The following is a 72,089-nucleotide window of genomic DNA, read 5'->3' as shown; positions in this document are numbered from 1 at the left end:
AGAATTAACTCCTACTTTTAATGATTCTTTCTTATCTTTCCAATTAATATTTGGATGCTCATTACATGGATGTTATTTTCATCTCTCTTTATTTATATATATATATATATATATATATATATATACACTATATTATAATTGTATTTATTACAATGCAAATTTTGATATATCTACAAATAATATTTTATATCGTATTTTAATTTTTAAAAGAATCATGTTCACAATATGTAATTGAGATAAATATCAAATTTATACGTGAATATTGGATCAATGTGTAATTTTATACATGAACTTGACTTGGTTCAATTACATACATGAAACTTGAATTGGGGTTTATATGTACCTATGAAACTTTGATTTTGATTCAATTGTACACATTTTAAAAATTGAATATATACATTTATTTTCATATTAGATTAATAAGATTTTTCATGTATACAATATATCAACATAAAATAGTGCTAATTCGATAATGTTATTAGTGATGTATGAAAATTGAATCAAATCAAAATTTCATATATAAAATCGCACAAAATTAAAGTTTATGTATGACATTACACATTAAATCAAAGTTTTATGTATAGCTTTGATATTTTGCTATGTAATTATATCCTACAATAAATAAATTGAAGATGGTAATAGTGGGAAATCTGAGCACCAGGATTTGGGTTTGTTGGAGAAATTATACCAATTAGTAGGGGTGAGCATTCGATCGAATCGAATCGAATCGAAAATTTTCGAGTTAATCGAGTTTTCGAATCTCATTTTATCATCCTAACTTTATTTGAAGTTTTCTCGAATCGAGTCGAGTGAGATGGAATTCGAATCGAATCGAATCGAATATATTTGTTCGAGTTAAATTTTAAAATTAATTTTGGGTCCTTGTAACCATTGTCACCCATCGTAATAAAATTTGTCCACCTTAATCAAATTTTTATTAACTTTCATCATCTCATAATTTATTTATTAATTTTTTATATCTTGGTTAGCTTATTTGTTTGCTTAGTTGTTTCAATTATCTTGGATTCTTGTCACTATGTATTTTGGAATTAAAATATATTAAATATAAAAATATGATTTTTTAATAAAATTTATTTTAAAATAAAATTTGAAATTGATACCAATATAAAATTTTAACACGAATATTTTATGACATAATTAAGAATTCAATTTTAATATAAATATTCAATATGACTAAACAATTCAATAATATAAATAATATAAAATGTGAAATTTAATTTAATAATATAAATAGTATATATAAATAAAATTATTACTATTTATGTTTAGTGATTTTTTGGATAATTTTAATTTTTATTTGAGAGTAAAGGGTGAGAAGTAAAAGTTTAGGGGAAAATAAAAGTTTTGGGGAATAAAAGTTTGAGGGAAAGTAAATAGGGGAGTAAAATTTTGGAGGAAAATATTAAAAAAATTGGAGGGGAGGGTTTGGGGTAGATGGGAGGTGGGATGGGAAGAGAATAAAAGTTTTAGGGAAAAAGTGGGAGGAGTAAAATTTTGGGGAAAATAAAAGGTTTTGATGGTTTTGAGAGTAAAATTTTGAAAAAAATGAATTGAAGAGTAAAATTTTGGTGGGAAATGGATTTTGGGTAGATTGGGGTTGGGAGGAGGAGTAAAAGTTTTGGGGAAAAGTGGGAAGGAGTAAAAGTTTTGAGGAAAAGTAAAAAAGTTTAGGATTTAGGGTAAAACTGTAAAATATTATAGTTTGATATTGAATTATTCAATTATTCGAGTTATTCAATTGAAAACTCAACTCGATTCGAACTCGAAATTGAAAAAAATTGAGTTGATTGAATAACTCGATTAACTCGAATAACTCGATTCGTTTAACTCGAAATTCGAATTTTTTTTCGATTTTTTCGAGTCGAATCGAATTTTGCTCACCCCTACCAATTAGTCTCTACAAATAAACAAATGACAGCCTATATAAACACCAAAGCTGATAGCTAAAGAAGGAATTGAAGGAATTCATTTACCTATAAAACAAAACATTTCTACCCAATTGATAATTAAAAATCTACATATGGTTGTGTGGAAAAGGGACCAGAGCGAGAATAAAAAGGGGTCAAATTTGATAAACCTACTCCTTTCTTTTCATTGCACACCAAACTTGACTTTCTTGGTTCCATATTTGAAATTTTAACAAAACATTACTAGGAAGATTATATGCAAAACAAACAACTTATTTTTTAATTAATGATGTTAGGGATCGACCCGATTAAGCAACAAGTAACAAAAATAGTGGAATAAATTGAGAAATTGAACACACAAATTTAACGTGGAAAACTCCTCCAAAGAGGATAAAAAACCACGGGCAAAGATAATTTTACTATAATGGCAAAAGAATGAAGAGTACAAAAGATGGAGATAGAAACTAAACCCCGAAAAACCCGAAAACAAAGAACCCTCAAAACATAAACACAAAATTCTCTAAATGTGTTATGAGTTCTAATCTCTAATGGGTGTTTTTACTAAGGTTGTAAAAGAGCCTATTTATAGGCTAAATTCATATGTCAAACAATAATAAAATAGTCTAAACTAATCAGTGTTTGACTGAAATGAATAAACAGAGTTTAACTAAAAGATTATTTCTTAAATTTGACTGAAAATAGGAGTCATACTTAACAAATCTCCACCTTGACTCATATTTCCACAACGCCATCTTTGCCAAAGCTCGCCACGAGCCTATCTTGAACTATGCAGGGAATTAACTGAGTCGAATCAGGCTTAGAAACTGAAGACTTCTAGCCTTCGACTTGTACATCGCCAAATCAAAACTAACCCGGGTCTGATTTTCACGAACACAGTGCCCTAACTTTTCAAAACCTGCATCCAAAAGAGAACCTCTCTTCAATGAAACGGTCATACATTTTTCCCTCCTATGACCAAGTTGCCTTCGCTCCAAACGAGTTGACTTTGACTCTGTAACGGACGAGGGACATCCAATTTCACCGGTCACTGTAGAACCTTCCAGAATATAAAGACTGCCTGTTCTTTTACCTTTTAACAAAACGAGAGCTCCACGAGATACTTTAATGCCGCTTGACTCGATGTTGATTCTGCATCCTTTCAAGTCTAAAATACTCAAGGAGATGAGATTCTTTCGTAAATCAGGTACATACCTGACATCTGAGAGTGTCCTAATCGTCCCATCGTGTATCCTAATTTTAACAGTACCAATACCAATTACCTTACTAGATGAATCGTTTCCCATGCGCACAACTCCACCTTCAACCAAACTATATGTGGAGAACCATTCTCTATTGGGACACATATGGAAAGAACATCCCGAATCTAGGATTCAATCGGACGTGAGCTTGGAGTTATCGCTCGTTGACACTAACAAGAAATCATCACCGCTTTCATCGGCCAAATTAGCACCAGCTACATCTTCCTCGTTACTCTCAGCAGCTCTTTTATTTCGCAGTTTATAACAATCTGCTTTGACGTGACCTAACTTTTTACAATAGCGACACCTTTTGTCTCGTTTCTTTGATGCTACCAAAACGGAAGCTTGCCTATCTGCCTTGCTATCCAAATGAAGCTCATTGTCGAGTTTGTCTCTACTTAACAAATGACCCTTCACATCTTCGAACGAGATTTTATCTCTGCCATAAATCAGGGTCTCCCTGAAAGACTTGTATGAAGGGGGTAAATAGCACAATAATAGCATAGCTTGATCTTCATCATCAATATAAACCTCAACGTTCTTTAAATCATTTAAAAGAGTAATGAATTGACTGATGTGATCTCTAAGAAGCTCACCTTCGTTCATGCGAAACGTAAATAGACGTTGTTTCAACACTAAACGGTTAGCCAGAGACTTAGTCGCATAAAGAGTTTCTAACATTTTCCACAATGCAGATGAGGTCTTCTCCATCAATACCTCCTGTAATACCGTATTCGCGAGGCACAACTGGATTGCAGACAAGGCCTTTTCATCAAGCTCTTCCCATTCTGTTTTATTTAGATTCTCAGGCTTTTTCCCGATAACAACCTTTTTCAAACCGGATTGAACTAGAATTGCCATCATCCGAACTTGCCACAGATTAAAATTTGTCTCACCATCGAACTTCTCAATTTCAAACCTTGTTGTTGCCATATCTGAATAGGCTGATCTTTGAACTAGCTCTGATACCACTTGTTAGGGATCGACCCGATTAAGAAACAAGTAACAAAAATAGCGGAATAAATTGAGAAATTGAACACACAAATTTAACGTGGAAAAACTCCTCCAAAGAGGATAAAAAACCACGGGCAAAGATAATTTTACTATAATGGCAAAAGAATGATGAGTATAAAAGATGGAGATAGAAACTAAACCCCGAAAAACCCGAAAACAAAGAACCCTCAAAACGTAAACACAAAATTCTCTAAATGTGTTATGAGTTCTAATCTCTAATGGGTGTTTTTACTAAGGTTGTAAAAGAGCCTATTTATAGGCTAAATTCATATGTCAAATAATAATAAAATAATCTAAACTAATCAGTGTTTGACTGAAATAAATAAACAGAGTTTAACTAAAAGATTATTTCTTAAATTTGACTGAAAATAGGAGTCATACTTAACAAATGATCATATGATTATCTTCGATGGGTCCCAAATGATTAAAACTTCAATATCTTCATTTTGGCCTTACTTCAAAGTTATAAAATCAACTCTTTCTTTTATTTTACTTCATGATGCTATGACTGTTTATATGATAAAAGTGTACGTGTATGGGATAAACCTGTTGGTTAAGGTTTTAGTTTGTGTCCTCTCTTTTATTGGAGTTAATTTCTCTAATAAAAACCTTAATTTACTCTTACAACCATTTTAAAATTATAATATTGAATAAATTTAAATTTTGAATCTCATTTTTAATAAGGTTTAGGTTGGATTTTGAGATCTTTGAATTTTTAAATTCAATTCTCGTCTTGTTAATGACAAAGTTAGGGAGGCTGGCAGGGGTTGACCCTTTTAAAATGAAAAACTTTTCATTTACTCTTTTATAATTTATAAAATTTTAAATTAGTAATAGTAAAATTACAGTTTGATCTTCAAAAACGATAAAAAAATAATTTAATCCGTTAAATTTTATAAAGATATAAACTATTAAAATGATGAAATTGTATTTTATTATCATAAAAAAATATACAATTTAATCCCAAAATTCTTTTTTTGACTTTGTCCTTGCATCTTGTATTAATGTACGTGCCTTCCTCTATATTTACTCTAGCTAGCCAAATAGTTAGAGTTGAGTAAGTTGTTAAGTTAATAGTAACTTTAAAAAAAAATCCCAATGGTACTTATATGCTAAATCACACTCTCTTTTATAAAAAGAAGTAAAGAAAGAGGGCTTTGGCCCCTCTTGGTTAAGTGTAGAGGTGCTCATGGGTTGGGCGGCCTGGCCCGGCCCGAAGGCCCGCCCGAAATTTGGGAGGGCTTGGATAAAAAAATAGGCCCGAAATATGGGCTCGGGTAAAAAAATAGGCCTGTTTTAAAAACTGGCAGACCACTGTAAAATTTTTGACCGGGCCCTTGCCTTCCCTACCGGATCTAAATAAATTTTTTTTCATTTTTAAATTTTATTATTAGAATTAACTTTCCCAATTCCCCTCCCCATTTCCCCGACACCCTTCCCTTCCCTTCCTTTTTTTTTCTTCAGAGACAATTCCCTAAATTCCCTTTCCTTTTTTTCCCCCAAATCGGAAACTCACCTCGCCCGACCCACCATTCCACCTCCAGTGACAGGTCCTCCACGACTCCACCTCCGCTCTAACGGTGCTTCCAGCGAATCTAGCCTTTAACGTCTTCAAAGGTGAGTTATCTGTTAATGGTTTCCTAATTTTTTAACGTTTTCTCCCGTTTTTGCTTTTTGATGTTGGTTGTGATTTTGATTTTTGCTGTTAATGGTGTTCTGATTTTGATTTTGCTGTTAATGCTGTTAATGGTGTTCTGATTTTGATTTTGCTGTTAATGCTGTTAATGGTTGTGTTTTTTATTTTTGCTGTTAATGGTGTTCTGTTAATGTTGCCATATTTATGGCTTGAAGGTGTCCTGGCACATAAATGGTATCAACACAAAATGAGGTTGAGAAAATGAGTTTAAGGCCATCTAAATTGTCAGTGTTTAAGCTATGACGAACTAGTAACAATGAATGGAAAATCTCAAACGAATTGGAATATGATGTTTGCTTATTTAACTGTAAGTTTATTTATTTATGAACTGTGATCCTCTTTATGATAAAAAAAGGCACCTACTCAAGGGTATTTCATTGAAATTATTATTAGATTATTCTAGCCATTCCGAAATGAGTTGTCTAAAACCCAATACAAACATATTCTTGTAATGATGGTTCAAAGCACATATATGTAGCAGTAGAGTAGATAAAACTTGGTCCGTGTAAAGATCCGGCATATCGATTATAGTTTGCTTTAATATTATATTCGGCAGGTTGGTGCCAAGACACATCATTCATGCATTAATACATGATGCCTTAAGTCTTGATTAAGCTCTTTGTGTGGAAAGAGCTATGGATTCCTAATTTCGCTTATTTTCTTGTTAACCTAGTCATTCAGTTGCCTTATAATTTGCTAAGGATGAATCATATTATAAATCAATTGTCAGAGTCTCATGGACCTTCCTTTTATGTCTTTGTTGTCACATTCTTTTTCTTTTTTATTATTTCAGTTTTGAAAAGCTAATGAATTTTTATTGGTAATAATGCATTCTTACTATCACTGACTTGCAAGAGCTTTGTTTGCTAATATTTGGTAGCCTGAACTTTATGTCAGTGTAGACACAATCATAAGTAGTTGAAACCTGAAGCTCATTGCATCCCTCGCAAAAAAAAAATGTTTATTTAAGCGGGGGCTGAAATTAGTTCATTTATTTTCAATTAACTAGTTCCAGCATCAACTGAATGATTAATTAAGAGAAAGCTAGGGAGTAATAAATTGCAGGTTATTACCAACTTACCGTTACATTTATGGTCTAAACATTTGTTTGAGATTTGTTTTCATTCATATTCCAATTCGTTATGATCGTTTAGGAAAATCTCAAACGAACCGTTACATTTGTTTTCATTAGTTTGATATAGTATTTTTGGCTACTTTTGTCTTACTTATTAAATTGAGTATGGAATTATGGATCAAAGATCAATGAGAGTAATAGTATGGATCAATTTTGATATTGTTATCCTTTAAAAGCATAAAATGTAATGATATGATAAACTTTAAAATATTTAAGTTAAAAGTTAAAAGTAATTAAATTCTTAGTTAATTGTTTGTAATTACTTGTATAATCATTTTTTATTTTTAAGATTTGATTGTTTGTAATTAAATTCAAATTAATTGTTTGTAATTAAATTCAAATAAGTAATCTTATTTTATTTTTTTGTTCATTATATACAAAAAAATTACAATTTGATATTTGATATAAATTCAATAACAATTAATTTTAATAATAATTAGTTTTAACTTTTAAGTAAAAAAATGGGCCAGGCCGGGCCGGGCCTGGGCTTCATATATTTTTCACGGGCCAGGCCTGGGCAAAATATTAGGCCCATATTTCGGGCCAGGCCGAGGCCTAGGAAATAGGCTAAAATTTTTTTATGGGTCTGGCCCATGAGCACCTCTAGTTAAGTGGTAGAATTATAATTTCAATTCCTTTCAAATACTAATAATGAAATAATGATAAATTTAACCTCTAATGTTTACTTCTTTTGTCATTTATTCTTTATTATTATTATTATTATTATTATTATTATTATTATTATTATTTTGGTTTTGAAACTTCAAATTTTATGCAAATTGTTGCTTTAGATGAAAAGTTGACTAGACCATTAAAATTTTAATGGCATTAACATGATAACTTACTTGACAATCCATGTGTGATTCATAAAATTTCAAAAAATAGTACTACAAATTCATCAAATTTTAAAATGTTCATAATTTAAAAATATATATTCATATCAACAATGAATTACATTTAGTATATGCAGGTTGCCAATATAGCTAAAACTTTATTGATCTAGTCAATCTTTCTGTTTAAAAATAATCTAGGTAAATTTTAAAGGTTGCGAACTAAAAGAAGTATGACAAAATAATAAAATAAATAAATAATAGAGGTTAAATTTATTATTACGCTTACTAATAATCCAATTGTTGTTACGTTTTGGCCTTCTCGAAGATTATAATTCCAATAGAAGTTATTTTAATTCAAAATTTTCGACTTTGATGTACTCAAATCTTTTAATTTTATCTCGAGTTTCCACCATTTACTTCCTAACTTCGTCCTGTTGGGATTAGTAAACTATGAAATTACTTTTTTTTGTGGGGGGGGGGGGGGGTTGAGCTTACCTGACAATGAAAATAATACATAACGAAGGGAGAAGCTAGAAATTACAAAAATACTTCATATAGATGTGGTGACAAGTTTTGGTTGAATGGCAAATCACTTTATCAGATGCACATTAATGCTTCTTCTTTTTTTGGGTTGTAAAAGATGGCATCTGACCTGAGAAAAAGTTATTCTCTCACGAAGCAGCTTACGAAAAATTCTGATACTTTGGATTGTAAATAAGGAAGGGAATATTTCATACTTTTCCAGGGTTGCACCTCTTGCTTTTTAGCTGCTTCAATGCCTTAAATCATAAATTTATAGAGGAAAAAAAAAGAAAGAAGATCTTCTCAGTGGGATAGTTCAATTTAATAATCTGCAGTCCCAATAATGCAAATTGTACAAATTTTAAATCAAATCAATTTCAATAGATTTCCAACTATCTGCTCTTTTGTTTATGTCCAGTAATGAATTGATTTGCCAATGTCCAATACGATACAATCCAGCTCAACCAATAATGCATTCTTGTACGGCAATTAAATTTTTTCCTTTCAATTTTATAATCTAATTATTTTTGAATTAAATATATTATTTTATTGAATTTAACAAACAAATGCATTAACTATATAATTAAAAAAGTTACCGTCACAAGTAGCTTTAAAAATGGATATGTATTTCTTTTATAAATTTTTTAAAAATACTTTACTATATCCTTATATGACACTTATCAATTTCTTAACTCTATTTATAAAGTCTAAAAACTCTACTATCGATGAGAATAGAGTACATTTCATGGTCAACTTGCGACAAAAAATTAACCACTACTATCGAGGATGAACACATTAATTTCGATAAAAATAATTATCATTTTAATTTTAAATTCCTTAAAAAGGGTGAAGTAGGAAGAGTGTTGATTTTATTTAAATACGGTAGCAAGACAACAAAAATTAAACATTAAATTAAAATGAATAAAAAAGAAATATTCCATGAACTTTAATTAGTGGCAATATTGGCACAATTAAAGGGATTGAAAATGTTGATCTCACATGTTAAATCGATTATAGTATATACGTAAGATTTGTTTTTCTTTTTTTCTTTTTTTTAACTTAGTAATGACACACACCCAAAAAAGAACCCTCACCACTACACCCTATCTTCGCTTTCACCAAAAACACAAAAGCTCACCTTATAATAAATGGGGCAAAAAAAGAAAGAGAATTTTGGTTGAACCATGTTGTTTTTTTCAATAATATAACCATGTTGACATTATTTAAAATTTCTGGTGTTAAGTATTTTAGGAATGATACTTGTGTTTCTTTTTTCTTAAAAAAAAATCTACACATAAATATAAAAATTATTAAATATCTTTAAATTATAATTTAATCTGAATTTAAAATCTCCAATGCCGAGTATAGCCTTGTAAGTATTTAAAACAAAGTAAAGATCTGAATTCTATATGATTATTGAATCTTATTACTCTTTTTTCGAAAGCAATAATTGTAAAAGAAAAAGTTTATTAAAATTGATGTTAGGTTCTTTTTCTTTAAAATAATTATTTGTATATTTATGTTTTTAATTCAACTCAATTTTATTATTTTAATTAATTTAAATATGAAAGAAAATTCAAAGTGGGACATCAATCACTCCAAAGTCTTAATTGCTTTTTACATAAATTTTTCTTAAATTGATTTTTTTACATTATTTTTTACCGTCTAATTATAATTTCAATGAATTATAAAATTTACTTGAGAGTTTATAAATACAAATACAAATAAATATATTTCTAAACAATTAGAATATAGAATAAAAGTCGATACCCAATACTAAAATTTATCAAAACTAAAATTTGATATCTTAACGTATAAGAAAGGATCATTAAACAATTGAATTTGATATTATACTAATTAGAACTATATTTAGATTTAAATTTATTTAATATAATTTATATTAAATACGTAGTGACATTGAAGTAATTTTCCTAATTAAGTTGGTGCTCAATTGACTTATAACACTAATTTAAATAATACTAAATTTTATCACACCTGATGTGGGTGAATTTAAAAAAATATTTATAAAAACATATCAACAAATGACTATTAATAGAATGGTAAGGGGTTAACTATTTACAAATATATGCGCGCTTGGCAAAAATTTGAGGCCTATATTTCGAACCAGGCTTAAGTTAGCATAGATTGTGCTAATGCCATGATAGTCGATATTGTTATCGATACATACTATTCTAGTATTAAACAAATATCAAATAATTTAAATTTCATTTCAGTCAAAACTTCGATGTCTTTTGGTCATTTTAGTGTGTTTCGGCTAGACTTGTTTAATGGTTGAGTTATCTATCCAAGCACAAAGATTTGCTCAATATTTGGGAGGGGTTGAGCAAAAAATACTAAACCTAAAAAGAAATGGGCTTAACAAAAAAAGATCAAGCCCATTTAAAATATAGCCAAGTTTATGCTCTAATATTCAAAGCCAAAACTCGACCCATTTTCAAGTTTATAATATGATACTTTTTCTTTTCTTTTATATATTATCTAATCTATATTAGATTAGATTAAATATATTATACAATAATGTAAATATTGAATATATGTTTAGTCATTAATGTTTAGAAATTTAATAAAGGAAATAAAATATAATGGTTGTAAAAAAAATTATATAATTACTAAACATTAACTAAAAGTAATTATATTTTTAAAAAATAATATGAATAGTTTAATTTGGTTTGGGTTAGTCATTTTTAAATATATGCGGGCTTAAAAATAATTTGAAGTCCATATTTTAAGTCGAGTCAGGCTTGGGCAACTATTTACGATATGGATACCATGCATAGGCCCGACCAATACCGGCCCATGAACATCTAGTTTTAGTGAATATCGACGTGTACACTATTTTATTATCTTAAACCATATTTAAAAATTTTATCATAATTATTTTTTATTTTTTATAATTATATTTTAAAATATAATATAATAATTTAATTCAGTTATTCAACTTAATTAATAAATTTAAATTTAAATTTGCTTATAAATATTTTTATATCATGAAATTGGTGGATTTGCATGCATATAAAATATATAAAAATTGAAACTGGTATTACTCCATGCGAATGTTAAAACAAAAATAATACATCTAACAAAGTGTTATCAAAACCTTAAAAACTCTCTTTTTTTTTGTCCTTCCTTCTTCTGTTTGTTTTGCTCAGCAGTGATGGTAATCTGCAGGTTAGTTACTGCTCGCTTTTTTTTTTCCTCCCATCAAGCCTCTCTTTATTTTTTTTCCTCATTCACTTATGTATCTTCTCTCTTTTTAGTTTGCAGATTTATTTTGTGGGTATCTTTATTGTCTTCACAAGTTGTAATAGAAGATGATGGTGCCTATCATTACTGAAACTCCATCGGCCACAAGTAGTTTTTTTTGTAAAGTGGGTGATTCTTTGTTGGCTTTTTAATCTATTTATGTTTTGAGAGTATTTGAGAATAATAATGATTTTATGAGTTGATTTGGGCTCGTGTTATCTTAAGTTATATATATATATATATTTTTTTTTTCATTATTTAACAAGTCTTCACTTTTAGAAGTTTTTGTTTGCTTTTGTAGCACTTTTTTAGTAGTACTTATGCATATAGTCTTGCTTTTGCAAATGATTTTAGGGATGATTTTTTCATTGTCCTCTCCAGTTTTGTAAATGTTCGATTCTGTTGTCGATTTTTGCCCGCTGCTTTAAATCATCCGTGGTTGATTCTCTTATCATATTAAGTGTTTGTAATCAGTCCAGATATATCACGCTTGAGTTGTGACAGAGTCAATTGTGATAGTGACATAATGTGCCTTTACCGTGTTGATAACGCTTGTCCTTCACCGCTTACAACTAATGTATGTTATTTTTTTTCTCTTGAATTAATATGTTATCAACTACTTAAAATAATACAATATTAACTACCTTAAGTAATACCATTTAATGACTCGATTCAAACAGCATTCACGACAGGATGTTTTTAAAATCATGAGCAGCACACTTTCTTTTACGCAAGTAATAAAGCTAGGTGGTGGATATGAGGGACAATATAATTTGGAGGAGTCTAGAGTAGGGTTAATTCATTGAAGAAGATTATTATTATTTGGCCATCCAATGGATAAAAATGGAAAGGAGCAGATGGGATTGATGAAAGTTGACCTAGAATGGGCAAATGACAAAAAGATAGGATGAATTATGATTATTGCTATTTATAGTGGCAACTGGTTTTCCCATCGTATCGCACTCTATATGCCGTTTTCTTTTATTCATGCATTGCTTATAAAATGGATCCTATTTTTTTTACAGAAATTATATGAAAATAAAGTCGGAATATTGAAGAGAAAAATGATGATTTAATCAAGAATTCCAGTGAGAAAAAATTGAATAGGTTACTCTTTGTTGTCAATTGCTTTTCAAGGTATTCCATTTGTTAATACAAATTTTCACAACTAATAAGTGATACTATACATAGATGTAAATGAAATATAATAAAAATTGTGCAAATATTTTCTTCATAGTTATGGAATTCCCACTTTTTGTGCTTTGATGGTACGGCCATTGTATGGGCCTCTGGTTTGCTGATTCATTTATAATTTAATAACACATATCATATTTGATCCGTAAGGAAATCTTCCTCCTATCACTTTTCTCCTTAGCATCTTATTTCCTCTTCACAATTAATATCTCCATTCGTTTATTTATTTATTTTACTGATTTTTTTATAAAGCATGGAATAATGTGAAATTATTTTATCATGATTGAAATTTGAGTTTTATACACGTGATTGGGGAATTGGTTTGAAATTTAAGAGATGATATATATCTGGTAGAGGTAAAATATATTATATTTTCAGAAAAGAAATTAAATTTAAATTTTGGAATTGATGTTATTCATCATAATGTATATCACCATGAAACCAACCAAATGTACCTTAAATGATGCAGGCCCAATCCAACCAAAATTGATTACTCATATTTGTGTTTGTAATTAAATTTTGTTTGACTAAAGTGCAACCTAGATTAACCCTGGGAAGCAAGCAGGGGTGGTCTAGAGTTCTCAAGGATGTCCCCCACTTCATATGGGCTTTTGCAAAATAATAATAACAATTAAAAATTGAAATAACTAGTAGATCTGTTCCTAGAGTTTTCAATGTTAATCAAACAGGTGGGGCTGCTTGTCTCTCCCTCTCAAATTATCTAATTCTAATTCGATTATGAAATAATAATAAAAAACATTATTTGTGTTGATTTGCAACTAAAATATAATTGTGCCATTTGACAATTCAAAGACATTGGAAGGGAAGTTTTCCCATTTTCCAACTGATTAAGACATAAGTGGACTTTAATCTACCAGAAGCATGTGAAAGACGATAGATATTTGGACAATTGAATTTGAAATATGGACCACAGTTATTAAGTTTGATTAACCCAACATGAATTTCTTTTTTACAAATAAACATTTGCGGACAACGTTTTCAAAGACACAACAGTAGTGTGTCTAGAAAAAGGGTTTGAGGTGCTTTCTGGCCTTTCTAAATTGTTGAACATCTTTATGTCAAAAATCACTGTCGTTTCATTTTATTTGGACCCTAATAATCAAATTTAATAACCTTAGAGACTAAATAGATCTCAAAATTCAAACAACAACATCCTCTCCTAAACTTGTAACATAAAAAGAATGTGCCATTATCTAAAACAAGTTTGCACCAGACATAAAAGAAGTTCAATTTTCTTCTTCTTTTTCCCGGAGAGACATCAAACAATCGAAATAAATGCTGCCATTATTTAGCTCAATAAAACCATCTTTAAAGCCATAACATATCAACCATTTCCTTCTAACATCAAAACTTATCGTCCTTGCTTGAATTTGAAATGATGGAAATGATTGGAAATCAAATCAACCAATAAATGGTGAAATAATTGATGGAGTTGAGTCGTTGGGGGATTAGATTTTTTTCCTTCGATTTTCTTTTGGGCCCTCAAAAGCCCACACTGTAAAATGATTTTAAACTTGTGAATTTAACCCCCCCCCCCCACCCCCAAAAAAGAAGGTTCAAAAAGGAGATGGATTTGATGTAACGCTAACGCAAGAAAAAAAGGAAAAAAAGGGAAAATAGGGGCAATTTATAAAAAAAAAGCCAATTTTTTTAAAATTTATTGAAATGGGCCCGGTATTTTATTATTTATCGGAATGGGCCCATTTTCCCAAAATCGCGTCCACGTCAGCGCGATGTCAGGGGATGTGTCAGCAAAGCGCGGCCACGTCAGCACGCTTTGATGACGTGGCAACAAAGTGCGGCTTTGAGAGCGCGATTTGTTGCCACGTCAGCAAAGTGCTTTGACGTGGCGCGTCCTTGGGGATGCGATTTAAACCACGCGTGAATAGTGCAACGGTCAAAAATTTGACAGTTGGCCCCCAACGATAAAAAAAAAAATCTATAAATACCTCCACCCCTTTTTTTCACAAACAAATCCTCTCTCAAATTTCCTCTCAATTTCCTTCTAAATTTCTCTCAAATTCATATTTAATCTCAATTAGCTCTCAATTTCCTTTTAAATTTCTCTTAAATTCCTATTTTTAAATAATTTTAAATAATTTTTCTTTTTTTAAACCGAAAAAAATTACTCTTAAATCCCTAATTTTTAAACCGAAAAAATTTGTACGATTTCAGTAATGGACGGAGGATTGACTCGTCTTGATAAGCACCACATATCCGTGGAACAAATGAAGATGGTAAGTGTTAAATTTAATTTTTAAATATTATTTAAGATTTTTTTATTTATATATTTTTAGATAATTATTAATTTATTATTTGTTATAAAAGTCTGTAAATTGGGTATTGGAATGCAATATCCGAAATATGCATGCTCCTCCATCACTGTTGGTAGAGAACTACTAGCGGGAAGCGGGTTTTTGGCACGTGGCGATGGTAGGCCGAGGATGCAAGGTGGACCCGAAACTAATCAGTGCGTTGATCGAGAGGTGGAGACTCGCAACGCACACATTCCATCTTCCATGTGGAGAGTGCACTGTTACTTTGGAAGACGTCAGCCTGCAATTGGGATTACCGGTGGACGGATACCAAGATTCTGGTCCGCCCAATCTCTCGATTGGCGGTGATGTGCTCTGAACTTCGGGCGCTATTCCGGAGAAAATGGATGGAGGTAAGATCGAGATGGGCTGGTTGTGAGACATATTCCCGGATCCGGATGAAGATTCAACCGAAATAGAATGAATCCGATATGCTCGAGCATACATTCTTCAGTTAATTGGAGGTTATCTGATGCCGGACTTGTTACGGAGCCGCGTACATCTAAGATGGCTGCTGAAACTCGTTGATTTTAGAGCAGCCGGTGAATTGAGTTGGAGGTCTGCCGTCTTGGCCACATTATATCGGGAGATGTGCGGGGCGACGCGACCGAGGAGAGCAAAAATCGGAGGTTGCCTGTCACTACTGCAGTCATGGGCACGGTTTCGCTTTCCATTTCTACGTCCTCAAGTGGACCACCCATATATATTTCCACTCATAACGAGGTAAATTTTATATTAGATTTTACAATTATTATGTAGATATTTAAAAATAAAAGTATGCTAAAAGTTTATTTAATTAGGTGGAACCATCCGACAAGTCATACTCGATTACCTACCGAACTTGAAGATATACGGCTTCTATTAGACCAGCAATCGAAAGCACATGTAAGTATTAAATAAAATTGATATTTCCATCATTCGCTAGTCAATTGGTAATTAGTAATTAGTATTTAGTATTATGTATATAACTAATATTTTTATAATGTTCATATAGTTTCAATGGACATCATACGAGGATCCGGCAATTCGGACAGTAATTTCGGATGAGTTCTTACAAAATCGAAACACTTGGTACGTGAAAGTCGCGTTGATCAACTAAGTGACCGTGGAGCCGCACCAGTCAGACAGAGTGCTACGACAGTTTAGATGTAGACAACCGATTCCCGTTGAACCTGAGGTGTTTGACAATCAACACAAAGTCGACCTTCGGCAATTGAATACGGATTGACTGAGATACTGGTCCGAGTACATGGAAATGTGGGAAGATCGGTATGAATATATACCTACTTGAGAACCAATCATCGTTTCGGAGTTAGTGTGCGTGCCGAAATACATGCCATGGTTTAGGATCCATGGCAAGCCATATTTATTGACGCCAGAGGAGAGGCAGCGGCAAATACGTGTCCAAAAGGAAAGGCGCGGGCCTCTAAATCCAAGACGAGGAGACGCCGACGCTGGACCCTCAACGAGGCTCAGACATTCACCAAACCCATCATCAGTGGCCATGCAATCACCAGGCCCAACAAGAGCACCAATACAGTCACCCGACCTAGCAGTTCAACTGATGAAACCCACGCAACCGCCTTTTCAGATGATGCCAGGTGCGTTTCCTAGCCCTTTTATGTATCTTAACTCTTATATGTATCCTTTTTCGAGTCCTATGGCAGGTTGGAGCCAATGGCCCGGTTCAGCTCCATTTTCTGTTACGCCGAGTGGACTGCCTATGTATAGGCTAGAGGCGCACGAGGGATTGCAAGAGGGGCCGCCGAGGAGCTCTTCTTTTTACCAATCCCCACCACCGTATGAGTTTCAAACACCGTCGCCGTTGGTGATGCAAACACCTTCACATTCACTATTCTTTTAAGGTGGATCATCGTCCCAACTCCGACAACCAGATGCCCTATCGGAAGAACCAGAATCCCCGCCGGAGGAACCACAACCGCCGCCGGAAGCTGGACAAATGAGGAATCCAGCGAAATAAATATTTTGAATATTTTGATATTATGATATTATTTGATTAAATAAAATAGAAATTTTTTTGAGTTATTACTTAAAAAACCCTAAACTAATTTATTAAAAATTTATAAATTTATAATTTATAATTAAATGCATTATTTAATTGACAAACCATAAACCCTTAAACTAAAATCCTAACCCTAATCCTAACCCTTAACTTAAAAACTCTAACCCTTAAATTAAAAGCGCTAACCCTTAACTTAAAAACACCAAACCCTAAACCTAAAAACCCTAAACCTTAAACTTAAAAACATCAAACCCTAAACCTAAAACCCTAACCTTTAACTTAAAACAACAAACCCTAAACCTAAAACAGTAAACTCTACACTTAAAACCCTAAAACCCTAAAACCTTAACTTTAAAACTCTAATCCTAATTCTAACACTTAACTTAAAACACTAACCAACCCTTAAATTAAAACCGATAACCCTTAATTTAAAAAACCAAACCCTAAACATAAAAACCTTAAACCTTAAACTTAAAAACCCCAAATTTTAAACCTAAAAACCCTAAACCGTAAACCTAAAAAACCCTAACCATTAACTTAAAAACTTTAAACCTAAAAACCCTAAACCCTAAACCTAAAAACCCTAAACCATATAACCTTAACTTTAAAATCCTAACCCTAATTCTAACCATTAACATAAAAACCTTAACCCTAAACCTAAAAACCCTAAGCCCTAAACTTAAAAAACCCAAACTCTAAACCTAAAAACCCTAACCTTTAACTTAAAAACCCAAACCCTAAACTTAAAAACACTAAACTCTAAACTTAAAAACCATAAACCCTAAACCTAAAAACCCTAAACTCTAAACTTAAAAAACCCCAAACCTTAAAACTTTAACTTTAAAGCCCTAATCCTAATTCTAACCCTTAACTTAAAACCCTAACTCTAAACCTTAAAACCCTAAACCTTAAACTTAAAAACCCAAACCCTAAACCTAAAAACCCTAACTCTTAACTTAAAAACCCTAAACCTTAAATCTAAAAACTATAAACCCTAAACTTAAAAACCACAAACCATAAACTTAAAAACACTAAACCCTAAACTTAAAAACCTTAAACCCAAAAACCTTAACTTTAAAACCCTAACCCTTAAGTTAAATATAATTTTATAATTTATAATTAAATGTATAATTTAATTGACAAACCATAAACCCTTAAACTAAAAACCCTAACCCTAATCCTAACCTTTAACTTAAAAACCCTAACCCTTAAATTAAAAATGCTAACCCTTAACTTAAAAACCCCAAGCCTTAAACCTAAAACCATAAACCCTAAACTTAAAAACACCAAACCTTAAACATAAAAACCCTAAACCCTAAACCTAAAACACCAAACACTAAACTTAAAACCCTAACCCTTAACTTAAAAACCACAAACCCTAAACATAAAACCCCTAACCTTAAACTTAAAACCCTAAACACTAAAATCTTAACTTTAAAACACTAACACTAACCCTAACCCTTAACTTAAAACACTAACCCTTAAATTAAAAACGCTAACCCTTAACTTAAAAAAACCAAACTCTAAACCTAAAAACCCTAAACCTTAAACTTAAAAACTCTAAACCTTAAACCTAAAAACCTTAAACCCTAAACCTAAAAAACTCTAACCATTAACTTAAAAACCCCAAACCCCAAACCTTAAACCTAAAAACTCTAAACTTTAAACCCTAAACTTAAAACCCTAAATCCTAAACTTAAAAACCACAAACCCTAAAGACTTAACTTTAAAACCATAACCCTAATTCTAACCCTTAACTTAAAAACACAAGCCTTAAACCTAAAAACCCTAAACCCTAAACTTAAAAAAACCTAAACCCTAACCTTAAAAACCTAGCCCTTAACTTAAAAACCATAAACCTTAAACTTAAAAATTATAAACCCTAAACTTAAAAGCCACAAACCCTAAACTTAAAAACCTTAAACCCTAAACTTAAAACCCCTAAATCTTAAAACATTAACTTTAAAACCCTAACCCTTAAGTTAAATATAATTTGATAATTCTACTAACCATTAATACAATTATCAGTCAATATTTTTACATTCACATAATCTTAGATTTGAAAAAATGTTTTGACTGGTACTAACAATTAATAATTTGATATAATTTGATAATTTTACTAACAATTAATACAATTATCCATAAATAATTGAAAAATATAATTTATTTACAATTACATTCAACTATTTCGATTAAGGCATGATCGACTTGTATGGCCTTGATTCCTACACCATCCGCACAACTTCTGTTGACTGGCTGTTTCTCGGATATCCATATTGTTACGTATTCTAATCGAGTAAGGTCGACCATTTTGTTTACGACGCAATTCTCTATCCGGTAACAGCTTAAAAGGAGCAAGAGATACGGGCAGCCACTTACGTTCATCTGGGACCGGTGGGAAAACGTGTCTCCAGACGCTGTACATGTTTTCTAATTTGTACACTTCATCCACATAGCTCATTGGATCTAGACGGAGATTCTGACAAGCTACAATAACATGAACGCATAGATAACGAAGTGCACCAAACATCCCACAGTCACAAGTCCTATTTCGCAAGTGTACACGATATTACCCGCCAACAACACCTTGGTGCAGTCTGTCAAACTTTGTTACGCAAAACCATAAATTGTCTCGATCGTGACACACTGTGTGCATGGTGTTTGCCCTCGTCTTGGCCTTGTTAATTTCTTGAACTACATTATTGCACCATACATGACCTTCCTGCATCTGGCCTGCATAACTTGCTGCTCGCTTTGGAAATAGCGCCGCCAAACGAAAATATGTCTCTCACACAATCGATGTTATCGGTAGATGGCGCGTTCCTTTAAGAACAGAATTTATGCATTCAGCCAAGTTCGACGTCATATGACCATATCGTAGGCCGCCGTTGTATGTTTGTGCCCACTATTTAAAACATATGTTACAAAGGTAGTCCACCCCTTCTCCGTTAATTAAACTTAAAGTTGCCAACATCTCGTGAAAACGGTCTTTATTTATTTCATACCCTGCCAATATAAGTTCATAGCGAATATTACATACCACTTCTACCAATAAAACTAATTCAAATTGACAAACGAAATAACACATATATAGACTAAATACCCATGTTGGTCACTTGTCGTTGTTCGCTCTTAGATGGATATTGCCTATAATAGTTCGAAGCAACGTGTCTTAGGCAATATCTATGGTGTGCGCGCTACCATAAGCTTCCCTGTCGATTAAATACAGCTAGTATACTGACATCTCGATCTGAAATAACACAGATATCAGGTTGGGGGCATATATGCCTCCTTAACCTAGATAGAAAGAAGTCCCAGTCATCAAACGACTCCCTCGGTGTTATTGCAAATACAATTGGAAGAATTCTCCCACCGCCATTCTATGCCACTGCAAGCAATAGTTGATGAGTATATCTACCGAATATAAAGGTACCGTCAATTTGTACCAATGGCTTGCAGTATGGAAATGCGTCTCGGCATTGCTTAAAGGTCCAAAATAGGAGTTTGAACACTTGGCATCCACGTAGCAATCGGTCGTTGTAGTACGCATGTTCCGTTTCAAGGTCTGTGATGGCATCTGGACGTATCTCTCTAGCACCTGACACCACTGCCATATTTCATTATATGAGGCGTCCCACTCACTATGCATCTTCTTCAACGCCTTTTGCTTAGCTATCCAAGCCTTGCGGTAAGAGGGCGTGTACCCTATTTGGCTACGAATATTGGTAATTAACACCGGCACTGAAGTCCTGGGATCTGCTTTTACCGTGGGCAGTATCAAGCTAGCTAACATAGTTGAATCCATCTTGGGATGATCTTGTGAAACACCTATAAACGGAGTACATTAAATAATGCAACATTACATAATAAAAGTATTATTCAGAAACCGTTAATACTGTACCTGCAGCACATGTTTGTGGACCTTTGTACTTTTTAATCTCCCACAATCCTGACCTTTTCCTTAACGAGGCGTAGATTTTTCATGAACATGTTCCGTCTTGCATCGCACACTTCGCCTTAAACTTATCAGATTTGGATTTAACGACGTGGTAGTTAACGCCGTTTTTGATGCTATGTTGTTTCAAAGCACCAATAAAACTATCCTTGTTGGTAAACTAATTACCAACTTCAAATTCACTCGAATCTACCCCCGAACTTGTACGATCACGCAACCAGTGTGGTAGATCTGGAAACTCTAACGCATCATCTGCAGACATATCGACATTATGCATGTGGGCTGGAGGTGAGTATGCTCTAAATCGTGGATTTTCTTCTTCATCTGTACTCCTTTCAGCATCTTTAGGTTCTGTTGGAATAAGCTCCGGTTCAGAAAATAAGCCAACTTCTGCACTATCGGGCCCGAGATCTCGAGATGGATCCACATCAGAGTCATCTTCTAACCCACAATCATTTGCAGCGTACGAGATCCTCTCACCGGTTGACGTCGTAGGGAGTACATCATCCCTTCTTCTGGGCATTTCATAATGTCCCCAATTGGATGTAGACTGCCACCCACTAGAACTTGATGTCGTTCCACAGTACGTATTTCCAGCATCAAACATCGAGCCACCGACGTACATGTCCCATCCACCGACAGAGTGTCTTGTAGGGGATGTGCATTCGACACCGCTACCAAACATGGGCTGTTCCATATTTTGTAACCCGCTAACTGAGTGTCGGCCAGGGGTCGTGTATACATCTCAAACACTGGTCGCAAGTACATCATTTGGCGATGTAAATTGTACATATAACTCAATATAAGGTGCTCCACTAGCAAGATGAGTTTGCACCATTGCCTTCAAGCTACGAGCACCTTTTACGTCGAACGAGTCATATGTCACCGGATCAACAGAAGAAGAAAATTGATACGTGATAAACAAAACTTTCATTGGCGTCGTTCCGAAAATTTTACACCTAATTCTTTTACAAAGTTCTGTCAAATCTATGTTCTGGTTAAAAACCAGTCGCACCGTATTCTCCGACAAAAAACCAACACCATTCTCGGTGTTGCAAACCTCACCATCGTAGTAAATAACATCACTAATACGTTCACTTATATTTGAAACTCTAACCTTCTTAGCCTCTCTAAATTATTTTTGCTGTGACTTATGCATTCTGAAAACATTTTTTGCCTCATTTATAGCCTCAGCCCAAACATGCTACTGTAGCAAAAGCGCGTCCACGTGGGCGCGATTTCACAAATTCTTTTCATAAAGCATCCTGGTATAAGCGATTTTATACTATTAGCTCAGAAACGTCAACTCGAAATTATTTCTTCCAGGACCAACTGTAGCAAAAGCGCGTCCACGAGGGCGCAATTTTAAAAATTCTTTTCAAATAGCATCCTGCTTGAAGCATTTTTTATACTATTTGCTCAGAAACGTCAACTCGAAATAATTTTTTTAGGACCTACTGTAGCAAAAGCGCGTCCACGTGGGCGCGATTTCACAAATTCTTCTCATAAAGTATCCTGGTAGAAGCAAATTTATACTATTTGCTCAAAAACGTCAACTCGAAATTATTTCTTCCAGGACCAACTGTAGCAAAAGCGCGTCCAGGAGGGCGCGATTTCACAAATTCTTCGCATATAGCATCCTGCTTGAAGTGTTTTTTATACTATTTGCTCAGAAACGTCAACTCGAAATTATTTTTCCGGGACCATCAGTAGCAAAAGCGGCGTGCTATGGTAGCATCGCAAAAATCCTTCTGATAAATCATTCTGCTTTGATTTTAGCTTAAAAACCCATAAACCCGAAACGTAATCCAATTTTTAATAAATTTTAATTAATTTAATTACGAAACCTTAAACCCTAAAATTTAATAAATTTTAATTACAAAACGTAATTTAATTTTAATTAATTAATTAATTTCTCTTCAAAACTTTAAAAATCTGAAAAACCCTAAATATCCTAACGTGGGAAACACGACGAAATCGCGTCCCCAAGGACGCGCGACGTGGCAGCAAATCGCGTCCACATCAGCGCGCTTTGATGACGTGGACACAAATAACGCTTTCAAGGACGCGCTTTGTTGCCACGTCAGCATAGTGCGTTGACGTGGATGCGATTTGCTAACATATCCCCTGACTTCGCGCTTACGTGGACTTGATTTAGAGGAAAAGGGCTCATTCCGGTAAATAATAAAATACCGGACCTATTTCGGTAAATTTAAAAATTGATTTTTTTTAATGTTTTGCCCGGAAAATAGAGTGTGAGAAAGTGTGACAGCGGGAAGAAGCATTTGGAGTTGAAAAAGAGGATCAAAGCATGCAGTTTTTAAAAAATAATAATAATAAAGAGAAAATTGGGTTGCTTGGTGTAGTGTAATGCACGGAGGTTGGGTGGCATTTCAAGGTCGTCAGAGGCATGCCCTTGAATTATTATTTTTGCTGCTATTTCTGCTGTTGATAGGATACTTGAGAGGCCGAGGTTGTAAACATTGTCAGTCGATAATAGCTTGCAGTTGGATGCCAAAGAAGAGGCCACCACCATTTTAATCCGTCAACTGTCCCACATCCACCAGCTTTTTATCTAACTCATATAATTATATATATTCCTTTTGACACTTGTATTCTATACATGCTTTGTCTCTAAGCCAAGGACATTTTTCTCTTGTCTTATATTTTTGGCTATCAATGTATGCATTGACTTTAGGGAACCAAATAATGCCGATAAAGACACGTACCAATTCATCATAACTCATTCTTACACGATCGGAATTTACTTGGGAATTTATTAATAAATCATGGTTTGGGTGAGGGAAAAAAACAGATTTAGATGACCAAGTTTGGGAGTATATAGCGTCAATGATAGCTTATTAGACAATGGTATCACACTCCTATGCAAGGGAGGTAAGGGGGAGGGGTGTGGTGTTGTTGGAAGTTCTTAGGGCTTATAAATAGAGTTGGGCTTTTCAGTTGAAAGCAGTTGAATTCGATCCCGTGATGGTTGGAAATGGTTGCTTGCTTTGGGTTTTTTCTTCTTCTTTAGGATAGCTTTTATTATTATTATTATATGCTCAACAATTCTTTTGAATTTAAAACATTTCAATGATCTTTTGAAAGAAATTAATTTGTGTAATTATTTTATAAGATCTTCAGCATAATCTATAAATATGGTTGATTGTGACTTCTTTGGGGCTTTTAATATTTTGCCCTTGTAGTTCTACTATTATTATTATTAGAAAAGTATCCTTAAAACAAAAATTATTGAATAATTATCCTTAAAAGGTATCACCGAGAGCAACGAGGCCTTGACTCGAATAAAAATTCTCCATGTAATCTTTTAACTTTAAAAAATCAAAAGTTAATATAATAATAAAATAATATTTTCATCCTCAAAATTTTTCATTAATTTTGATTGTTTATTTATTTTAAAATTTTAAATATATTTTAAAGGAGATTTGTCGTCTAAATTTTACTTGTAGAATATTTTCTTTCTCCAAATAATAACCTTTTAATAGTACTCAAAATTAGAAAAACGAAAAGTATCATTTCTTTTATATGGAAATGCCATAAATATTAGATTTCTGCTAGGCAAATTGTGTCCAATAAAAATTATAGCAGTAGCTTTGGACCTAAGAAATTCACAATTGTCAAATATTAGTTCAGATATATGTTGAGTTGTAGTAAGAAAGATATTAAGATGAAAATTAAAAGTTTGTGTATACACTTGTTCTAAATATTTAAGTCCAAACCAATATTTTGCCGAATATCGGTAACGAACTCTTGACTTTATATCTTGGATCGAACTTTTTCTATTAGTTCTCTTCTCAAAATTTTTCCAGAAGCTGATTTTGGGACACTTTCCAAGAAAGTAATCCTTCGTAATTTTTTATAATGTGCAACCTACGAGCAAATCAATAGAGAGGGCATAGATTACAACAAACAATCAAAAGAAAACAAACATATCAAACTTTTTAAAAAATCAATCTCATACCTTATTTGCCACGAATTGTTTAAAATCTTCTTCAGTTAGTGAACTATTGGGATCTCGAACAACGTATGCAATCGGAACCTCTCCAGCTTTAACATCGGGAAATCTAAAAAATTGAGTTTAATGTGCATTACTAACCCTTACGAAGAAGTACAAAAAAATTGAAAAGAGGTTGGAGATGGAGCTATACTTACGGAATAACAACGGCATCAGTAATGTCTGGATGAGAAAGAAGTAATCCTTCTAACTCTGCGGGTGCCACCTACCAATTAACCTTATAAATACATTAAATAAAGTAGATGGAAATATACATCGAGTGTTAAAAGTTGTTAAACTAAATTGCATAGAAACCGAATTAATCCTATTTAATGAATTTCTCCAGATTCAATTTAATTTGTTAATTTACATTAGCTTTTAATTCGAAAAAATCACATAAATAAATATCCCACCCAAAACTTAAAATTAATTTCATTAAATTTAAGGGGAAAAAGGAAGAAGCCACAAAAGATGAGAGTAGTTGTGGTGGTCAATGCTATTGCAGCTTTTGTTTATTTTGCTCTCGTGTTTGGATTGAGAGACAATTTTTTTCCAAGTCACACTTGCCTTTTCGGCTCACCTTATGGTCACATTATCTACACATCTGTATTTTACCCCCAAAAAAGTTCATTTGATTCATTAGATTATTAATTTTACATATTTGATATTAAAGCCAACAAATAATTTATGGTTTCAAATTTATAAATTTTGAAGTTAACTCGTAACATTTGATAATTCAAATGGTGGTTTTTTTTTCATTTCAAAATCGATAGAACCGAACGTGATTATTTTGATGGATTATCCATTTATTTGATTTTTTATCTACATATAAACCCAACCTATCAAATGCTCACTTTAATAATAAACTATTAAAGAATTGTATGAATAATTTATTACCTGAAAACCATAACATTTGATAAGCTCCTTTATTCGATCTACAACAAATAACTGTCCTTGTTCATCGAAATAACCTAGATCACCAGTACGTAACCATCCTTGCTCATCTATACCTAACTTTGTAGCTTCTGGATTGTTAAAATAACCTAACAATAATAATCCACAAATGATGTTGTCAAATTACCTTAATTTATATGTAATAAAAAAATCAATTCGAAATTTTCATCCATCTTTCGTAACGTGCTCACTAGATAAAAGGAATAGCTTGAAATTCAAGGAAGTGGTTAAAACTAATGCTTTAGTTCATTAGGTACTACTTTTAACATTTACATTTTTTGCCAAATTGACTCTTATTTTTTTAGTTAAATTTGACGTTCAACTTTTAAAAGAGTCAAATTTAACCATCTATCTCTCAACAATAGTTGAATTATTAATTTTAACGGAATACTAGCTAAAATGTTAAATTTTATGAACTTTTATAATTATTTTAAATTTTGAACTTTTTATAATTTTTAAATTATTTATTGATGACATATAAGATAAACAATGTTATGTCAACATAAAATATTTATGGATTACTACATAGATTGTCATGCTAACATCGTCAAAAAATTAATATTTTAATCAACAATCCGGTTAAACAAAATTTAGGTTAATAACCAAATTTAATCAAATTAAAAAATATATATACACATTATGTAGGTGATGAGTATGTTAACCTAAGAATCCTAACAGCTTCATTACATTCACCTAAATATCCTAACAACCTGAAATTATTCAAAATCTTGGTCACGGTTTGTATATAATGTAGTTAGATGAAAGGACAATAACTAATCATGCCTGTCTTGTAATTAAAATACCAAACGAAAAAAAAAGAAGTACAAGCTGACAACTGTAATCTTGATAGATAAAAGGGCAATTCTTGCATTTCTTGTAACGAAAGTTATGACCAAAAAAGAAAAAGAAAAAGAAAAAAGCAAATATCTATAATGCCATTATCGGGTCCCATACTTGATTGTCCCCTATGAATAAAGATCAGGATAAGAAATTGCTCATTTCCTAGAGACTATATATTTTTCTTTTATAAAAGTGATGGGCATGGTTAATTATAAAGCATATTTACCTGGTGTAATTGTGGGTCCTCGAATCCATATTTCTCCAATCTGATTTGGAGGAAGGGGGTTCATTGTGCTTACACTAACAATTTTGGCTTGAATTAGAGGCATTAGACTTCCGGTTGATCCCGAGAAACCAAGGCCTTCCTTCGGATTTTCCATTGAAATTTTCCCGCAAGCTTCTGTCATACCATATCCCTGCACCATGCATGTTTTCATTTTAATTCCTCATTTTACAACTTAATAACCCACTTAATTCCATTATGCAACCAAAAACAATACTGCAGGATTCTCAGACGCTAATCAAATATTAATGTAAATTCATGAAGTAGCTATAGGGCTTTGAAATTATTTATGAACATCTCCCTTTCACGTTTTCCAAGAGGCAACAAAGCAGAATGGGCTACTTCAAATTTATATATATAATAATATCACGGAACACTAGTCGATCTTAACATTAAATTTTGCGTTCTGGTTAAAATTTTTAAAATTTCTAAGATTTAATAAAAATTTCAAAAAATTTTAGGTCTAATTAATTTTTTTTAAAAATTTAAGAGCTTAAAATTTTTAAAACATTTGAATGGCCTAATTAAAATTTCTAAACAATTTTAAGGATTTTATGAAAATTTTCAAATGTTTTTGGGGTCAAAGCCTCCGGTCTGATAAATATTATATGCATCTTTACTGTATAAATCTCATGCACCTAAGTGAACAACATATTGAAAGGTTTGATTGTGGGACTTAAAAGGGCAGAGTTTTTCGGTTTGTTGAATTATGGTTTGGACGGCTTTTATGTTCTAGTTTGTGACTTGTTGGCTTCTGCTGCTTTCTGATTTGCAGCTTTGGATTTTGCCGTGTTGTACAAGTGGGGAGTATTGGGTTTTGGTTCTACTACCTGAAAAATTTCAACATGGGGCAAAATGTTGGCACATGTCTCGATCAAATCTCGGCTCAGTGGGGCTGCACTACATATAATTTGCTTCAACGATGATAAATCATACTTATTGTTCATCATCTGCCACTGCTTTGCCAAAGAAACAATAACCGGAGGCACAACGAACATATGCGTGACCTTGTACTTCTCGATGGCACCCAACACTTTGTCCAGCCCAAACTTGGCCATCGAAACCAATACATTTCCTCTTCTCAACTGTGCCAACGTTAAGACGGAACCAAACCCATGAAACATTGGCAAGAAACACAAACATACACTCCTTCCTTCCATGTACCTGTCTTGATCGGCCGTGAAATTTAAGGTCGAAGCGATGAAATTTTTATGTGTCAGCATCACCCCTTTACTGGTTCCGGTTGTTCCAGATGAGTACATCAATGCCGCCACATCGTTCTGCTGTACATCGTTATTCGAATTCAAAAAATGGTCAGCGTAGTTTTTTATAATATCCGAGTAAAAGGAGACTTTTGGAATAGCTGATGATAAGTTGGGGGAGCTTGATGATTGTAAGAAAACCAATGGAACATTGAACTGGCTAACTTTGCTATAAAGCTGAGGGATTGTGATGATAAGCTTGGGATTGGAATCTTTGACTTGTTTGGATATCTCAGTGAAAGTGAAAGAAGGGTTGGCAGTGGTGGCAATGGCACCAAGAGAGACGATAGCAAGGAAAGATATGGGGAAACGTATTGAGTTGGGGGCAAAGATAAGGACGACATCATGTTTAGCAACGTGAAATTGGTGGCGTAATGCATAAGCAAGAGATGAAACATGAGCTTTGAGTTGAAGAAAGGTTAGGGTTTCGTTAGAAGTAGCATCGATGAGAGCGGTGTGATGAGGGATGGAGGAAGTGGATTGGAAAATAAAGGAGGTGAGTGAGAGGTCAGGGCTTGTTGGGAGCTTGAGAGGGGGCCTTGGGGAAGTGTAGGTTTGGGATTTTGGATTGAATGAACAAATTGCCATTGATTTTTTTTTTTTTGGGGGCGCTGCTGATTGAGGAGATTGGGATCAAGCCTTGTGGATTTTTCTTTGGGGGGTTAGGCTGCTTGAATGAATTTATACTTGGTTTTGCAAAGTTTGTTGAGTTTGAATATAGATGATGATGAATTATTATTTTGTTGTGGTCATGGTCTCAGGTCTGCTCTTTCGGCGGCTATCAATGTTTGCTAATTTTTTCTATCGATTTCTTTATTGGACGTCTTGGGAACAGCTACAAACGAAATAAATGCAAGATTAAAAAAAAATTAAAATTTTAATATTTACGAATGATTAAAACGAAATAAATATATAACACGAATAACGGTTAAGAGTGTTACATCAATTCCGTAAATATTCATATTTAATATTTACAGACTCAATTTATTAAAATGGGGTTTCGAAACTATCTTTTCCGGTATCACTGAAAATCGAGTTGTCACATCCAACTCTATTTGAATTTTTTCAAATCGAGTCGAGTTAAATTGAATGAAATTGTTCGAGTTAAATTAAAAAAATTAAACATGTCAAATTAAAATTGTGTTACAATATAACTAATTTCATGTTAGAACACATAAATCTGAAACAATGTATTTTTGAAAACTCTTTCAAAGCAAAATAAGAGGAAAAAAAGATACTTTAGAAGGATAAACTTCAATAATTAATTTTAGGTCTCAAAAATTATAATTTTAGAATTTTTTTTTAAAAATTGTTTTGAATATTCTTTAGTTTTTTTAATATTTTTATACTTTTTTAAAATATAAATTTTAGAATTTTAAAAATTATTTTGAATTTTTTCCGTACTTTTTGTTGAGAGACACCAATTTGCTCAGTTTCAAAATTAACAGGGACCAAAGGTGTATTTACACCAATCTGTTAGTTGAGTTATTTGAATTATTCGAGTTATTTGAATTGTAAAATTTAACTCGACTCGAACTCGAAACTCGAATTATTTATTCTAGTTGACATGAAAAACCGAATAACTTGATTTGATTAACTCAAAATTTAATTTTTTTTCGAGTCGAATCGAGTTTTGCTCACCTCTAATCAAGAATACGCTCAAATCGTAATCAACGTAAGGAACCAAAATCAAACAAAGAGATTGATGAAGTCATATCAGACCATGAATCCGTAACATGAAAACCTTCAAGATTCACTCAAGAACACAAACACATGAGAACAAAGTGCAAAATGAAGCTTGATTAAAGAACGCGGTAAAAAATGAATCATACATTTCATCAAACACCTCTAGTGCACAACCCATCGCAACCATTATGACAAGACAACAAGTCAATGATCAATGCAAAAGATGAAGGAAAAATGAATCGAAACCATAACTTTGCAAACTATCATAGTGTGCACTGGAAATTTATGAACCCAACACATTAGTGAACTCAACAACATAAAACACATGTAAAACAGCTCATCTAGTCGTGAGGCACGTAGCTCTAATACCATGTTAGAAATATAAATGGAACAAACAAGAAAAGTGAAAACTTAAAGGAAACAATTAAGCAATGATCCGAATTTTATTCAATAGAAGACTAACTTTTCTATTTACATCAGTTGCTATGTATATAGCTTGACTAATGAGTCTCATCTAAGTTAAACTCTTGAAGTAATTGCTTCTAACAACGACTATTCTGTTATTAACAACCTATTAGTTATCTTTACCAGAGTTTACCAAACTCTTAGAATTTTAGCACATAATTAATATTGGCTAATATTCTCCCTAATTCTTCCTTCTCCTACTTTTTTAATTTCATTACTTCTAAGTGATCTTGACTGTTCATCAACTCAAAACAGTTTAGCTCATGCTCATGCTTTGACAGCTATTACACGTCCCTTGGATGCTAGCTGGTATGTTGATTCTAGTGCAACCTACCATGTGACACATGACATGGCAAATGGTATGGTTCTTATTGGAAATGGCACTACTATTGATATTTCAATGTTGGCTATTCCTCTTTGGCTTGTGGCCCCAAAACTAATTGAAAAGGTTTCAATTGCATAAGTTAGTTTTTGGGTGGATGTAGGGTGGTGTGTAGATATAATGATGACCGTACTGGTGAATAATGGTTGTTTGGTGGTGGGGAATCTCTAGGTTAGTTCAATAAAGAATGGAGTTTGTTTTGATCTGTTTTTGAGAATTTTCTTGAACATTAACCTTATTATCCATTTTGCAAATGCTCCTTTATAAATGAATCTTTTCTCCTCCTTTTTTGCTTGAAAGCTGGCAAAGGAGTTAGTGAGAGCTAGCAATCCCCAAAATAGTCATCTGGACCAAACTATAAATTTTAGAAAACTAAGGGCTTTTTGTATATTTTCCTTTCTTTTGGTTTTTTGGTTAATTTTGTAATTTTTATTTTTTTGGAATATTTAGAACATTCATAAAATTCAAAACAAATGGGCCAAAGCCCAAAATTTGATAGAACAATCCAAAATGATTAAAAATGGGCCCAAATCAAATCAAAATTTCCCATTCCATTACTCACCATTAAACTATAATTAACTTAAGTTCAAAACAAAATCTAAAATTTAAAATTGTGATATCATATAAAAAAATATTAAAACTAAAATGATTTTGATATTTAGAAATTACAAGTCAGATTTGTCAATTGAGTTAAGGTCCCGGCAAAATTCCATATTTACAATAGTTTTTTATCTGTGTTTTTAAATGGTTGTTTCTTCTTCTTCCTCCTCTTTTAAACTACATCATATCTACAAAAACAATTCACTACTTCAACCTCCTTTTCACTGCTTGTCACCATCCTAACACCATGTTTTTGGTTTAGGGGAATGACAATGGTAAACCATTCATTTATTTAGTTGAACGTAATACTCATTCAATGGAATGACCATTACTTCCCTATTACTTGTCTTCCCGTAATAGCTTTTATTTGATATCACCAAAGAATAGTTATTCCATACAACATTGAATAACAAAAAAAAAATTCCAGATTAGTCCATTAGAACTTGGACTTAGAAAATATAAAATAAAATATTTGAAATATTTTAATATAATTTAATATAAAATATTTAATTTTAAAATATAATTTAATAAAAAATAACTTAATCATATTTTAATATAATATAATATAAAAATAATTATATTAAAAATATTATTAAATTATATATTATTATTTTTAAAATTATTGATTATTGATTATTAAATTATTTTTAATAATAACTCTATTATAATTGAATAACAATAACAATAATCATCTATCTAAAAAAAACTTCTGCTAAGAGTACTCTGATCATTTTAGATTTTTTACTTATACTATTACAACATCATTCCATTCAACCAAACAGTTGAATTATTGATTATAGCTCTTATTTATATTACAACGAACTAAACGTAGTGTTAATTTCTTTGGTTTTTGATGTTTTTCACTTGCTCTCCTCTTTCATCCAACACTAACATAATTGATGAGAAAGTTTCTCTTTTATGAAATTTGCTTGCAGAAGAGATGATTTAATGGTTAAGTAGATGCTGGTTTGTAATTGAAAAGATTGAAAAGAGTTGATTTTTGTCATTGTTGTTGAAGGTAATATAGCAAAAGGTCTGAATAGCGTCTATCATTGAATCTCTATTACACAAAGTGAGGGAATAAAGGCTAAACTCTAATTCCATTGAATCACCTATTCACTGAACCAAAATCATTAAACCATTGTAGAATTACGATGTTTTGCATTGGTAATACAATCATCACACTCAATCTTTTTGAGTACCTTGTATGAGGTAATATTACGGATTTGTTTTGTGATCTATGGGCAATCACACTAATGGCTTTGGAGCTGTTTGTGTAACCAGGAATTTTATGAAAAATATTGGCAATGAAGAATTGAGTATTTTATATCTTGGATCCAACTTTTGCAATGATCTCTTCTTAAAATTTTTCCGAAAGTTAATCTTAGGATATTTTTTAAGAAAGTGACACTTCGCAATCTTTTATAACGTGCAACCTATCTTTTTTAGTTAGTGAGCTGTTTGATGCTCTAACAACATATGCAATTGAAACCTCTCTAGCTTTTATATTAGGGAATCTAAATAATTAGAAGGAATAAAATAAAAGTTTAATTGATAATGCATTACTCGCTATTTGGGGCTTAAATTTGGCAACTGCTCTCACAGTACAGTTTGAATTTTTTTTTTCCAAGTTAGTCTCTAAACTTGGCAGTTGTTCCCACATTAGGGCTTGGACTTTATTTTATCCAAGTTACTCCTTAAACTTGGCAATTGTTCCCACGTTAGGGTCTGAATTTTTTTATCCAAGTTAGCCCCTGATCTTTTCTTGAAAATCCTAAAGTTCAGGCTTTACTGTGAGAACAGACGACAAGTTTAGGGAGTAAGTTGAATAAAAAAAGGTCTAGACCCTAAATTGAAAAAAAATTGCCTAGTTCAAGCCCTAATTTAAGAACAATTATCAAGTTTTAAGGATTAGCTTAGATTAAAAAAATTTTCAAACCCCAATATGAAAGTAGTTGACAAATTTAGACTCTCAATAATGATTTAACCCTTAGCAAAAATATAAAAAAGAAATACGAGATCAAACTATACTTACGGAATAACAACAGCACCGACAACATCAGGATGAGAAAGAAACAACCCTTCTAGTTCTGCCGGTGCCACCTAATAAATAACCTTATAAATGTGTTTTTTTTTAATAATCCTTATAAATTCATTTTTTTCTAAGCCATCCAGATATTTTATTGAAAAAGAAAAGAAAAAACAAATAAAGCTAGAGATGTTTGAAAACTTTACCTGAAAACCATAACATTTGATAAGCTCTTTTATTCGATCTATAACAAATAATTGTCTTTGTTGATCGAAATAACCTAAATGATCACCAGTATGCAACCACCCTTATTCATTCGTAGCCTTTAGATTGTTAAAATAACCTAACAATAATAATCCACAAATAATGTTGTCAAATTACCTTAATTTATATGTATTAAAGGAAAACCAATTCGTAATTATCATCCATCTTTTATTACACACTCAATAAATACAAAAAATTAATGAAGAAAAGAAAATTTGATGCTTTGATTTCTTTAGGTACAGCCTTCCACTAATGAAATCAAATTAGTTGGTCCCGAAAGACTAGGAATACAAAAGGTTGATATAAGAATCCTAACAATTTCAAATTATTCAACATCTGTGTCATGGTTTGTAACTATAATGTTGTTAGATGGAAGGACGATAAATAGTCATGTATGTCTTGTAATTAAAGTAGTTAACATATTTATTTCAATTTGGATTACATGAGAAGAAGATAAAAAGTGCAAGCTGACGACTGTAATAATGTTAGATAGAAGGACAATGATTGAATTTCTTGTAACAAAAGTTATAAGCAAAGTAGCAAACAATTATTCACGATGCCATTATTGCGTCCCATATGGTTAAAGATCAGGAGACAATATACAATAACTATAAATGCTGAAGTTGGAATATCCAACTGGATTGAACCATGGTTCATTGTAAAGCTTATTACCTAGTGTAATAGTGGGCCCTCGAATGCATATTTCTCCCATCTGATTTGGAGGAAGGGGGTTCATTGTTTGGATTGAATTAGAGGCATTAGAGTCCTGAGAAAGGAGGGCCTTCCTTAGGATTCTCCATTGAAATATTCCCGCAAGCTTCTGCCATACCATATGCCTGCACCATTTTTGTTTTCATTTTAAATCATGATTAGCTCAGGCGCCTCATTTTACACTTTAATAACCCACTTAATTCTACTATGCAACCGAAGACAATACTACAAAATTGTCAAATGCTAAAGAAATATCAATGTCAAGTTATGAAGCGAATTGGACTGTGTGTGTAGCTATAGGACTTATTTATGAATATCTCCCTTTCACACTACTCCATTCGATTTCAAGAGGCAATAAAACAGAATGTGCTACTTAAATTTTATATATATACACATGGGATGAATGTTTAAGGTTTTTAGAATTGGACGGGTGATCGAATTGCTCTAATCACCAATTGGATCGATCGGGCTGTTTAGTTTAATTAAATAAACTATTAAAAATTCATGAAAATATAAAATATTAAAAAATAAAAAAATTTCGATGCAACTAATTAGTTCAATCATTTTTATATCGATCTATATCAGTTCTAAAGAAAACTAGTATAATGCCTTTCTCTGAACTAATACCTCGGTCAGTTTTTGGTCCAACTGGTCTGACCAGTCGATCTGGTTTAATTTAAACAACAATATTAGTGGAAAATATTCCTAGTATTAAATTTTGGGGTCTAATTAAAATTTTCAAAATTTTTAGAGGGTTTAATAAGAATTTCAAAAAATGGGAATCTAATTAAAATTTTAAAAAATTTGGGGCTTATTGACTTTTTTTAAAAAAAAGGGGGGCTTAATTGAAAATTTAAAAAAATTGAAAGGAATATTTAGAATTTTTAAGATTTTTAGGATTTGAACATGTTATATGTGTCATAAATCTATTAAATGGTTTTAATGAGTATGATTGTGAAAATTACCTGAAAATTTTGAACATGGGGCAAAATGTGGGCACATATCTCGATCAAATCTCTGCTCAGTGGGGCTGCAGTAGAGATAATTTGCTTCAACGATGATAAATCATTTGCTTCAACGATGATAAATCATACTTATTGTTCATCATCTGCCATTGCTTTGCCAAAGAAACCATAACCGGAGGCACAACGAACATATGCGTGACCTTGTACTTCTCGATGGCACCCAACACTTTGTCCAGCCCAAACTTGGTCATCGAAACCAATACATTTCCTCTTCTCAATTGTGCCAACGTTAAGACGGAACCAAACCCATGAAACATTGGCAAGAAACACAAACATACACTCCTTCCTTCCATGTACCTGTCTTGATCGGCCGTGAAATTTAAGGTCGAAGCGATGAAATTTTTATGTGTCAGCATCACCCCTTTACTGGTTCCGGTTGTTCCAGATGAGTACATCAATGCCGCCACATCGTTCTGCTGTACATCGTTATTCGAATTCAAAAAATGGTCAGCGTAGTTTTTTATAATATCCGAGTAAAAGGAGACTTTTGGAATAGCTGATGATAAGTTGGGGGAGCTTGATGATTGTAAGAAAACCAATGGAACATTGAACTGGCTAACTTTGCTATAAAGCTGAGGGATTGTGATGATAAGCTTGGGATTGGAATCTTTGACTTGTTTGGATATCTCAGTGAAAGTGAAAGAAGGGTTGGCAGTGGTGGCAATGGCACCAAGAGAGACGATAGCAAGGAAAGATATGGGGAAACGTATTGAGTTGGGGGCAAAGATAAGGACGACATCATGTTTAGCAACGTGAAATTGGTGGCGTAATGCAAAAGCAAGAGATCAAACATGAGCTTTGAGTTGGAGAAAGGTTAGGGTTTCGTTTGAATATTTAGAATCGAGGAGAGCAGTGTGATGAGGGATGGAGAAAGTGGATTGGAATATGAAGGAGGTGAGTGAGAGGTCAGGGCCTGGTGGAAGTGTAGGTTTGGGTTTTTGGATTGAATGAAGAAATTGCCATTGGTGGGGGTGACTTGTTGCTTAAGGAGATAGGAATGGATGCTTGGTTTTGCAGTTTTGGATTATTAAGTTTGTTTGGTTTGGTTGCATTTATGGTTCAAAAATGCACATTTGTTGGCATTAATCGTCTCCAGCTTGTTGAATTGGTCTTCGTCTCGGGTAATCATTTATTAATGTTGATGTTAATGAGTTAACAACTAAATGCTTGTAAATTATAAATCATAATTGTTGAACTAATTTACAATGGATTGCATCAGAAATCTAATGTTGATTGAAGATGATAACAAGGGATGATATATTAAATAAGAAAATTAAGCTCAAATATGATGAGGAGAATAATAGATTAAAGTATAAGAATAAGATAGAAAACCTAAACATACTCATAATAGTAATAGTATTTATTTTAAATTAGATTTTATTTAAATTTTCTGGAAGTTGGATTTTTAGTTTGTTTAATCATATTTTAGGAAGTTGAAGTTTTTAATTTGTTTTAATTTATTATTTTTTGATACAACTAATTGGTTTAATATTGATAGATGTTTCACTTAAAAATAAACTATTATAAAATTGTATATATTATGATAATCTCATCTTGATTTTGAACAAGACTTATCAAGTTTAATTTGATTATATTTAATACAATTTGAATTATTCTTTAATGAATAACATTATTATTTGGTTTTAGATTAGGAAAATATTTTAAATATAAAATGTTAAAATTAATTTTAAATATTCAAACTAAAAATATTGAAAATAATGTTTTAACATTAAATTTAAAATTAGAAGTTTATATGATAATTTTAATGTACTAGTGTAAGTATATGAATTAATTCAACCTTTAACCTAAATTCTCAAAATACTTTTTTAAAATTAAATTTAATCTTTAAGATATTTATATAATTTCTCTTTTACCTTTATTTAAAGTCACAGTGTTCAAGTAATCCATCCACAAAAACATTTTCATTATAATTTAAACTATTTAATTTAATTAATAAAATATATTATTTTCAATTATTTCTTATTTAGATCAAGATTAATTCTATTATCAAACAACAGTAACAAAAAAAAATAGGCATACACAAAATGTAGTATATAAAGAGGTATTACTACAAGAAAGACACATATGAATAATTTATTTGATAACTTAAAATAGCTTTATTATTTAATATACTAATAATCTCATTAATTAATTTGCGTTAATTTTGTAGATATAACAAAAAAATTTAAAGAATAAAAGCATAGATCTGCAATATGTCAATCTCTTAAAAGTTGTACATGTATACATTTTAATATTGTACAATTCTTTAAATTATGATTTGAAATTTTTCTGTTTTTTTAATAATTTATATTTTTAATTGTTTTTAATAATGGTAATGAAAAATATTCGGTACATTGCCAGTAAAATTTTCAGATTTCACAAGCAAGATCAGCGGATTGACAATAGACTTGTCCATGGCCCACCCGAAAGTGAGAGGGTTTGAGTAAAAATATAGGCCTAAAAAATGAGTTTGTGCAAAAAAATAAAGGCCTCGTGTAAGGCTTTTTTTGCTTGAGCCCAACCCGACTCGGCCCAAATATGAAAGCAAAAAAAAGACCTTGCTTTTTTTATTATTTTCTTGTTATTTTTTTCACTATTTTGCTATCATTTTACAATTATGTTACTATTATTTTGTTGTTGTTATTTGGATATTGTATAACTCTTGTTTTATTGTTAATTTTGTTACTATTTTTCACATTTGCTTGTTAAGTTACATTATCTTAGTGTTATTTAAGTATACATATTTTTTTAATTTATTTTTAATTTGTTGGGAAACATTTATTTTAATATTTTTAGTATTTTAATGTATTATATTTTATTTTAAAAATTATATAAAAAATAATATTAAAAAATTAATATGGACGGGCCGGGCTCGAGTTTTAGTATTTTTATCCGGGTCGGACTAGGGTAAAATTTTAGGCTCATTTTTTTTGGGTCAAGCCCCAAATCCTAGCAAACGAGCCTAAATTTTTTGTTGAGCCCGGCCTGGCCCAACCCATGGACACCTTTAATTGAAAAGTATCTTATAAGAGTGTTGACACCATTTTTTTTATGAAAAACGGGGTCGACTTGGGTTTTGGAAAATGAAAACGAAAAATGGGAGTCGCCACCGATCCTTTTTGATGAGGTGTGATCAGATCACCTCGAAAAGTGGTTGTTTTTAATAAACGGTTTGATTTTATTAAAACAACAATTTTGGTCCACGAAATTCAGAAAAACGAGTTCGGGAATCTGTTACGCACGAGGAATGATTAGCACCCTCGACACGCCCAAAATTGGTACCTAGTTGATTACTTAATGTCTTAATATCGAAAATTGAGAACTTTGAAGAATTTTAAAAATACGATCCTTGTATTAAATCGTTGAAAATTTTCGGGAAAAGGGCATATTTCACGTTATTCGAGGAAGAGAATCATATCCAATAAGTTAGGACACAATGTCTCGAATTCTCGATACGCGAATGAGAAATGCTTATTTAAAAGATGTTTAACTATCTTGGATTAAAAAAGGGATCACGACCAGTAAGTTAGGACACGATCCTTTTTAATTCCCGATATCGTTTAAAACTTGAGTTTGAAAAAATTCGTGTAATAAAGTTTAAAAGAACATTCAATTGTTTAAATCAAATGAAGAAATCACAACCCAATACGTTAGGGCACAATTTATCAAAATATTAAACATTGAATATTACATTTATTTCGAAAAATCCTCGTTTCGAGAAAACAACGTGTTACATCCAATGCGTTAGGACACAACGTATTGAATTCTCGATAACGAGCTTTTTATCATTTTAAAAGAGTAGTCTCGATTATTTAAGTTCAACGAAGAAAGTCGGAACCCAATACGTTAGGGCTCGATTCTCTCGAAGATCCAAAATACCGAATATTACTTATATTTTGAAATTTTCCTTTTTTGATAAATCCAGGTAAAAGTAGGTGTAAAATAACAATAATGATGCAATGTAATAAAATGAAACAAATAAACAATAAACAATAAAAATAATCATACGGGCAAAATAACAAATAATAAGAAACTAAAGTAAGAAAATAAACAATAATAGACGTATGAAAAAATGAACAAAATTGACACAATCATAAAAATACAAAGATATATATATATACGTACATATATGTAAGTATATAAGAATTATGAAATATGAAAATATATTTAAGTATGTACAAATACATATATATAAATATATATGAATTAAAATGTATATATTTATACCTATATCTATGTATATATAAAAATATGAAATATAAAATATAAAAAGTATATATTTATAATAAATGAAAAGTATGTACGTAAATCTATATTATAAAATGTATGAACAATTTGAAATTATTAATATTTAAATATTTTAATATAGATAATAATATATAAGATGACAATATATAAATTTAAACCAAATAAATAAATAAATAAATAAAATAAAACTTGAGATAAATACTGGTCAATCTAAAATAGTTTAAAATAAAACAATATACAAAAGAAAATCTTAAACAATAAAAGAAACAGTTTTTTTTAAATATATAAAAAATTTAATGCAAAACAATTTCAAATACATAATAAATATAAAGGCTTAAAACAAATAATGATAAAATAGCATATATAAAAAAAAATTAGACATATTAAGGACGTGGTTGAAACAGAATTAAAAAAACGTGTCTTAAATTGCAAATATATGAAATAGGTGGTAAATGGGCTGAAATAAAAGGCACTGAGGACATGGGGGACCGATTGCGCAATATTCCCCGTCCCGTATGCGCATTGATTTGCGCGGGACCAGATTGGAAAAGACGCGAAATTCTATGGCCGAAATCGAGTAAAATAAAGAGTGCATTGAATGTACCATAGAACTGGAGTGACTAATTGCTGAAAATACCCATTAGGGCAATGCTGCGCAGCCCTCCAAGCCTTCAAACGGCGCCGTTTTACAAATGATATAAATGCTAAAATTTTATTTTTCTTTTCTGCTATTTCATTTTGTGCACAGAACATAAGAAAAATAATAATAATAAAAGGGAGACTCCCTTTTCTCTGCTAGGGTTCCAGACCAGGAACCCCGCCGCCGTCGTGCCTCCATTGCTCGGTGGCCGGAGCCATACGAGGACGCCTCCCACCACCGCTTTGGAGCGCACTCAGAGACCAAGGCTCTGAAAGGGGGAAACGAGGAGAAAACGGAAGGCTTCTACCCCTTCCTTAACCCGCGTTCGGCGACGGCAAAGAGCCGATGACGACGCCGGATTCAGGGGCCGATTCAGGTGAGTTTATTCTTCCCCTTTTCCTCTTTTTTATTTTTATTTTCGTTTAAAAAAATCAAAATTAAAAAATAAAAAAAATAAATACAACCAAAAAAGGAAAGATTACAATCGAAAATCCAGGAAATCACCTTTGATTTGATTTTTTTTGTTTTTACTTCTGTCAATATGTTACAAGAAAGAAAAGAAAAAGAACCCCCAACAGATCTAAAGATCGTTTCAAAAACCGACCCCCCCAAACTTTGTTTTTTTCAGTTTATAAAGCCGAAAATCAATCTCTTTTCTACTGTTTGTTTCTGTTGTCCCTGTTTCTGTCTATTGGCCGTTGTTTTTGTTTATTTTGCAGGTCATGACGAGTCAATCGGGCAGAAACCATTGCCATTTTGGTGCAACCTCGGTGAAGGAGTCGTCATCGGGAGTCGTGTACGCCGAGGGCGCACATGGGGGAGGCTGCGGCGCAAGAGGAGAGGGAACCCTAGGGTTCCCTGGTGTTTGCTTAGTTTTTTGGGCCCCAATGGGCCGCTTAGGGTTTTAAAAAATTGGGTCGTTTTAGCCCAATGTACATAAACTGTTATTTTGGTTTTGTTTTGGGCCCGGGCTAAATTGGGCCTCTACAAAGAGTATAGTAAAATATTTAAAAAATAACTATTTTAAAAAAAGAGATACGTGACAATTTTTTAAGGTTGCTTATGAAAAAAAAAGAGAGTACACTATCAATGTACCAAATATGAACTCAATGATAATTTATATTAATTATATGGGATAAAAACATTTTATTAAATAATAAAATATAAACGCATATGACATGACAAAAAAACTAGTTCTAATAAAATGTTTTTAAATTTTATATAAAATATATTAATCATATTTGATTAAATAAAAATATTTAATAAATAGAATTATATTTGTAAATTTTATTAAAATACTATCTAAATTTCACTAACTAGTAATATTAATAAATTATAATTTTTAATTAATAATCTAAATCTAAAATGTTGTTATATGTGTTATAACCTCCCAACTTGACCTAAACGTTAAGCAAGAATTCAAGAGAATATATCAATCATTGAGATGACTTAGCAGGATTATCAAATTTTTAAAAATAGTTATTTTAAAATATTTATTTAATTTAATAGAAAACTTAGTTTAGATGTCGACTTATTATTCCTTAACGTTATTATTATCTAGCAGCAGAAAGATAGTATTTACTTATGTTTTATTAAAAGCGAGATTCTTGCATAATCAATTATTAATAATAATTTAGTAATCTAATTAAAAATTAAGATTAAATGTCATGTAGAATTAAGCAAATCTAAGTCCTAAATCCAATGCCATGGTTTAAAATAAAAATATCACAGTCTTGATTAATAAAATAAGTCTAAAGATTAAACCTTAATAAATTGAAAAGAAAATAGATTGTGATGAGACCCTTCGGATTAAAATTTAAGTGAGTTATTTGAAAGGATGAAAATTTAAGGGGGTGAGCTTTGACGCTCTGTGTGAGTCCATTTACAATAAAACCAATGCAACAGATATTAGAACACATTAATTAACATTGCATAAAATAATCATAGATAACAGTTCAGTTTAGGTTACCGAATTTTCAAGTGCAACCATCATTGATATGTCAGAACTCACAATAACAATTTTTAGAATTAACCAAATGATGTGGTCGTTGAAAGCACCAAAAATATCATATCCCTAATAAATAATTAAAAAGAATAGTATAAGGGAAGTAGAGTCAAATCCTCAGGGACTGGACTTGCAAAATATCTTGTTCCGTGAAATCCCAGGCAGAATCTTGCCCAAGAAAACTTGCGTTCCTGAAAAAAATAAAATAAAAAAAATAACAGAATTAAATATTTGGATCTGAAAACAAAAAATAAAATAAAAACAGATTTAAGAATATTGAATCAAAAATTAGAGAAATTAAAAATAGAGTTGAGAGAAATGAAATTCTTATAGGAGATTCCAGCCTCCAGTTGTCTCGTTCCGCCTTGGGTTCAATCCTCGGCTTTTAGATGATCCTTCCCAAACTGAATAAGCCAGTTATAGTGGAAGATGACGCCTACAACCACCAGCTCCAAGGATTTAGACTTACGATTTGGTAGAACCTGACTCTAGCCAACAATCGCTTCGGTGTGATCATCTTATGCTAGATCAACGCTTCTCAATGGCGAATCCCACGCCATTTTGTCTCTTGGGCTCACCAACCTCTTACTCAGTAAGCTAACGAACCGACTGTCCAACCTTCCCAAAACATACAAAGCGGCCGCCTTTGCATACGTTGAAAAGCTTACTTCTTAAGGATATGGACGGAAGCGTCAGCCCCGTAGTGCGAAGAAACGATGAATACTCGTTGAGAAGGCTAAGTACGAATTCTAAGCCTTAAGAACCCTTTTTGGGGAATATCGACAACCTTTGGCTAGATGGGTTTAGTGGCTCATGGTTGTGGTGGAAAAGAAAATAAATATAATAAAAATAGAGATTTTATTAAAAGGAAATATGAGAAGAACAAAAGCCTAGACTTTTGGGGAAAGAGCGTTTACAGAAAAAGATCCATCTCTTTTGAGTCACTTCACCCCCTATTTATAGTGCTAGGGGAGATAGTCTAATCCTACTTAAATTCCTAAAAGATAAATACATTTAATTAAAGATAAATAAAATAAAATCCTAAAAATAATCCTTAATAATTATCTAAATATTAATTATCCTAATATAATTAAAATAGAGTTTAATAGAATAAAATCTCTTCTTTTTACATTTCAACCCTTGTGTCCTCCATGCTTGCACTTTTGGCACCAACTTTTCCTTGTGTCGCACATTGGCCCATTTTATCTCTAAATTCGCGCTTTTGGCCCTTAATTTTGCTTTTGCCTCAAATTTAGTCCCTATGAGATAAAATATCATAAATATCTCAAATTAGCAGGATCATACTCAGAATAAATACATAATTAATACATAAAAATAAGTTATTCTAGAGTGTTATCACCAAAATATCATATTTGCCCACAATCATCATATTCATGCACATATATACATATATATTCACGTTTATGTATCAAAACATAATTTTCAAATTTGTATGCACATGATTTGAATGATGCCATACAGTTTTGACTTTATGTAGCAGTTGGCATCTCTCTCTGATGAGAAACTATCATCTTCTACACATGAAATATATGAAGAACATGTTGATGAGATATGGAAAAAGGTTCAATCTCAAGAGATCAAGAGTGAAAAACTGAAATTGGAACAAAGGCAACTTTCAGAAGAAGAGAATAGTGGGTTATGTTTCCAAAATAAAAAATTGGCGGAAGAAGCTTCATATGCGAAAGAATTGACATCAATAGCTGCTGTTGGTGTTAAGAATTTAGTTGGTGAGCTGATTAGACTTTTAGTGTAAAATGTAAAGTTTAAAAAGGAATTATTGGCCGTGAGAAAATCTGTTAACCAAACCATAAATGGTGTTAATCACAAGTATAATGACAACACAAGACCTTGGAGGAGGGGGTGGCAATCTAGCCACGCCCATGACTTTTCTGAAACAGCTGGTGATGATTTTGAATTGTGAAATTTTGATTTAGATGATCTAAAGATGGAATTGCAGGCTAGGAAACAATTGGAGGCAACTCTTGAAGCTACACTAGCCGAGAAGAAATTCATATAAGACGATTACTGAAAAAATTAAAGAAACAATTTATTGCAAATCAGATGATCTGTTAGTTATCTGTTAAATCTAACATAATTTTTTACCATTAATATGACTAAGTCTTAGGGAGATCTGTTAGTTATCTGTTAAATCTAACATAATTTTCTTTTGCACCGATAATTTTTTGCATAGTCAATCACCTTGAAGCTATATTGCAAAAATAAATAATTTAATTATATATTAAATTTTGTGAATGGAATAAAATAATCCTTGCCTGAATTTATAATAAATTAAAATAGAGGTTGAAGTTTGATGCTCGCTCGCTAGCAAACATACAAAAGCAAATAATGAATCACCTAAAATATATTATTTGTTGAATCGATAATTTTGTGCAAGATATATTAAAACCCATGGATCATTTAGGTGCCATTGCCACACCTTTTGACATTTTTTTACACACCACTAGAAACAAACATTCCTACAAACTCTTCCCGGCCCCCATACATATTTTAAAAACCCAAATTATTAATCTTGAAATAAACAATGGCTATAGCTGACAAAACCCATTAAATCTAAACGTAATTGAGAGAAGAAATTTAAAAGAGAAAAAGGTCAATGGATCCATCTTTTGAGTAATATATATTATGCTTTTCTGTTTTCTCACGGGAGAAGAATAAAATATAAACAACTAAACCCATTAGCCAATATAATTTGATAAACCCTAAGGCATCGTTACCCTCATCATATCATATCATATCATATTCAAGCTCTTTACACACTTTTATTTGTGTGAAACATTGAATTTCTTTTTATTTGATCATGTTGGACTTGTTTATCATTTTCTCTCACTTTCAAAAATCAAACTATTTTTTATTTGGCCTCTCCATGTTGCACCAACCCTAATTAATTGGGGGGTAATCAATATTGAAACCTGCCTCACATGTGTCATGCTGCTGATTGTCAACCAAATTAAAATTTTAAAAAATTTCAACATCATGTTTGCTAACTACGAAATGGTAAATGTGATGGAACAAAATCATTTCCACAATTATAATTCTCCATGAAATTGTTGATGTCTTTCTATGGATGTAAAATTGATGAGCTACCTGTTAAGGAACGTGGGATATCCATTTTGAAATTTGAGTTTTCAGACATATTTTTTTACAGGAAAATATTTTTAGGGGTTGGAATTAAATTATAATTTTTACGATAATAAAAATGTAATTTAACCATTTTAATAGTCTATATCTTTATAATTTTTAAAAGATTAAATCAATTTTTTTATCATTTTAACGGGTCAAAGTACAATTTTACTTTTATTAATTTAAAATTTTAAAATTTTTAGAAGATTTAAATAAAAAATTTTCCATTTTAAGGGCCCGCCCCTACCAGACGCTAACTATGCCCCTGATATTCTCAATAATTCAAAACACGATCTCACCCTACATAATGATATTTTTGAAATTACTTAAATAAATCAAAACGTGTGTAAAAGTCCCTCTTATCTCGAGGAAACAAAAAGGGCATATCCCGTAAGTTAGGACACGCCATCTTGAATCATTGAAGATAAGCTTACTCTTTATTTAATTACTATTTAAATCTCATGTGCTTTAATTTTAAAAGGGATGTACGGTTATCTAGGTTCAAAGAGAGAGTCGAACCCCGTAAGTTAGAGTATGACTTCTCGAATCTCCAAATACGGGACATTGCCTTAATTTTAAAATTTCCTTCATTAAAAAATAATGAATGTAACATCTAAAACAATGTGTATTTATCTTATTTGGGGTATAACATAAAAATGGTCAAATATATTTAAACATAATGCATGACGTAACGATGATGAAATAATATAAAATGGCTATATGGGTATAATATTAGAATGATATATAATAAATAAATAAGGGAATGCTATGATAATACTAATGTAATTATAGTAATAATAATAATCGAATAATAATAAAAATAAAATAAATAAGGCAACTTAAAGTAAAAATAAAATGAAAAATGCACGATAAAAAGATAAACAAACGTTGACATGAAAATATCAAAATAAAAGAAATAATAATATAACAAGAACAAAAATAATAATAAAATAATGACAATAATAAAAATGCATAAATAAAAGAGTAATTAATCTAGTTTTAAGGGTAAAAAAGGTAATAAATAAATGAATAGATAAATAAATAAATAAACAGCTTGTAAAGAAGTTAAAATTAAATAAATAGAGGATTTAATTGAAATCTAAATGAAATTAGGGGGATAAACTGTAAGTAATAAAAAAGCTAGTAAGGATTAATATATAACAGGCTAAAAAGGGCAGGGGCTAAATGGGAAAATATCCCTTGTCCTTATGTGTACCGTTTCTCAGAGGGACCAAAATAAAACAAAAATGGAATTATATGGTAAAATTTTTAAATATATAAAAATAGATAGGATTGTATTAAAAAATAAATAAAGGCAGAAGGATTAGGACCGCAAATAACCCATTTGTCGCGAAAACATGCGGATCCCAGAGGTGGATCAGGTCGGACCACGGGTCACGTCAAAACAACGTCGTTTTGACGTTTAGAAATCGGCCCAAAATAGCGCCATTTTGCACCACCTATTTAAGTCAAAAATCTTTCAAAAAACTCATTTCAAACCTCACTTTAAAAAAAACTAAAAAAAAACCAACCCTTCTTTTCTCTCAGCAGCCCCGAATTTGGTCTTGGCTCCAGCGAGTCACTATCGCGACGACTGCCGGTTGCCAACGATGGCTCCACCGTCCACGGTGGCCGGAAAAAATCAAAACACCCCCCCTCACTCGTCTTAAAGTGTAGGACTCCTATTTGGAGTCAAAATTGCCAAAACTGAAGCCAATCTTCCAGAAAAAGGAGAAAACCTTTTGATTTTCCGCCGCGGCCTTGGCCAAATCCCCAGGGATTTGACGGCCTTCAAACCGGAAGAGATAACAACGGTGGTGCGAAGACCAAACGACGGGTAAGCGACTTTTATTTTTATTTATTACTTACAAAAAAGAAAAAATAAAAAAATAAATCACCTTTAAATATTTGTATTCTATTTTTTATTTACTTTTTTTCCTTCAATTTTTCGTGTAAACAAAGATACATTATCCCTGGTTTTTATAGCCGAATGATACAATATATTGTGTTTTGTTTTTCGCTTCTACTTACTACTGTTTCTCTGCTATTTTTGCCTTTTATTCTCTGTCTTCTTTCTTTGTTCTTTTTTGCAGGCCTTGGCGAGGTCAACGGAGGATGGGTCTTGCCAGTCTGGTGCAAGAGAGGCAAACCTCGGGCGACGGGCATGTTGACGTGGCACATGGAGCGACGGCGCGGCTGGATGTGAGGGTTTTTACTGAAAATTTTGTTTAGGTCATGGGCCTGTTAATTGGGCTTAGGTTTTTTTATTTTGGGTTTTAAGTTCGGGCTTGTATTTTGTAAATTGGGCCTATAACATTTAGACTTGGACTGTTAATTATTTTTACTTTTTATTTGTTTAGTCTGTTTAGGGCCCGGGCAAAAATGGCTCATTACAGATGCCCCTCTTTACTCGTTGACGTGTAACGGGAATGAAGCAAAAACCTTAAAAAGGGTCAATTTTGTCTGGCCTTGTCGAATCTCGACTTCTTTGGTGCTTCTTTTTTTCAAGCAGCCCCATTCTAACCCACTGCATCTTTAGAGATATAGGAATTGCTACTTTAATCTGCTCCGCTACAACTTCAGGGATATAAGATTAGTAGCTTCAATCTACTCCACTGCAACTTCAGGGAATAAGATTTGTAACTTGTAGCTTCAATCTGTTCCACTGGAACTTCAGGGAAATGAGATTTATAGCTTTAATTCGCTCCACTGCAACTTCAGGGAGATAAGATTCGTAACTTTAATCTGCTCCACTGTAACTTTATGGAGATTAGATTTGTAGCTTCAATATGCTCTACTGCAACTTTAGAGAGATAAGATTAATTCTTCAATCTGCTCCACTGCAACTTCAAAGAGATCATATTTGTAGCTTTAATCTGTTCCACTACAATTTCAGGGAAATCATATTTGCATCTTCAATTTGTTCCACTGCAACTTCAGGGAGGTAAGATTTGTATCTACTCCACTGCAACTTCAAGGAGATAAATTTTGTGACTTTAATCTTTTCCACTGCAACTTCAGGGAGATAAGATTCGTCACGACGACCTCAATCCATCCCACGACAACTTCAAGGGTACATGATTTAAGGTTTCTTTAATCTATTACACCATTTTTTGGGGAATATAACCTGTAAAATCCATTTCATGGGCTCATTTATGCCAAGTGATTAGGATGTCATGATCAGAATAAATCAAATGCTTCTAATTAGATGTGTATACATGATATTTGCATGAATGTAGAATCTCATTTTTCGAGAATAATCCTCTTTTAATGCTTAGGTTGACATTGCTCGTTGTTTATCAAGGTTATATCACTGACGCATTACCCTGCCTTTTTGCTCAGCTGGTATCATTGACAAGAAACTCGAAGAAATAGTCACAATTTGGGATATTCTTTTCCAAATGTTTCCAACTCCTAAATTTGATTATTATTGACTAATGGTCCTATTTCAAGTCATCATACTATAGAAAACCTTTTAGAGCAATATGCAGAAATCCTTTTATTTGAATATTATTAGTCTATTAATCGTCATTTCAATGTAAAAATACTTGAAAAAGATTGTAACAATGGACAAGATTGAAATTTATTGGGAGCAGAGCTCGAAATGAATAGATTAATCAAAATAGAAAACATTGCTAAAATACAAAATGAGTAAGATGAAAATAGGTGCCACAGATATCTTAGCATTAGCTTTCCCGCACAAACTTCTCGAGGACCATTTTGAGCTTCATACGTGTTTAAGAGATCTAAAGTGCTTGTTGATGCCCCGAGATGTAACGTTCTTCCTTCTTGTTAATTATGAGGGGACAAGACTACCACATGCCCCATCTTCGACAAAATTTGAGTTGCCATTTCTTGGGTTTTCAACTCAAAACCCCTTTGGTCTCAAAGCGCCCTTTTGCAAGTTTTCGCCTTGTCCTCTTCTTTTTTTCTTTTTTTAGGTGAAGTATTTCTTGATTGAATCCAAATTCATAGGATTAGGTAGGTTTTTGCCATCTATCTCAGTCAATATCAGCGTCCCTCTAGAAAAGGCTTTCTTTACCACATAAGATCATTCCCAGTTTGGCATCCACTTTTCTCTAGAATCCCTTTGTATGAGAGGGATCTTTTTCAATACTATGTCCCCCTAATAGAATTCTCTGGGGTGAACATTTTTGTCATAAGCTCGAATCATTCGTTTTGGTACATCTAACAATGAAGGATAGCTTTCAACCTTTTCTCTTCAATCAAGTTCAATTGATCATATCGGGATTAAATCCATTCTACTTCATCTTACTTTGACTCTGACAAAACTCAGAGAGAAGAAATCTCAACTTCAATGGGTAAAACGCCTCCACTCCATAGACCAAAGAGAAAGGCATTGCCCCGGTAGAGGTTCTAACAGACGTTCTATAAGCATAGAGGGCAAATGGTAACTTATCATACCGATCTTTATAAGTCTTAGTCATTTTCCCCACAATCTTCTTAATGTTCTTATTGGTTGCCTCAACTGCACCGTTCATTTTTGGGCGATATGGTGACGAATTGTGGTGTTTACTTTTGAACCGACTACAGACTTCTGATATTGTGCTATTGTTTAAATTCAATGCATTGTCAGATATGATCCTTTCTAACATTCCATACCGACATATGATTTCTTTCTTCAAGAATTTGTTGACTGCCGACTTCGTGACGTTGGTGTAAGAAGCAGCTTTCACCCACTTGGTCAAGTAATCGATAACCACGAAGATGAATCGATACCCATTGGAAACTTTTGGCTAGATCGGCCCAATGACATCCCTACCCCACATAGAGAAAAGTCATGACAAGAAGAGGTTATGACATGAAGAGGTGAAAGAGGCACATGAATTTTCTCTCCATAAATTTGGCACTTACGACATCTCTTGGCATAGCTGATAGAATCTCTTTCCATAGTGGACCAAAAATATCCAAATCTCATTATTTGCCTGGCCATTGTAAAACCATTAGCATATGTTGTGGAAATACCCTCATGGACTTCTTTCAAGATTTTCTTAGCCTCAACAGCATCCACACATCTTAGTAGCACTTGATCCTTTCTTTTTTTGTATAGGATATCCCCATCCAAGACATAATCACTAGCTAGTCTTCTTAACATCCTTTTATCATTCTCGGTTTCTTGATTAAGGTACTCACGATTTTTCACATATCACAGTATATAATGGTACCAATGGTAATCATCCTTTTCTTCTTCTTCGATATTGTAACAATGAGTCAGAGCCTCATATATACTCATCTGGATAGGTTTTACATCCTTTTGTTTTTTCACTTTCACCATGGAAACTAAGGTAGCTAAAGCATTAGCCATTTGATTTTTATTTCACGGGAGGTAGTAGAAGGTGATGTCATCAAACTCTTTAATTAACTCCAGGACCAGTCCTCTATACTAGATCAACTTGGGATCTATTGTCTCTCATTCACCCTTAAGTTGATAGATCACTAATGCAGAATCCTCACATACCTCCAGTACTTTGATCTTGCGTTCTATGGCTGCATAAATACCCATGTTGCATGCTTCATATTTTGCCATATTATTTGTGCAATCAAAATCCAATTTACTAGTAAAGAGATAATGATCTCCGTTTGGGGATACCAAGGCTGCCCTGATTCTGTTCCCTATAGCGTTTGACGCTCCGTAAAAAATTAGTTTCCAAAGATGTTCTTCTTGAGTATCTTCTTCAGTGGTTGCAACATACATCGGATCTTCATTCGGGAAATCAAAGTTCAAAGGCTTGTAATCTTCCAAAGCTCTACTATCTAGAAAATCTACTATTGTACCCCCTTTTACTGCCTTCTGGTTCATATAGACTATATCAAACTTAGAACGCAGAATTTGCCATCGGGTCATCCTTCCATTTAGAACAGTTGACTCCATCATGTACTTTAGAGGGTCCATTTTTAAGATGAACCAAGTTGTATGGTACAACATGTACTGTCTCAGCCTTCGGGTTGTCCATATTAAGGCGTAACACAACTTCTCAATTGACGAATATTCTGTCTCACATTCAATAAAATTTTTACTGAGGTAATATATCGCTCTTTCTTTTCTCCCTGACTCATCATGTTGGCTAAGCACACATTCCATGAAATTCCCGAATACTGCCAAGTATAGTATCAACGGCTTATCTGGGCTAGATGGCATCAATACTAGGGCATTAGACATGTAATGTTTAACCCTGTCAAAAGTTTTCTGGCACTCCTCATCCCATACACCTGGTTATGTTTCTTAAGGAGACGAAATATGGAGTCGCATTTCTTAATTAGTTGTGAAATGAACCTGTTGATATAATTTAACCTCTCTAATAAACCTCAAACTTCTTTTTGAGTGCGCGGCGGAGGCAACTTCTGTATAATTTTAACTTTAACTTTATCTAGGTCGATCTCTATCCCCCTTTTACTGACTACAAATCCTAACAATTTTCCCGACCTAGCCCCGAAGGTACATTCTGCTGGATTGAGCTTCAGCTGGAATTTTCTCAATCTCAATACCAATTTCCTCAAGACTTGTACGTGCTCATTTTCTATTCGGGAATTTGCAATCATATCGTTGACATAAACCTCGATTTCTTTGTGTATCATATCATGAAATACAGTTACCATGGCTCTTTGATATGTCACTCCCGCATTTTTTAGTCCAAATAGCATAACTTTATAGCAAAATGTTCCCCACATGGTTATAAATGTGGTCTTTTCCATATCTTCAGGATACTTTTTAATCTAGTTGTATCCAAAGAAGCCGTCTATAAAGGAGAAAAGTGAATAACTTGTCGTGTTGTCCACTAAGGTATCGATGTGAAGTAGTAGAAAATTTTCTTTCGGGCTAGCTTTGTTTAAATCTTTGTAGTCTACACACATTTGTATTTTCCTATCTTTTTTAGGGACGGGGATAATATTGGCTACCCATTTTGAGTATTTAACCACTTGTAAGAAACCAGCGTCGAATTGCTTCTAGACCTCTTCTTTTATTTTTAGCACGATGCTGGGACTCATTCTTCGGAGCTTCTGTTGAACTAGCTTGCACTCTTCCTTTATAGGGAGTCGGTGTACCACGATATCAATACTTAGCCCAGGCATATCTTGATACGAACATACAAAGACATCTTTGAATTCTTGGAGTAACTCAATGAGGCCTCACTTTGTCTCTGCGGTGATGCAAGCTCTGATCTTATTCTACCATCCTTAACAAATCAGGAAATATGTTACAATTTCGATCATATTCAAAATCCTAAGGTTCCTCTGGACATATATCATGCTCAAAAAGAGACCTTGAGTCAGTAGCAGCGTCACTCATATCATTGATATCTTGAGACCTGTTATAGGAATGAAAGAAGACCCAAAGAACAAATGAATCTAAGAATAATTATTTGTGTGGTTTGAGTATGAAAGAAATGAAAGAAATAAAAGACTATTTGCCAAAATGAGACACAAAAATACATTTTTTATTGAAATAAAAATATTGGACATATGCCTTTTTCACAAAAGAATTCTTATTGCTCCCAGGCTTAGAGCAATAAATGTGTTTTGAACATTACTCTGAATTAGCTCTAAAAATTATAAGAATCTCTTCTGCAGTACAATTGTTTAGAACACTTCAAGGTATGTAAGGGCAAACGCTTGATAAATTCTCTTCCCCAATTCCTTCTTAAAATATGGCGTTGACGCTCAGATTTCTCAACATTTCTTCCTCAGTTTCTTTTCTCGACATCTGCTGTTCAGGGTAAATGGTTTCTCTTGACACGAATGTTCTGGATATATGGGGAAAGGTCATCAGTTCCCACATGACCTCTCCCCCACTCACCCAAGTTCTTCTCCTCTCTTGCTTCTTCTCCAGCTCTTTTTTCTTTTGCCTCGCATCTGGCTTGTATTCTAGGCCAAAGCGGTCTTGTTTGTCCATCAAATTTGGTACATCAACCCATTCTTGTAGGTATTTTCTGAGTCTTTTCCTAGGTAAGGCTCATTTCCCAATCGTCAATTGCAATCCCATCCTCGTAGTTTTGGAAATTTTAGGCATTGGGGTCTTATTCCCTTCAGCAATGAAGGTTGCATTCACAAATTCTAGCGATCGAAATGAACATTCTATTACCTCATAATCCGCTCCTATGTATGGTGCATCACTAGTTACGGATGCAATAATATCTTCTTATGCATTTATCATCATCAGTCAACCCTCTATCACCAACTTCAGCTTTTAGTATAGTGAAGACGACACTGCCCTAGCTGAGTGAATCCAATGCCTCTCCAACAAGCAGTTATAAGAGGGCTTGATATCCATCACCAATAAGTCTACCTCATATGTGTTCGGACTAATTAAAAGAGGTATCTTAATTCTTCTCATCACCATTTTTTTGTACCATCCAATGCTCTCACTATGTTTTGACACGACTTCATGTAAGAACTATCCGCTGGTAATCTGTTCAGCTCAGATCCATTGTCGATCAGCACCCCTGGCAATGTTTATCCTTTGCAGTGGGTAGTGATATTTAGCGCCTTCATAGATCCTATGGCCCATGGTGATATTTCATCGTCACTAAAAAAGATGAAATTGTCGGCACTTATATTACTAACCAGACGGTTTAGCTTGTTTACAGAGATATCATCAGCGACATAAGTTTCATTTAACACTTTCATCAACGCGCAACGATGTGTCTCTGAGCTCAAGAGTAAAGCTAGTACTGATATGCGAGCTGGTTGTTTATGTAGCTATTCTACAGCACTATACTGGCTATGCTTTAAGAATTTCAAGAATTCCTTAGCCTCTTTCTCAATTACCGACTTATTAATAGGTGATTCAAGTCTAGCCATTTTTTCTTTCTTATGTTCGACCGCCAAGGCTTTTCCTTTAACAGGCTCGGTTCTTGTATTTGCAGGATCATAGCGCCTCCCTCCTCTGAAGTGCTAATCAGGTTCTTCTCTTCTAGGATCATCACGTTCCAGTCATAATTCCATAGAACCCTTTTGCTATCCTTATAAGGAAAAGCCACAGGTTTTTGAATAATGACTTTCGGTGCAGTTTGTGTCCCTGCTTTATTATTTCTCGACGATGAAATAATCACCACTGGGTGGTTGACCTTATAAACCTTCTTCGTCGACCCTTCTTCTAAGGTGCACACATCTTCTCCTTCTAAGCCATTGACATCATCATAAAATTTAATTTCTTTGTTATCCATCAAATTTTGCACTATGGCCTTGAATTCAACGCACTCTTAGATTTCATGACCCTCTTTAGCGTGGAACTCACAATAATTCCTCGCTCCTTTGGGTCTTTCCTTTGAATCTCGCATGATTAGTCCTCCATCTTTCATTTTTAGCCAGACCTATTTTAGTGGAGATTTCACCTCCTCAACATCAATTTTGGTCATCTTTCCTCCATTCTCAATTATGACGTTTACCCATTGGTCTGAATGGCTAGGTAATAGATTTCCTGCCACATTAGGTCCCGATGGATCATCGAACCTTACAATCCCCATCTTAATGAACCTTTCAAGCAGCTTCTTAAATACAGTGCAGTTCTCAATTGAATGTCCTGTTATTCCTGCATGGTACTCGCATTGAGAATTCACATCGTACCATTTTAGGAACGGAGGTTGCATGGGTTTTAAGTAAAACACAGATACCACATGCACATCGAACAAGTTTTGATATAAATTTATATATGTCATCGGGATGGGCGTGAACTGGAGTTTTTCTGTGTTTGCTATTGACTTGGATTCTTGCTTCGAAGGGCATTGGTTGCTGGTTGTCACGGTCATTGGTTGGCCCACAGTGATCGATTTTGAATAGCCTTTATTATACACGCTCGTGGTGTTCACTTCATTTTTTTTCTTTCTCGGGCCTGATCTTTTGGTGTTTTCTCTGCTTCTATTTTCCCACTCCTTACTGCATTTTTAATCATCTCGCTAGACATTACTATATCTGATAAGCTATTGGTAGCACTTCATAACATATGGTTAATAAACGGGGCTTTAAGAGTATTTATGAAAAGCATCATCATTTCTTTCTCCAGAAGAGGTGGTTAAACTTGTGTTGCCACCTCTTTCCATCTCTAAGCGTACTGCTTGAAGCTTTCACTCTGTTTCTTTTTTATGTTTTGCAGTGTAATCCTGTCGGGCGTCATGTCAGCCACATAGCTGTACTGTTTCATGAAAGCCTGTGCCAAGCCTTTTCATGAGCTGATTTTGGCACGGCTTAGCTAGTTGTACCACGTAGCAGCCAACCCGACTAAACTGTCCTAGAAACAATAAACTAACAATTGGTCGTTATTGACGTATCTCGTCATTCTTCGACAGAACATGGTGATATGGGCTCTGGGACAACTAGTCCCATTATATTTTTTGAATTCTAGAGTTTTGAATTTTGATGGGAGCATGAGATCTGAGACTAAACTTAAACCCTTGGCATCAACCCCACAACAGTAATTGGCATTCTCCATAGCTCTGAACTTCTATTCCAAGCACTTGGACCAATCTTTTAGCTGTTTCGGTAACTCAAATCTTACTCTATCTATTTCAGTCATGTCATCCAAATCGGGCACAGCTGGATTAGTCAAATTACCCCCGGGATTGGAACCTGAACCTGTCAGGTAATTAACCAGTGTTGAGGTACCGGTTTGCTATGGTTGAAGTCTTATGGTGACGGGTACCCTTCATGGATATTATCTAGTTGGGCTCGGACATTTACTGGGGTAAATCTTGGGGGGTAAGTAGGGTCTTCATTATGTCAGCTTTTTCCTTTTTTGATCTCTCTGGCCAACAACTATGTCAGCTGGTTTATCATACTTCGTTGGGATTCTTGTATTTGATCCCTCATGTCTTGTTGTACTTTAGCTAATTGTTCATGCAGCTGTGCTTGCAACTAATCTTGCATGTCCTTCTGAATTTGTTCTAATCTTTCTAATCTTTGATCCATTGCTTTTGTTTTGTCGTGGGTACTGTAACGATATTCAATAGGTTGATTCTTATTGGTTTCCAGGGTAACTGTCATAATTTTGATTAATTAAGGTCTTTTTTATAGAATTTAATGCATATGATGAAATGTAATACAGATGAATGAAATGAATGCAAAAAAAGGCATTGATTTTGATTCAATTCTATTAGAACAACTTTACTAGAAAATAAATATCTTTACATAAAACATATATTTTACATATACGGCCCTACCCTAATACTCAAAGCCTTGACTTTTCTAAAGGGCCAAGCTAATTCTTGTCCCCGATCCAATTCTGATTCATATTTTAAGCTTAACGAGTCGGCTTGAACCGCTAGAGTTTGAAAATGATCGGCCACTTCCTATACTTGAGTCACAGCTTCGCCCATAATGTGATATCTATCCCTAATTTGGCCTTGAGAGCGTTGCAGTTTCTCTTTCCAGTGTTCATTGTTCGTTTCAAGAAGTTCAACTCGAAGTTCACAATTTTGCAGTGCAATTTTGAGCTCTTCTATCCTTCCTTTCAGCTCTTCAATATTGTTTAGGCTTGCTTTTAACTTAATTGCGGAGTAATGAAGTGACCTTTCTAATTTTGCTTTTAACTCAATTACCTTTATTATTTTTAGAAAAAAATACCCTCATCTCGAGAAAACAACGTGTCATATCCAATGCATTAGGACACAACGTATTGAATTCTCGATAATGAGCTTTTTATTTATGTTTTGATTAAAGAGCATTCTCTATTATTCGGATTCAACGAAAGAGTTGGAACCCAATACGTTAGGGCTCAATCCTCTCGAAGATTCCAAATACCGAGTATTGCCTTTATTTTTCAAAATTTTCTCTTTATACGAATTTGGGTAAAATTTATATAATGGAGTAACAATTGTGATAATGTAAATATAAATAGCATGATCAAGAACCATAATAATAATAATAATAATAATAATAATAATAATAATAATAATAATGATGATGATGAAAAGATAAATAAAATAAATCAATCATGTATACACAATATCAAGTAAATAAACAAATAAAACCGAAACATTTAAAGAATATAATAATGATAATAATGGTCATGTGAATAAATAAATAAATAAACATCAAGTAAAGCAATAATAATAACAAAGAAAATAGATAAAATTATAATATATATATATATGTACATATAAGAAAAATATATATGTATGTGAATTATAAAAATAAAAATATAAATATATAAATATATAAATATACATATTTTAATATGTAAAAAAATATAAGTATGTATATAAAATTATGAAACATAGAAAATATATAAAAGTATGTGTATATATATTTATAAAATTAAAATGTGTACGTATATGTATATATTATAAAACGTATGTATGTATACATGCATATATATAACAAAATTTGAAATTTAAAGGCATAAAAAGTAAATAATAATGATACAAGATTAATGATGCCACATAATAGTATTAATAATATTAAAATAATTAATTTAATAATAAAAGAACTAAAATAACAAATAGAGGATTAAATAGCATCAATAATAAAAGACCAATGAATTTAAAACAAAGAGTATAAAAAAATATAAGGCAAAATAAAATGTTAAACAAATTTGAAAATAATGAATTTGAAAATGAATAATAAGGGAAAAAGAGATTTGAAATCAACAATATACAAATCAATAAATAAATTATACACAAATCAACAAAATAAGAACAAGCCACAAAAAATAAGAATTTAAGAGAGACAGAAATTTGAGTGAATACTATCATAGAGAACCCCTGTACAAATCTTTCTGTAATAAACGGGTCATCAGTCCACTCGAATTTAACATCTTTCTGTAATAAACGGGTCATCGGAGACGCTATCATAGAGAACCACTGTACAAATCTCCGATAATAACCAGCTAAACCCAAGAAACTTCTAACTTCAGATACATTTTTCGGTGGACTCCAATTAATAATAGCTGAGATTTTACTCGGATCTACCCTGATGCCTTCCGCGGATACAATATGTCTAACAAAACCCACTTCTCGAAGCCAAAATTCACATTTACTGAATTTAGCATATAGATGCTTTTCTCGTAGAATTTGCAACACAATTCTCAAATGTTCTGCATGCTCATTTTCATCTCGGGAATAGACCAAGATATCATCAATAAAAACTACCACGAATCTGTCTAAGTACGGTCTGAATATCTGATTCATCAAGTCCATAAATACTGCAAGTGCATTAGTCAGCCCAAACGGTATAACAAGAAACTCATAATGCCCATACCTGGTTCTGAAAGCTGTCTTTTATACATCTGGCTCTTTTACCCGTAGCTGATAATAACCCGATCAGAGATCAATCTTTGAAAATACAGTGGCACCCTTCAACTGGTCAAACAGATCATCAATCCGAGGCAATGGGTACTTATTCCTTATAGTGATTTTGTTGAGCTGTCGGTAATCAATACACAATCTTAAGGACCCGTCCTTCTTTTTCACAAATAGGACCGGAGCACCCCAAGGTGAATGACTTGGTCGAACAAAACCCCTGTCAACAAGTTCTTGCAACTGTGTCTTTAACCTTTTTAATTCTGTAGAAGCCATACGATACGGAGTATGGAGATTGGAGTAGTTCCCGGAATCAGATCTATAGAAAATTCCACTTCTCTTTCTGGTGGCAACCCCGGTAATTCTTCTGGAAACACATCAGAAAATTCACATACAATCGCATCGCTCAGTATCTTTGACTCAGATACCTTAGTGTCTAACACATATGCCAAATAAGCATCATACCCTTTTCTGACACACCTCTGAGCTGTCATCACTGAAAACACATTAGATAATTCTTCTGTCTGATCAGATTTAACCTGAAGTAATTCTCCATTCTGACACTTCAACACAATATATTTCTGTCTACAGTTTACTACTACATCATGCTTAGTTAGCCAGTCCATACCCAGTATCACATCGAACTCATCAAAAGGAAGTAACATCAAGTCAGCCGAGAAACAATAACCTCTTACCATCAGTGGACAATTTTTACAAATTTTATCCACTAATATAGACTAGCCCAGGGGGTTTGAGACTTTAACCACAAATTCAGTATGTTCAACAGATAAATTCTTAACAAGTGCAAGTTTAACACATATATATATGAATGCGTAGAACCAGGATCAATCAATGCAGTAATATCAGTATCAAGTAATGAAAATGTACCAGTAATAACATCGGGTGCTGAGGCCTCTTCTCTAGCACGGATGGCATATGTCCTAGCAGGTGCTCGTGCCTCAGGCCTGTCTGCAATATCTTTCGTAGCTCCTCGGCTACCACTGACATTACCAGATGGTCGAGATGGTCTACCCCTCGAAACTGGATTACTCAGCTTCGATGTCTGTTCAACTTCTTTTTCACCCCTTTCTGGACAATCTCTGAGGAAATGATCGAAAGAACCACATCGGTAACAAGCCCCGCTCTTTAACTTTAATCGGCATTCACCAAAATGAGTTTTATTACAGTACTGACATCTCGGCTTAGGGGTACCAACACTGCCAACACTGGTCATTGATGGAGTGGAAGGTCTTGGATTAATGCGTTGAAAACCTCGCTTTCTACCCGAATACCCAGTGGCTGTAGTAGAACGATCCTGGTATTTCTTCAATTTCTTTGAAGCAGAAAACTGAGATTTTTCCATCGATCTTTTACTGAAAACCCGAGCTTATCTTTCAGCTTGTTTCTTTTCTTTGCTCAGTTCTTCTGCTTTATAAGCTCACTCTGCAAGAGTAGTAAACTCTCGGATTTCAAGAATTCTGATCAGTAGCTTAATCTCTTCATTCAACCCTTCTTCAAATCGTTTGCACATCTCGGCTTCTGATTTTTACCCATTCTCGAGCATATTTGCTCAATCGGACAAATTCTCTTTCATACTCAGATACCGATCTGTTGCCCTGTTTCAGCTCAAGAAATTCTTTTCTCTTCTGATCAAGGAACCTCTGACTGATATATTTCTTTCTGAACTCGGTCTGAAGGAATTCCCATGTGATTTCTTCCTTCGGAACAACTGAAACTTTAGTATTCCACCAGTGGTAAGCTGTATCTTTTAGCAATGATACTGCACATTTCAGACACTCTTCTGGTGTGCAAGATAATTTCTCCAAAACCCGAATAGTATTTTCTAACCAAAACTCAGCCCTTCGGGATCATCATCGACTGCAGCTCTGAATTCTTCTGCCCCATATTTTCTGATTTTATCAACCGGAGCTTTCCCTTTTCTGATAGATTCAGTACCTGTACCTTGTGGAATCTCGGGAACTGGTGGAGGAGGGGGAGGAGGAGCTTGAGCTTGCTGCACTACAGTGTTAGTTCTTATATACTGAGCAAATCATTGATTTATCATTTGATAGAAGGCCATTTTAGCCTCTTCACCTTGGTCCCTTGTCTCGGACCTTCTACTACTAGTAGCTTCAACTTCTCTATGTTCTGAAGCCGAAGCATGACTTCCGGCTTCATCGGGTTGAGCTCGGTCGGCAGACATTTACTATAAGAAAATCACATTTCAAATGATCAGGAGATATCACACTATCAATGATAATTTAAATGGCATGTATAGCTAATCTCATATTTACTACGTCGGTCCGAGAACCGGCTAAACCGTAGCTCTGATACCAACAAATGTAACACCCCTTACCCGTATCCGACGCCGGAATAGGATACGAGGTATTACCAGATTTTACTGATTTTTTTAACTCAATATAACCCCTTTATAAATATCTAATCCTCCCTGCAAATTTTAAACCGAGACCAAGCCAACACAACCAATCCATTTCAACATATTTTCAAGATAGATTTATTGTATTCATAAGATAATCTCATCACATGCCAAAACCAAAATTTGTTAGCCATACCAATGGCTAACCATACATTCATTCCACATTAACATCTACTTTACTAGCTTATACATGCCATTGATTTCCAAAATAAGTTTCTTTATGTACCGAGATCTTGAGGTTGATAGTGTGATGCTTCTCCGACCAAATCCGACCTCCGAGCTCTTAACACTACAAAACAGAGGAAAAAGAAACAGCATAAGCACTTTGTGCTTAGTAAGCTCATGTAAAAAGAATTATACTTACCTAATATTTTCCATACAATGTAATAAACATTCATACACCCATTCCATACATTATTCCCCTATCATGTACAAACTCAACATTCAAATTAGTCCAATAATTTCCATGTATCAATAATTTATACCATGATTGATGAGCTCATCAATACCATGATTTCCATTTCCTTGTTATTTTCCATATTTACCCCATTGACTACTTGGAATTTCGATGGATTTTCAGAGGTACACTTTAGTGTACAATTTTGGGTCCGTCAATTCATATTCATGTGCGCACATTTCCATTTCAGATAGCACACTCATGAACCTCATCCTTACAAATGGGATTACCAATCGAGCTAAATCCTCAGAATATAAACTCACGAGTAATCGTCGGGATTACCATCCGAGCTAAATCCCTGCAATGACATTTACTCTAATGAGCTTGGATCCGAATTACCACCCGTGCTATATTCGACCTAATTCGGATTACATCGTCCTGCTAAATCCATTTTCACATATTCTTCGAGAGGGCTATATCAGAATAGGATCACCCGTCCGGGCTAGATCCTTTTTACCGTCAATTCCTTTTTAGAGATCCATCGAATTTTCCTTTCATTCAATCGGGATTTATTTCCTCTTTTCATCAAATATATCAATACTTCATCAATTATCATACAATAAACATACAACTCATATTCACAACAATAACAAACATTTCAAGCATTTAAGAATATAATTCAAGTTACACGAACTTACCTCGATACTTGTTCGTAAATAAAAATCTACTAATCCCGAACTTTTTCTTTTCCTCGATCTAGCTTCGTATTTGAATTTTCCGGATCTAAATAAATAAATTTAATCATTAATCTAATACATTTCATGTTCATATGTAACATTCTCTCAAATTCCATTATTATTTATAGTGCATTCAAAGCTGTCTTACTGAGTCATAGTCACTAAATTATTTATATCTTGAACTACGGAACTCCAAATTAAGATCCATTAATTTTCCCTGAAACTAGACTCACATACCTTCTTACCATAAAATTTTCAGAATTTTTGGCCAATCCAATAAGTAAATTTTATTCTTTAAAATTTCCCCTGTTTCACTTGTTGATAGTTCCGACCCCTCTTCACTAAAAATTAATTATCTCATTGTACAGAATTTGGATGATGTTTCCGTTCATTTCTTTTGAAAATAGACTCATTAAGGATTCTAACCATATAAATTATAACTCATAATAATTTTTTTAAAATTTTTAATGATTTTACAAAGTTAGAACAGGGGAACCAAAATTCATTCTGACCTTGTCTCACAAAACCCATTATATCTCATGATTTACAATTCTATTGATTAAACCGTTTCTTCTATGAGAAACTAAACTCAATAAGCTTTAATTTTATATTTTATTCATTCTCTAATTTAATCTCTACAATTTTTTGTGATTTTCCAAAGTTAGACTACTGCTGCTGTCCAAAACTGTTTTAGTGCATGATGTTAATTACCATTTTTCCCTAAACTTTCAATAAATGATAATTTCATCCCTACTCAATTAACCTTTCAATTGAGCAGATTTTTCCTAAATTAACACATTATTTCATCACTTTAAACTACTTTATAACCTTTGGAAATCATAATTTTAGCATTAGACTTTAATTCCAAACTTTTTCACAATTAGGTCCTGCAAATCAATTTCTATTGAAATCACCTAATAAAATCATCTCATAAACAAATTAAAGCTTCAATTTCATGCTATTTCATCATGAACTTACAGCACTCAACCATAGTGACTTTCAATTTCATACATGAAATCAAAAACTAATGAATTTAGTAATAGGACTTAGTTGTAAAAGTCTTAGAAACACAAAAATTATAAGAAAAAGGAAAGGATTAACTCACTTGGTGCAAAAATTATGAAAAACCAGCTTGAAGAAACCCTTGGGACGTTTTTGGCTGATGAGAATGCAGAAAATATGAAGAGAATTCTAGATATTCCACTTTAGTCCTAACTTCTAAAGCAATTCTTCCAATATTCCAATTTTACCCTTAATTCTTCAATTCTCCTGATTTTTCTCAATGTATGCCGCCCAAAATATCTTCTTTTGTGATTATTTGCAATTTATGTCCCTCCTCATTTAACAATTGAGCTATTTAATCCTTCTAGTAACTTTTACACCTTTTCAATTTAGTCCTTTTTACGTAATTGACTATCCAAACATTAAAATTTTCTAACGGAATTTTTATACCATATTACTAATATTTCATAATTATTTATAAAATTATTTTTGACTCGGTTTTACAAGATCAAAGTCTCGATACCTTATTTTTACCTAATTTCTTCAATAATTTCTTTTTCTAACTAACCACTAAATCGGTAAAATTTTTCTATCGATATTTTCATACGATTTTCCTATCATATCAATATTCATGCAAAAATGTTAAAATAAATTTATCTTTAAATCAGATTTGTGGTTACAAAACCACTATTCCGATAACTTTGAATTTTGGCCATTACAGGAAGAGCGTGACCCTTTTGTCAATTCGATCAAATAGATCTGAAACTGCCTCATCTATTGCCCTAGTGCTTTGGGGAAGATTACTAACCCGTAGATACTCAAGGCGAAGACATCAACCCTTTTCTTCGTGTCTGGATGTGCCAATATCAAATCTCGTAAACTTTTCCAATCGATACATTTACTATCTTCTTTTTGCTTGATCCGGGTTGCGACTCATTACTCACTTATCCCCGTGGTGCTTATTAGCTTCTTTAAGAAAGTCAGGACGTTGGTGGCTCTAGAATAAGCTTTGTCGACTTGAATCCTCGGACAACGAAGCAAAGTTGTGTACTCCTCCACAGTAGACACCAAATCTACTTTCCCAAAAGTAAAGCAGCTATAGGCGAGATTCTAATATTGAGTTAGAGTTTGAAATAATTGCTTATCCACATTGACATCGAGTAAATAAGGTAGATCACCATAGTTACAGTAGAATAGCTGCTTGGTTTCGTCATCCCATTGGTCTCATACCTCTTTTAACTGTTAGAGATGATTTTGAGTCACGTTGATGCGAGTGAAATCCCATAATTCTGACATGTATCCCTTCGTCAGACTATCACCCTTTTTCTTGTTGTGTATTCTCAAATCATATTCGGATGGCTATATTATCCTCCACTTTATCAAGAAACTCATTTTTCATGACAAGCTCTCTATTTAGCACTAAACGTGAATCAACACCCTTTTCTATGATGAAAATGTAATGCAATCACAACAAAAACAAAACAAAATAAGTCAGTACATTTCATACAAATCTAGAATTCAAAGCAAGCAAGAGATAATAAATAGAGCACCTATTCGGGTGACCACTAGGGGTTTGGTGTGGCTCTACTTAGGATAGGTTATTAGGGCTCATTATATGTAGTTTGGTTCTAAAGTAAGGGTACCCAAATCAACAGATTCCTCGATCCTCACCCATTACAGGCTCATACGAACCGAGTTCAGTTCAGGAGAATACATTTCCCTATGGCTATACGGAGATGAAAATCTTACGAAGACATAGGTACGGATGTATCCCAAAAATGATCCACTATCCTATATAGATATGAAGACCTCACGAAAGAATAGTTTATCACTCCCACTTAAGAAGGGCAAAATTGAACAGTTATGCAAATGCAATATGCGGAAAACACAAAAAAAACTTTTGAACCAAAAAGCAGATATACTAGACAGCTATACAACCCGAGATATCAAAACATGAAGGGTGAAATGCAATAAAGGATCGTAAATTTAAACCAAATTATCAATTTTCGAAAAAAAGACCAAAAGTAATCAACTTGTGGCTTAACTCTCTTATTTTATCCCTAGTGGAGTCGCCAAGTTATCGAAACCTTTTTTTTTTTAAATTGACTTATTTTTTGAAAACGAAAATAAGAGTCGCCACCAATCTTTTTCTATGAGGTGTGATCGAATCACCTCATAATTAGATCATTTTAGTAAAGGGTTGATTTACTAAAACAACGATTTTTCTTTGGTCTACAAAATTTAGAAAATGGGTTCGGGAGTCAGTTACGCACCAGGAAGGATTAGCACCCTCGTGACGCCTAAAAATTGGTGCCTAGTTGATTACTTGACATCTTAGTATCGAAAATTAAAAATTTGAAGGGAATTTAAAACACGATCTCATCCTACATAATGATATTTTTGAAATTACTTAAATAAATCAAAACGTGTGTAAAGGGCCTTCTTATCTCGAGAAAACAAAAAGGCCGTATCCCGTAAGTTAGGACACACCATCTCGAATCCTTGAAAATAAGCTTACTCTTTATTTAATTACTATTTAAATCTCATGTGTTTTAATTTTAAAAGGGATGTCTGGTTATCTAGGTTCAAAGAGAGAGTCGAACCCCCTAAGTTAGGGTACGACTTCTCGAATCTCCAAATACGGGACATTGCCTTAATTTTAAAATTTCCTTTATTAAATAATAATGAATGTAACATTTAAAACAATGTGTATTTATCTTATTTGGGGTATAACATAAAAACCACCAATTTTATTTAAACATAATGCATGATGTAACGATGATGAAATAATATAAAATGGCTATATGGGTATAATATTAGAATGATATATAATAAATAAGGGAATACTATGATAATACTAATGTAATTATAGTAATAATAATAATAATCGAATCATAATTAAAATAAAATAAATAAGGCAACTTAAAGTAAAAATAAAATGGAAAATGCATGATAAAAAGATAAACGAACGTGACATGAAAATATCAAAAATAAAAGAAATAATTATATAACAAGAACAAATAAAAATAAAATAAAATAAAATAATAATGACAATAATAAAAATGCATAAATAAAAGAGTAATTAATCTAGTTTTAAGGGTAAAAAAGGTAATAAATGAATGAATAAATAAATAAACAGCTTGTAAAGAAGTTGAAATTAAATAAAAAGAAGATTTAATTAAAATCTAAATGAAATTAGGGGGATAAACTCTAAATAATAAAAAAAGCTAGTAAGGATTAATATATAACACGCTAAAAAGGACAGGAACCGAATGGGAAAATATCCCTTGTCCTTATGCGCACCGTTTCTCAGAGGGACCAAAATAAAACAAAAATGAAATTATATGGTAAACTTTTTAAATAAATAAAAATAGATAGGACTGGTTAAAAATTAAATAAAGGCAGAAGAATTGGGACCCCAAATAACCCATTTGTCGCGAAAACACATTGATCCCAAAGGTGGATCGGGTCAGGCCACGGGTCACGTCAAAACGACGTCGTTTTGACATCTAGAAATCGACCCAAAACAGCATCATTTTTCACCACCTATTTAAGTCAAAAATCTTTCAAAAAACTCATTTCAAACCCCATTTAAAAAAAACTAAAAAAATAACTAACCCTTCTTTTCTCTCAACAACCCCGAATCCGGCCTTGGCTCCGGCGAGTCACTGTCACGATATCCACCAGTCTCCGGCGAGTCACTGTCACGACGTCCACCAGTCTCCGGCGAGTCACTGTCATGACGGCCGCCGGTCTCCGGCAACGACTCTACCGTCCACGGTTGCCGAGAAAAAACAAAACACCCTCTCTCACTCGTCTTAAAGTGTAGGACTCCGACTTGAAGTCGAAATTGCCAAAACCGAAGCCAATCTACCAGCAAAAGGAGAAAACCTTTCAGTTTTCAACGTTCTCTGTCGCGGCCTTAGCCGAATCCCAAGGGATTCGACGGCCTTCGAACCGGAAGAGATAATGACAGTGGTGCGAAGACCAAACGACGGGTAAGCGACCTTTATTTTTATTTATTACTTACAAAAAAAAATAAAAAATAAAAAAATGAATCACTTTTAAATATTTGTATTTTGTTTTTTATTTTCTTTTTTTTATTTCCTTCAATTTTTGATGTAAACAAAGATACATTAGCCCTAGCTTGTATAGCCGAATGATATAATATTTTGTGTTTTGTTTTTCGCTTCTACTTGCTACTATTTCTCTTCTATTTCTCTGCTATTTCTGCCTTTTTACTCTGTCTTCTTTCTTTGTTCTTTTTTTGCAGGCCTTGGCAAGGTCAACAGAGGATGGGTCTTGCCATTCTGGTGCAAGGGAGGCAGACCTCGAGCGGTGGGCACGCTGACGCGGCACGTAGAGCGGCGGCGCAGCTGGATGTTAGGGTTTTTACTGAAAATTTTGTTTAGATCGTGGGCCTGTTAATTAGGCTTAGGTTTTTTATTTGGGGTTTTAAGTTCGGGCTTATATTTTGTAAATTGGGCCTCTAACATTTAGACTTGGACTGTTAATTATTTTTACTTTTTATTTGTTTAGTCTGTTTAGGGCCCGAGAAAAAATGGCCCATTACAATTATATAATTAAGATAGATTAATAATAATATGTAAACAATTTTGATATTGTAATGTACATTTTGTTTTAATGGTACATCTTAATTTTTGGTAGACTAATAGTACATAACCTTAAACCCTAAACGTGTAACTAACTTTATAATAGATTATAATATATACAATTAGCATGGGCTAAGTAATTAAGGTATTTTGAATTGTTATGGGACTTTTATTTTTTTGGAATTATTATCTTTAAAGTGTTAGGTATATTTAAATTGTTTCGATATCATTATGTTTAATTTGTTTGAATTGTTATTCAATTATTTTTGTTAATTTACATTTATTTATTGTTAATTATGAATGAATTTTATTTAAAATTAATTTTTTGTTTGATTTTATATTATTTTATGGATTTAGATTCGATTTTTCTGATTCAAATATCCAACATATAATTGAGAATTTTAAATTTAGAATATTTTATGGATTGTTATGTTGTTTGGAATTCTTATGTTTAAGTTATTAGGTATATTTAAATTGTTGTGAAATTATTATATTTAATTTGTTTGGATTATTATTTAATCACTTTTTAAATTTGTATTTATATATTATTAATTATAATTAAATTTTATTTTATTTAAAATTAAATTTTTTGTTTCATTTTATATTATTTCATAGATCGAAATTCAAATTTTTATGGATTTGAATATCCGACATATGATTGTAAAATATGAAATTTATATGTTTTTACAGTTTTGGATATCCGATGATAATGATATTTATTTCAATTTAGATAATAATACTTGGATAATTTAAATTGAAATTTTTAGACCTTGTGAATCCGAATTCGGATAATCTAAAATTACAATTATCCGACCCGTTGCGATTCCTCAACATTAAATTAAATACATGGACACTCAAAATAGATGTTAAACAATTAGTAACATATCTCACTGTAAAAAATTCATAGTTTTTCAAATATATATTATATTAAAATTCAATTAATTTATTCATGAGTAATAAATAGAATGTTAATTTAAAATTTAAAATTTATATTGTTGGATGTATGCAAGTGGGTGTAAAGGAAATGTGAGGTAAGGCCAAACCTCCTGCATGTAAGAAGTCAAGTCGTAGAGAACCCAATGGAGACCAAGTATAAAAAAGAAAATTTTCTTTCAAACACCATGCACTAAATTTACAAATTGGGGTGTAGCCTGTCATATAATAGTACGTGTAACATCCTATTTTAACTTATTTTAGGCAAGATATAAAATTGACAGACTTTTTCTTCATTTTGAGAAGACTAAGATAAGGATTAACATCAAGTCATTTTTAGAACACGAGGGATAATATCCACAAAGATCCAAAGTCCCCAACCATTGGGATTGACTGGCTTCAAAGTTAATCAATGCATAATCATTAAAAATGAAATTAAAACTTGGATTAAAGAACTGGTTTTGCTTACTTTTTAAGTTTGGTCCTTGAAAATATGATGGCTTCTCTCTAGTTTCCATGAAATTTAATGTTTTATTTCTGAATATTGCAGTCAAAATCTATGGCCGCTAGCAAATTACATCATTTCCCAAAAGGACACCCAAAAAAAAAATCTAAATCTGTAAAATCTTGAGCCCATTTCCTCCACTTACCCTTCAAATCCATGTGATTTTACACAGTCAAAGTCAGATCAATAGTACAGAAGATTTTCATCTGCTTTGTTTTCATCAAAAATAAAGCTGTTACAACTACTAGTACTAGTAGTACTGATTAGCTGCTTAATCCCCTCAATCCCATAATCTAAAGGTGTTTCAGTTTCATCCAACAATCCATTTGATGACTTATGATGATCAGACCATCCATCAGTACCATGATCCCCATTTAATGCTATCATCAGCTTCTGGCTTCCATCAGCAGCTTCACTGTAGAAATTATTATAACTGTACATCCCAAATTGTTGATGATCACCATCATATACAGTACCATTGCTATTCTCTAATTCTTTGTTGTGGCTGATTTGGTTGCTGCAACTCCCATCAGAAGAACTACAACTAGCTTCCCCCCCAAACATTTGGACACCATTATCATGCAGTTGATAATGCTGGATTTGACCCAATAAACTCTCCTGCGGTTGAAGAACTGATGCAGCATTTACACAAGAAGCACTGCTGTTTGAGAAACTTGAGGAATATGATGCTTCAAAGCATGAAAAAGATCTAGCTGGTGTGTGGTAGGTGTTGTTGCTGCAATTGTAGAGTAATGGTGATGATGGGGATGGGGATGAAGGTGAAGATGATTGTAGAACAGATGAAAAGCTAGCATGGGGAATCTGATGAGGTTTCCTTTGAGATTGGGGAACCATGCCAAATAGTTTCTTCTTTAGCTTCGTGTTCCAGTAGTTCTTGATATCATTATCAGTCCTGCCTGGCAACTGAGATGCTATAATTGACCACCTGTTGCAGCTCATGATGAGTTAAGTTCCATTAGAACACTTGAGAAACTAAAAACGGCATGCATGGACAAAAAATGGGAGAAATTTTATCTAAAAGTAGCAAATTTTATCTAAAAAATGGGTGATTAATACCTGCTACCAATGCTTGCAAAGAGAGTGCAGATTATCCTATCTTCATCGTCAGAGAACTCTCCATGCTTAATATTAGGCCTGAGATAGTTAAGCCATCTCAATCTGCAACTTTTCCCACATCTCTTAAGGCCTAAAAAAAAAACAATCAAGATAAAAAAAAAAAAAACAACAGCTAAAGAAAAGACCTTTTAATTTAAAGATTGAAAATATAGGATCAGTTAAGAGTTCCTTAAAAGCTCACCAGCTTTTTGTGGGAGAGCAATCCAGTTCCCTCCAGTTCCATGTTGCTGTATATACTCTTTCAGCTTAGCATCTTCTTCAGGTGACCAAGGTCCTTTCTTCACATTAGCCTTGTCACAACAAGGAGCCCTTCCCATGATCTTTGGGTATTGGAAAACCAGACCAACAAAGTTTCTTTCAAAACTGTGGGGGTGAAAGGTGATGGTGGCTACTTAAGTTTTTCCCCGAAACATAGACTTTGTGCAGATTGGTTTTGGGACACTGATGGAGATATTAATAGAGAGAGATAAAAATAAAAAATAAAAAAACACAAGTCAAAAGACAGGGCTTGTAATTCCAATCATCTTGTTTATTGATTAGCTGAGCTGAGAGAAGCTTCCATCATAAATTAGTATTACTCGAGCCAAACGGGACACCGTTCCCCTAACAGGCCTTGTCTCTTCTTTCCGGATTTTAAAATGGGTAGTGGATACTAATATTATTATTATTTTATATGGAGGATAATTATTTGTTGTATTTTTTAATTTCAAATAGTTAGCTCTATTTAATTCATATTTAAATGAGATACACAGTAATTAAAATTTTCGCTTAATACACCACACAATAATTTTTATATAAAATATTTATTTAAAAAACATTTATGTTACATATTATAAAAAATGAAAATGAAAATTATTATTATTATCATTTTTTCAAACGTGGGCACCCAATTAATTTTCATCCGTAAAATAATCATAGATTAATTTAATATATGCGTACCTTTCAAATTCATAGACTTAAGTAATTATTATTTTTATTTCTTTTGCAGTTAATAAGATTGGACCTCTCTATATTAAAGTATAATACTATATAATTTATTCATAAAAATCATCCAATACGATTTGTATAACTAAAAGCAAATGATCCCAAGTTAAATTTCAAGATCACGTTTGGTATTTGATATTATACATATACAATAGGTCTTCACATGTAACTTTTTCGGATGGCATGCTTTAAATATACTATGATAAACTAAACTTCCTTTTGAAGAGATAATTCGGTGTGTGATTGTAAAAATAGAATATCAGTAATGACAATATATCACCAAAAAAATAGAAATAACAATAAAGAACACACAGAGTTTTACGTAGAAACATTTTCTGGAAAAAACCACAAGTAGAGGAGA

General features: G+C 32.9%; 3 protein-coding genes and 1 pseudogene across 5 annotated transcripts; all 4 read right to left on the bottom strand.

Moving 5' to 3' along the window:
• Positions 1-24,674: 24,674 nt before the first annotated feature.
• Positions 24,675-29,116, bottom strand: LOC105799750 (probable CoA ligase CCL10). 3 transcript variants are annotated; one of them, XM_012630457.2, is made up of 6 exons: positions 28,082-29,116; positions 27,195-27,384; positions 26,072-26,217; positions 25,333-25,400; positions 25,142-25,244; positions 24,675-25,050 (listed from the first exon to the last, which is right to left on the bottom strand). In XM_012630457.2, the coding sequence occupies exons 1-6, from the start codon at positions 29,099-29,101 to the stop codon at positions 24,937-24,939; spliced, it is 1,641 nt and encodes a 546-aa protein (XP_012485911.1). In that variant the 5' UTR covers positions 29,102-29,116; the 3' UTR covers positions 24,675-24,936. The 3 variants fall into 3 exon arrangements, 2 of the variants coding, with proteins under 2 accessions (XP_012485911.1, XP_012485912.1); XM_012630458.2 differs by lacking the exon at positions 24,675-25,050 and having other exon boundaries at positions 25,150-25,244; positions 25,333-25,387; XR_008188482.1 differs by lacking the exon at positions 24,675-25,050 and having other exon boundaries at positions 25,190-25,244; positions 25,333-25,412.
• A 5,256-nt stretch (positions 29,117-34,372) lies between these two features.
• LOC105797716 (probable CoA ligase CCL10) lies at positions 34,373-36,638 on the bottom strand (annotated as a pseudogene).
• A 14,523-nt stretch (positions 36,639-51,161) lies between these two features.
• Positions 51,162-51,644, bottom strand: LOC128032607 (uncharacterized). Its single transcript, XM_052621269.1, has one exon. The coding sequence runs from the start codon at positions 51,642-51,644 to the stop codon at positions 51,162-51,164; it is 483 nt and encodes a 160-aa protein (XP_052477229.1).
• A 17,969-nt stretch (positions 51,645-69,613) lies between these two features.
• Positions 69,614-71,262, bottom strand: LOC105799749 (transcription factor RAX2). Its single transcript, XM_012630455.2, has 3 exons — positions 70,926-71,262; positions 70,685-70,814; positions 69,614-70,553 (listed from the first exon to the last, which is right to left on the bottom strand). The coding sequence occupies exons 1-3, from the start codon at positions 71,059-71,061 to the stop codon at positions 69,791-69,793; spliced, it is 1,029 nt and encodes a 342-aa protein (XP_012485909.1). The 5' UTR covers positions 71,062-71,262; the 3' UTR covers positions 69,614-69,790.
• Between the last annotated feature and the right edge of the window lie 827 nt (positions 71,263-72,089).

Source organism: Gossypium raimondii, chromosome 9, assembly GCF_025698545.1.
Source record: "Gossypium raimondii isolate GPD5lz chromosome 9, ASM2569854v1, whole genome shotgun sequence".
NCBI classification, from domain to species: domain Eukaryota; kingdom Viridiplantae; phylum Streptophyta; class Magnoliopsida; order Malvales; family Malvaceae; genus Gossypium; species Gossypium raimondii.
The sequence above is the reverse complement of the archived record's forward strand: the minus strand, read 5'-3'. Positions and strand labels throughout refer to the sequence as shown.

Excerpts from the sequence above, each read along its gene's own strand:
- LOC105799750 (XM_012630457.2), bottom strand. The coding sequence starts at position 29,101 with ATGGCAATTTGTTCATTCAATCCAAAATCCCAAACCTACACTTCCCCA. Across the intron at positions 27,385-28,081 it reads CCCATGTTGAAATTTTTCAG|GGATATGGTATGACAGAAGC; the intron begins GTAGTAGAACCA and ends TGCATGGTGCAG. Across the intron at positions 25,245-25,332 it reads ACTGATGCCGTTGTTATTCC|ATTTCCCGATGTTAAAGCTG; the intron begins GTAAGTATAGCT and ends TCAATTTTTTAG.
- LOC128032607 (XM_052621269.1), bottom strand. The coding sequence starts at position 51,644 with ATGGACCCTCTAAAGTACATGATGGAGTCAACTGTTCTAAATGGAAGG.
- LOC105799749 (XM_012630455.2), bottom strand. The coding sequence starts at position 71,061 with ATGGGAAGGGCTCCTTGTTGTGACAAGGCTAATGTGAAGAAAGGACCT. Across the intron at positions 70,815-70,925 it reads TGCTCTCCCACAAAAAGCTG|GCCTTAAGAGATGTGGGAAA; the intron begins GTGAGCTTTTAA and ends TTTTTTTTTTAG. Across the intron at positions 70,554-70,684 it reads TTTGCAAGCATTGGTAGCAG|GTGGTCAATTATAGCATCTC; the intron begins GTATTAATCACC and ends GAGCTGCAACAG.